The 72,089-nt window shown below is 36.4% G+C and overlaps 5 protein-coding genes across 10 annotated transcripts; 1 reads left to right on the top strand and 4 right to left on the bottom strand.

The window, feature by feature from the left end:
• Window positions 1-15,001: 15,001 nt before the first annotated feature.
• On the bottom strand, window positions 15,002-18,248 carry LOC114187858. Its single transcript, XM_028076248.1, has 4 exons — window positions 17,916-18,248; window positions 17,455-17,527; window positions 15,404-15,519; window positions 15,002-15,304 (listed from the first exon to the last, which is right to left on the bottom strand). Exons 1-4 carry the CDS (start codon window positions 18,246-18,248, stop codon window positions 15,002-15,004), a joined length of 825 nt encoding a protein of 274 aa, XP_027932049.1.
• A 6,381-nt stretch (window positions 18,249-24,629) lies between these two features.
• On the bottom strand, window positions 24,630-29,022 carry LOC114185307 (ruBisCO large subunit-binding protein subunit beta, chloroplastic). Its single transcript, XM_028072967.1, has 14 exons — window positions 28,707-29,022; window positions 28,494-28,619; window positions 28,193-28,330; window positions 27,994-28,089; window positions 27,588-27,830; window positions 27,269-27,503; window positions 26,981-27,150; window positions 26,658-26,735; window positions 26,505-26,576; window positions 26,323-26,427; window positions 26,103-26,195; window positions 25,919-26,011; window positions 25,135-25,258; window positions 24,630-24,847 (listed from the first exon to the last, which is right to left on the bottom strand). The coding sequence occupies exons 1-14, from the start codon at window positions 28,899-28,901 to the stop codon at window positions 24,834-24,836; spliced, it is 1,782 nt and encodes a 593-aa protein (XP_027928768.1). The 5' UTR covers window positions 28,902-29,022; the 3' UTR covers window positions 24,630-24,833.
• Window positions 29,023-33,952: 4,930 nt separating this feature from the next.
• On the bottom strand, window positions 33,953-35,389 carry LOC114187849 (ribosomal lysine N-methyltransferase 3-like; the record flags this gene model as incomplete). The annotated part of the gene is made up of 3 exons (XM_028076237.1): window positions 33,953-34,150; window positions 34,388-34,661; window positions 35,121-35,389. Coding segments are annotated over 3 exons (741 nt in total), but the record flags the coding sequence as incomplete, so codon positions are not given.
• Window positions 35,390-47,946: 12,557 nt separating this feature from the next.
• On the bottom strand, window positions 47,947-53,532 carry LOC114191694 ((S)-2-hydroxy-acid oxidase GLO1). 2 transcript variants are annotated; one of them, XM_028081045.1, is made up of 12 exons: window positions 53,161-53,532; window positions 52,213-52,389; window positions 51,961-52,085; window positions 51,306-51,352; window positions 50,920-50,997; window positions 50,697-50,821; window positions 50,519-50,585; window positions 50,369-50,431; window positions 49,937-50,006; window positions 49,759-49,859; window positions 49,563-49,667; window positions 47,947-48,412 (listed from the first exon to the last, which is right to left on the bottom strand). In XM_028081045.1, exons 2-12 carry the CDS (start codon window positions 52,350-52,352, stop codon window positions 48,215-48,217), a joined length of 1,119 nt encoding a protein of 372 aa, XP_027936846.1. In that variant the 5' UTR covers window positions 52,353-52,389; window positions 53,161-53,532; the 3' UTR covers window positions 47,947-48,214. The 2 variants fall into 2 exon arrangements, with proteins under 2 accessions (XP_027936846.1, XP_027936855.1); XM_028081054.1 differs by lacking the exon at window positions 53,161-53,532 and having other exon boundaries at window positions 52,209-52,324.
• Window positions 53,533-55,600: 2,068 nt separating this feature from the next.
• LOC114178747 (O-methyltransferase MdmC-like) lies at window positions 55,601-58,836 on the top strand. Of its 5 annotated transcripts, none has more exons than XM_028064816.1 (10): window positions 55,601-55,729; window positions 56,121-56,573; window positions 56,731-56,784; window positions 57,303-57,386; window positions 57,500-57,625; window positions 57,773-57,840; window positions 58,043-58,112; window positions 58,245-58,310; window positions 58,383-58,460; window positions 58,567-58,836. In XM_028064816.1, the coding sequence occupies exons 2-10, from the start codon at window positions 56,232-56,234 to the stop codon at window positions 58,606-58,608; spliced, it is 930 nt and encodes a 309-aa protein (XP_027920617.1). In that variant the 5' UTR covers window positions 55,601-55,729; window positions 56,121-56,231; the 3' UTR covers window positions 58,609-58,836. The 5 variants fall into 5 exon arrangements, with proteins under 5 accessions (XP_027920617.1, XP_027920634.1, XP_027920626.1 ...); XM_028064833.1 differs by having other exon boundaries at window positions 55,626-55,706; XM_028064825.1 differs by lacking the exon at window positions 55,601-55,729 and adding an exon at window positions 55,819-56,011.
• Window positions 58,837-72,089: the final 13,253 nt, after the last annotated feature.

Here is a 72,089-nt window from a genome sequence, read left to right as displayed (position 1 = left end):
AAGGAGCACTTGACTAGCCCTCCTATATTGCGTCGATGATAGTCGAGGAGCAAGACCCTTGTTCAAATTGAGGTGCCATACCAGTAGCAAGACTTTATTGGTTTTAGCACCCAAAACAGATTATGTTTCAGTCCAAAATGCCTTCAAATATAATAACACATATCCATAAATTAGTGCCTGATCTCAGGTACACTCTCACACCACACATGGTTCAATTACCCATATTCACATGCTCAACTTCAATTAATTAAGACATATGATTCTCTCATAAGGACTTTATCTTAACAAAAAGGACTAATCATGCTTATGGAAATGGCACACAACCAGTATCTTATTACCAACCAACCTACTCTTACCAAACTGCAAATGCACCAAACCTTCACCCAACATATTTCTCAATTCAAGTTACACAACCATAATTGGTACCTTAACCCACCACATTATAATTATCCAACGTCCCAAAAGTCCATACCTAAAGAAAACAATACTTTCCATAAACATGCAATCTCAATTAACATTATCCTTTATCCCATTTCAATTACCATTTCCATACCATTTTATTCTCTTCATTAACTCATTCTAAATTACCAATGTTTAAGTACATTATTCTCACCAACCTGAATTTATAACAATAACCAATAAAACTCAATACTCGTGTCCAACACAGCCAGAACACTAAACTAAAAATTTGAGTTATCACTTGGCTACAGATCATACGCCACCAAGCAGCGTATCAGATTCTAGGTACAATCCCAGTTTTCCCATTTCTGCAAAAATCTTCAACCTTGTCCAACCCAATCCCACCATACAATTAAGCCAAATTCATAGGTAATTCAAGGAATATAATGCATAGGATAGTGTTATAATTCAAGTATTAATTAAATGTTGGAATCAGATCCCCAATTAACCCTTCTCAACCTCTTCTCACAATTCCATGGTAACACATGCACGATTGCTCCAAGGCATTACCACACAACCTGGTTCCATTAATTTTATAGCATTAACCACATAATAGAGTACCCAGAAAAAAATTCCAGAATTCACAAGAACCATCTTACAAGCCAAATTCAAAGCGGGCCCTAGCAAACTCGCAATAAGTTTCCGCCAAGCGGTTCATATCAGAACCCAGAAGTCTGGGTCAAAAGGAGATGAGTCGTCTAACGGGCCTTCAAGCTACCAAGTGGTTTCTGTGTAGTAACCTAGAAACTTACGAAAACAGCACAAAACAATGAAATTTCATGCATTTGATTCATGGTAGTACATAGAAATTCACAGATGCATAAAACATATAGGAGCAATTCCCTTTACTTGGATTCTCCTGCTCCAAACGCGCTCCTATTGTTCCTCTTCTGCAAAACTTGGCTCTCACTTTGCCTCTAACCACCAAAATAGCTCTCTCCACTTTCACTCTCACTTTCTCTGCCAATTTTCCAGCACTTTCCCCTTTCCTCTCTCTTTTACCTTTATTTTTAATTAAATTAAATAAAAAACGAATTTAATTTATGTGAAGCTTAATGGACATTAAATTTCCATTAACAGCAGGTTTCCTAATCCTTCCATTTGCTTCTCCAGACGGTTAGGGTTTCTGGCCCTTCCCATTCATGCCAAAAAGAAGTTTGGCCTAAAAGAACCAATTTCGCAGCAACTAAGGTTCGAACATAAATCACTCAAGCTTTTTAAAAGCCAACACAAACTCAACAAAAGGCATGCTAAGGGGAAGGAATTTTTAGAATAATTTCCATATATTATCAAATACAAGAAAGGGAAAACCAATGTTGCATTGATGCACTTTCACTTCTAGCCACCTTAGGTTCTCAAATCTTGACTTTGACAATTTTGTGAATTGTATCTTCAAGATCCTTGTTTTTCATCCATTTACAAGGATTTTCAACAAAAGTCTCAAGAAGGATTCTATGTAAATAATGGGTATTTGTTCAAAGAAGGACGAATTTGTATTCCTTATGGTTCACATAGAAAACTTCTTATCCAAGAAATGCATGAAGGGGGACTTGTGGGACACTTTAGGGTTGTTAAAAATTTAGTCATGCTTAAAGAAAAATTATTTTGGCCCCATATGAGGAAAGAGGTCCAAAGAAATTGCTCTAGTTGCATCACATCTTTACATGCCAAAACTACTACAATGCCTCTGGCCTTTATACTCATTTGCCTATTGCTTCCACCCCTTGGGAGAGATAAGCATGGACTTTATCCTAGGACTTACAAGAACTTCTAGGGGTGTTGATTCTATTTTTATGGTGGTGGATCACTTTTCAAAAATGGCTCATTTATTCCATGTTGCAAAGTAGATGATGCTAGCAATGTTGGAAAGTTGTTTTCGAAGAGGTAGTTTGTCTTCATGGGCTTCCTACAACAAATGTGTCTGATAGAGATACTAAATTCCTTAGCCACTTTTAGAGAACCTTATGGTCTCGGCTAGGGACCAAATTATCTTTTTCTAGTACTTGTCACCCACAAACTGATGGGCAAACTAAAGTAGTCAATAGATCTCTATCTACTTTTTTTAGGGTTTTCCTAAAAGGCAATCATAAGTCTTGGGATGAGTATCTTCCTTACATTGAATTTGCATACAATATGTGGTCCATAGCACCACCAAGCTCTCTCCTTTTGAGGTTGTTTATGGTTTCAATCCTATCGCACCTTTAGATTTGATATCACTTCCTACTTCTTTTGATTTTGTCCATAAAGAAGGGGTATCTAAATCTAAGTTCATACAATAGTTACATGAAAAGATGTGATACCAAATTCAAGCTCAAACTGAAACAGTTGCCAAGTATAACAACAAAGGCAAGAGAGCTAGAAGTTTCAATGAGGCTGACTTAGTTTGGTTACATTTAAGAAAAGAAAGGTTTTCACATTTGAGAAAATCGAAACTTAGTCCCTATGGTGATGGTGTTTTTTAAATATTCAAGAAGATTAATGACAATGCTTATCAATTAGATTTTCCTTCTGAGTATGGTGTTCATTCCACTTTCAATATATTTGACTTACTTCCTTTTGTAGGAACTATGGACGACGATGAACATCAAGATTTGAGGACAAATCCTTTCCAAGGGGGGGAGATGATGAATCCACTCCAAGGCCATTACATGACCCACATTCACCTCAAGCCCCAAGCCCACAAAAGGCTCATTTACTATAAGCATTATGAGAAAGATTCAAGAAGACTTACATCAAGGTGGAAATAATTCTCAAAGCCTTCACATGCTTTTCTCATTGGCTAAAGAAGATATCAAAAAATGATGAGTTTCATGTAAAGGTATTAGTATAGTCTCTTATTTTTTGGCCATGTGTTAGGCCTTGCTTTACAAAATAATTGGCCAAAGTACGTTGATGATTGCTTAAAAATTGGGCCAATTCAAGCCCAATTAAAAGCTTGGTCGAGAGGCACTCTCATTGCACACATACCACACATGGTGCCAAGGCATGGGACGTGAAGGACACTTGGCACATGATCCTTGCACACCTTGCTTCACACGAATCCGAGACTATTTTCTTTCCTAAGCTAAATGTGCATTTCATCTTAAGTGTAATTTGCATTGCATTTGGGATGGCCTTCCTACTATAAATGGGAGCCTCCACCACTTGTATGAGGTTATTCTTTGAATGGTAATTGATTGATGTTGAGAATTGCCTTGAGAGTCTTGCTAGACTAAGCTTCTACCTTAGCGCCTCTAGCCTCCTTCCCTAGGATAGTCTCCTTTCCTAGAGCTTCACTTCCACAATTCATATCATTGCTCAAGGGCCTCCAACCTTGTTCCATTCATTCTACTGCCTTATTGGAGTTCCTCCTCTCCAAAGCCATGCTTAGAGCTCCATCATGATATGAGTCTTTTAACCAATTTGTATAGTTAATTGTTGTATCTAGTTAATTGTGTTATATAAATGCTTTGATTTTTGGTATGGTTTTGGAATTACTAAGAATGTGGGATTAGGTGATGTATATGGATTCGAGGACCCCCAACTCCTTCATACATTAGGCAATAAGATGTTTGACATCCAAACACAATAACCAATTGTTTAAATCAAGAGAAACAAATATATTTGGCCCCTTATATTCATGAGTAAGTGCAATTTATTCTATTCTAATTATAATCCATCATTTTTAGTTTTAACAATGATTATTTTCAATTCAGACGTCAACAGCAACTACTTATGATTTTCTTCATTGATCACACTATTGTATGGTTTTGCTCATTGCACAAGAAACCCCCCACACATCTAAAACAAATACATGGTTGGTAAGAACCTCAACTTTATGTACTTTAATTCTTATATAAGCATACCTTAACTAGTATCTTCTTTTTATGGTGCACTCACCAGATATAACATGAAGATAGGAAGATCAAGTTCAAGATCAAATAAATTGTCATAGTTATTGCTCAAGGTTATCTATTTTTCTCCAATTATAATTTTTTGCTTCTTTTTCTTTCTCAATTACTTATAATTGTGTTCAATATATTTATAGTGTAATAAATAAACCAACTCGTATGAATGTGGCTAATATGACATGCAATGGATGACAACCATTATTCATGTTTGCATTGGAATGAGGTAATGATATACTTAATTTTATGTGCTAATTGAAGTTATTATCTTTTGTCCAGCAATTTGACAATCCTCAACCATTACATCCAGATTCAATTACCTACATAAGGAATGTTTGTGCAAAATATCTTACAAATTTATACAACAATGTCAACACCTAATTTTGTCCGGGTTATAATGTATTTTACCTTTTTTCTCATAATCTTATTTTACTTTTATTTTGTTTTTTTTTTCTCTTTTCATCTTATTTTACTTTTATGTTCTTTTTATTTTTTATTTTTATTTTTATTACTATTCTATTTTTTTTTTCGTTTTAATCTTTTTTTTATTTACAATTTTCTTTATTTTTCTTTTTTACTTTTTATTATTTAAAAAAAATGAAATGAAAAAAAAAAGAGAAGACCAAGAGGTTAACGTAAGGTCTCTGATAGTTATGGGTGGTAGCTAGTTGGCCATGGTCATGATGGCTGAAGAAGGAAGGAGCAGGAAGCAACATCTGCTTTCAGCCTTATCCCACGTCTCGAGGTGGGAAAGGAACAAATATCATCTGAGTCTCTTTATTTAGGATTTCATCTTCTTCACTCATGGGTGCTTTTTCTTATGGTGTTCTCTACAAAACAAAAAAACCACACCTTCATCCTCAGGATTCCTACTAAAACACCATAGCCCATGGTTGCACCTTGATTCACTCAACAGATTCACCTCCTCCCAATCCCTCAATTATCACTTTCATTTTGAACCTGCACAAAACCAACATAACATATTCATACCATCGTCCTTCACCCTTCATTCCTTTCACCATCATCTTCACTATCTTCCTCCACCTGCGCAAAATAAAAATAGAGACCAAATCACAAACTTACAAACTTGAGGCTAACTCGCTCAAATCCGAACGGGTCGCGGGGCATCCACGACCTTCTTCACCATTCTTCATTTTCTGTTAAACTCATAATAACACAAAACAGTCACGTTTCATCTTCCCAAACACACATATTCGATCAAAACAGAGAAGAGACAAGATTGCCGACGACAATGTCATCGACGAATCGAACTTCGAATGGCTGAGTGACAGCAGCTCCGATCGCAGTTGAGGGCGCCACAGTGAAGCACGGTGGTGTGAATTCTAGGACCCAGTGGCTCATGCAAGAAGAAGAAAGAAAGGACGTTGGTGATGTCGCCGGCGAGACTCTTGGCCGGCCAAGAGGAGGAGCGGTGGCGCTAGTCACACAAAGGGGAAGGGCTGCCATGGATGAGAGTGAAGGAGAAGACCCTGGCTCCGCGTGTGCGTGATAGAAAAAACAAGAAGGGAGGAGCTTTGGGGAGTCGGGTTCTCGCCGGCGACGCCTCCGATGGTGGCTGGTGTTGACGATGTGGCATCGCGGCGTGGTGGCATAGTGTGGTGGTGCGGCTGCGGACCGTGCAAGAAAGAAGGCAGCGTGTAAGCGTGTGAGAGGGAGAGAAATAAACCCTTTTAGGGTTTCTGTTTCTTTAAAAAATAAGAAGTTGGGTTTGGGCTGGCAGACTCCTCTTTACTCCGCCCACCCGTCTTTAATTTCTGCACACCCCTTTTTTATCTCTGCACACCCCATCTTTAATATTTGCACCTCCCCTGTTTGCAGATTTGAATTGTTTTGTGTTTTTGGTTTTTATTTGCTGACTGCACCCCAGTTTTCACTGTTTACACCTCTCCTGCATTTTTCTTCCATTTTCAGTTTTTACTCATCACACCCCCATTGTTTATGTTTACACCCATGCCTTTACTGATTGCACCTATTTTTCTTAGTTCACACCCTCTGTTTATTTTCACTTATTTTCAGATTTTTACTTATTGCACCCTACTTTGTTTTGTGCTTACACCCTCCATGCTTTTCTATTGGTACTCCTTTTTTTCAATTTTTACCATCATTTTATTTTTGTCTCCATTTTCATACACATTTATTTATTTATTTTTTAACATTTAAAAATCATGAAAATTCACAAAAAATAGAAAAATCTTAAAAAACGAAAAATGTTCTTTTTGCTTTATTGTGTCTGTCTGGTCGCCCGCACCGCGTGACACTCATTTTCAAAAATACCAAAATAATTTTCTTTCCCTTTTAATGTATGTCCGATCGCTCGCGTCGTGTGACACATATTTTCAAGTAATTCAAAAATACCAAAAAATACAAAATTTTCAAAGTACAAAATTATCAACATTTTCAAGCAAAAAGTCTTTTTTAAGAACTACGTGATCCTTGATTCTCCACCGTGAGATACGTAGGAGCAAGGCCAGTCCTTGTCAGGTTCACCTCCAAAAAAATCAAATCTTTTTCTCATTTGTTTTTCAAATATCTTTTAAAGAACTACGTAACCCTGATTTCTCATTTTGAATGAGAATACGTAGGACCAAGGTCAATCCTTGTCGGGCCCAAAAAATTAAAAAAATATTTTGCTTCTTTTAGCATTTTTGTCTTATTATTTTTGGGGAAAATTAATATTTTGAAAATCACATCAACTTTGCATTTGTAATTAAAGGTACTGCCCTCAGGCGGGCGCAGTAGGGTGCTAAAACCTTCCCTACGCGTAACTGACGCCCGGATCCAAAATCTGATTTTTCGCAGACTTGCTTTATTTTTATGATTTTCCATAGTTTTCCAAAAATAACTATGGTGGCGACTCCAATCTCTTTTTAAACCCGATTTCTTTTTTGGTTCGCCTTTCCGTCACGATTTTGGTTGCGACAAACAATTTAGACTAACTAGATGACTTATAATTTTCTTTTTCTATTTAAATACATTCTTAACTAGTATATAAAATCGTTCATTGGTTTTATATATTTTTGAATATCTTTCTTCTTTTGTATGTGATCTTTTTGTCTGGGTTTTTTAAATATATGCAGACGAAACCAAATATTAAAAAACAATTCCATATAAACTACAGGTAAATGCAAAATTGTAGTCTATATGTCCCTATAGGCTATGGTTCCTTAACATATAGGCTACGGTTTATACAAGAATTGTAGCCATTTTTTTTGCAATTTTTATGTAGGATTTTTTGAATGACAATAGGATATGGTTTGTACAAGAATCATAGCCTATACTTCTTTGCAGTTTGTTATTTTTTGAACGATAATAAGCTACAGTTTCACAAAGTGGCATATACATAATTTTGAATTCATATATACTACGTGTTTGAGGAAATCATAGTTTATTTGAACACAAATAGGTTATGATTTTTTATAGAAGTTGTAGTGTATTAGAAATTATAGGCAACAATTTAAAATCGTAGTCTAAAATGTTTGTTTTAAACTACGGTTTAATAGACTACGATTTTTTAATCATAGTCTAAGGTCCAAAAATAACCGTAGTGTAAGACTTTCACGACAGTAGTGGTTAATTAAGAGTTGTTATCGGCCTAAAGAATACTAGCATTGTACATCACAACATTAGTTTATTTAGAAGAACTCAATCAATTAATTAAGAACTAGATATAGTAATCATATTCAAACGAACTAATATAAAAATATAGTGTTTACTATCTCTTTCTCCTCATCTCTTTATATTGGAAGTTATTTTTATATGTACTAACTTAGAAGAAGATTTGTTGTATGAAATAAAGTATAACTAAAACATTTACACAAGTAAAACAGTTAAGCCAAAAGATTGCATTTATCACACATCATCAAACATAATTATCATCAATTGATTACTTAATATCTAAAACTATCATATGAATATCACTTATTAGATAACCTTTCGGAAGTGTCAAACGAGAAATTAAAAACACAATTAAACTCTTCGTTCTTGTGTTTTTCTTATTTTTCACAAAACTATATATGATAAGTCATTATCGTAGAAAGCAAGTATTAAGCACACATGATGTTTCACATTTAACACCGATTAAATTGAAAAGCAAGCAAGTGAAGCCACATGACCTAGATTATAATGATATGTCGATTCAGATGGACAATCTGAATTTCATCCAAGAACACTCCAAGTTCACGATCATAAAGTCTATAAATAAGACCTTTTACTCATTGTATGTTTCACTTTTTAATATTGAATGAGAAGGAATATTTTTAACTATTTAGGCAAGAAAGTGCTTTGTTGGCTTGAGTCTTTTTATTTTGAATCCTTAGATCAAGTGGATACTTCATTCCTTTCTTTGAAGCAAGTGATGTAACTTCATCCTTTCTCTATCCATATTCCATTTCGTATTTGTTTATTTTTCCTTAATAGTCTCTTATCATACCCTTTTCAATATGCTATTATATATGCTTGAATTGTAAGCTTGTCTTTCCTTCTTTACTTTGAAGCAAACTTTCGTACTTATTTAATTCAATCAAATTAAATTTTACCCAATGGTGAAAATCCTAAAGTTCCATGTCACCTATGAATCATAGAAAACGAAATCAAATTTGGCAATCGGCTAAAAAGTCAAATTTTATGTTACTTATGTTAAAATACTTCGCTACCATAAGAGTATTATGATTTTGATGTTAATATCTAATGGTAGAACCACTCCCAACTTATTTCTAAACCAAAAATCTTATTAGGTTAACACTAGACACTTTGATCTATTTTCTAATATTGACCGGAAATTCTTTTTACTAAATGAGGACATTTTTATGATTATCTATCAATAGAATAACCATAAAATCACCATAAAAAAATCTATAAAAAAAACATTAAAAATAACTATAATTGATGTCAAGTAACATAAACTAAAAACGATATCAACCAAAATTAATAAATATTATTTAATATTAAAATAAATGTTCATAATTAATAATTAAAATACTCTGCCCAATAATGAAACATCACATTCATAACTTATGTAAATACAATATGTTCATCGCATTCAATCTGTGCAAATCTAATAATGAAACATTGGTTTGATAACAAATTCATGTATGACTAGTTGAATCATATCAAAATGTTAGCAACTTTAACTAAACCAACTCTCAACACTTGTTTTCATATTTATTAACCTTTTTCTTGTTGAAAACAAAAATCTCCATTATTTTCTATTTGTATGACTAGTTAATGGTTAATTCTTGTTATTTTATAGATCAATCTAACTTCAGTATGTAATACGAATATCTCGTGTGTATTATTCCTTATGAATGCAACAACATCATAGTTAAAAAATAAGTTCTACAAACACTTTAATGAGGCGTAGCAAACCAAAAACCGGTGCGTATCATAAGTTGGTATATTGCTATGCCAGTATGCTATTTTTATTCCAAAGTAGCACTGTTTCCTTTTAAATCTCCCCGAATAGCATACTGTTGTTAATATTTATAGAAGTAGGACGGTTTCAGATACATGTCGGAATTCGATTTCTGAAAAGCCGAATTCTAGCCTTTGTGGCTCAATTTTTTTTTCTTCTGTTTCTCAGTTAGAATTCGGTTTCTGGAAAATCAAATTCTCAACTGGATTTTTATTTTCTTTTTCTTTTTTGTTTTATTTTAAAATGAGAAAATAAAAGAATTTAAAAGTTGGTTTATTTTTGTTTATTTAATTTGTTAAGTTTGAATTAATTATAAGAGAAGGTTAAATTAACTGTAATGTTTGATTAATTAACAGATACAAAATTCACTTTATTATCTTAATTCTCACCCCCGAGCTATGTGTTACAAGTGTTACAATGAATCAATTCTCTCACACACAAGGTTAACCCTTAATGAATTTCAGGCCTCCTGCTACTCTCACCACAGGAGTCAGTCCGCTCTAAGTGAGACTAACTGATTCCTTAGAGTGTTAGGATGCAATCCTTACCTTGAATCCTTACCAAATTATATAGATGGGGCACCACCATGGACACCCACTAACAGGGGCCATGGAATTACGTCCCGACCACTAAAGCACGACCCTGAAATCCCACCTAGAGATTTCAAGGAATTACGCACTGACCATAAACCAATCATGTTCAATCAATCAAGTAATGTTTACCATACACAATATCTCATGCCAACCTTTACAACCCATTCTCATTCATAACCAAATGTTGAATCCATACCAACTCATCCTTCCCAAACAGTGAATATATATTTGTATTTCATATCAATACCATGTCTCCTTGATACCAACCATCTCATTTAAATCACATGCCAAGTTCATACCAAACCCATCATTCACAATCCATGAATCACATCACTCATGCATAATCATTCATCACATGCTTTTAATATAACAATTAGATTCAAGCCGGTAATAACCATTCAAGATCAGAGAAACAACCAAACTACAGCGATCTTGCGATAAAAACTACTCTCACTACAAAGCTCTTATTCAAGATCGGACCGGTCAAATTCAAAATCTATGTGTTAAGGATCAGCTGTTAAAATATCAGCTTGATCCAACGGTTACCGAAGTAGTGACTTTCATTTTACAAAAAGTGTGCAGTGTTGTCAACAACACAAATTCAGTGACCTTGCGATAAAAAATGCTCTCACTACAGAGCTCCGATTAAAGATCCGACCGGTCAAATTCAAGAATTATGTGTTAAGGATCAGTTGTTTAAATTTCAGCTCGATCCAACGGTTAACGTATTAGAAATCTTCATTTTACGAAAAGTGTGCAGTGTAGAAAAAGAGTAGCGCCACATCAATCAAACATACTTGCACACCATACATTTTTATTCGACCAACAACCTCATTCAAGCATCACAACCATACAACTGACCAACAATCGGCAAAATAACTTTAAAAATATAAACCCTAGCTTCCCTTACCTAGAAAGAGCTAGCAGAGGACTTCGACACCTGAACCGTGACGAACAGTAGCTCAAGCAATAGCTTCGAGGGTTGGAAAAAAATGGAACGAGCTTAAAACGAGTTCATTATGACAACCCTAGTTGGAACTACGAAGAATGAACAGAATGGAGCAAGAACATGAGTTGGAAGTTGACTTACGAAGAGTAGAGAACTGGTCTGAGTTCACTTGATGAGAAACAGTGGTTGAACCCTAGCAGAGCTTCACAACTGCTCAAAGAGGAAGTAAGAGAGAACTATTTTTCTGAAATGATACGAATGAGTGGGTTAGAGCAGGTCTTGGGTCATTTAACTCCTTATGGGCCAACCCTTAGGTCCATTAGACCTTAAGGCAGCCCTTAAAGATTGGGGCTGAAATAAGAGGGCTTTACACAAACAATGTATTTTAAATTCAAATTCTAACTACAAAATCATCAAATGCTACTTCATAATGTTTCAACTTCATAAAAAAAAGCATATATTTTAAAATGTGACTATACATTTTTCAACATCATTAAGATTGAATAATTCTTACATTTTTTTTTACTTTCTCTTAGAAAAAAATAACACTAAACAAATTAAATAACCAACTTTAATTTAAAATATTACATATCAAAATAATCTATACATTGCATATCAAATAATAACATAATTGATTTATTTTCAAATGCAAATAAATATTTAATCAATATTTATTTCCTTAAAAAAATCAAATAAAATAAATTACCCATTATAAATTAACTTAAATCATATTGTAACGTCCCATTTAATAAATAAATTTACTTAAATGACACCTCACACAATATAATAATACGAGCAAAGGTACCTAGTATAGACTCACTCCTTAAAGATATCTGAAAGTTTATAAAAAGGAAATCCTGAGGCACACCACGATGCCAATACCAGACAAGATACAAGGTCTAATGTAACCAGAAACACAGTACTAACAATATAATACATGGGCCATAGCCCTAGCAAAAGACATGAAGAGCAGAGCCCAAGTCTAGTCGACTATGCAGCAGAACCTTCATCACCCTGAGGACCATGGGTAGTTATCGCATCTGCTAACATCAACAAGTTGATGATCATCGCAAAAAGAGAAAACCACACATACAGAACACACAACAAGCAAACAAAAGGGTAAATTAGACTAGAAAACAGTTTATCATGCAGTCACATGCTATTTCACAGTCCAAGAAGTATATGTCATCCAAACATGTTATGACTTCTCAAACAATACACTAAGACTCGACTCATCCGGATACATATAATTTAATCGGATTCAACGAATGCTTGCGCTTGTGGTGGAATTCCTTGCTCACCCCCGAGCTGCTCACCCCCGAGCTAAGTGTTACAATGTCTCAATCCCCTACACAGAAGGTTAGCCCTTAATGAGTTTCAGGCCTCCTGCTACTCTCACCACAAGAGTCAATCCACTCTATGTGAGACTAACTGACTCCTTAGAGTGTCAGGATGCAACCTTACCTTGAATTCTTACCAAATTATATAGATGGGGCACCACCATGAACTCCCACTAACATGGGTCATGGAATTATGTCCTAACCACAGAAGTACCACCATGAAGTCTCACCTAGAGGCTCATGGAATTACATCCTGACCACATACCAATCATATTCAACCAACCAAGTAATATTTATCATGCGCATAAATCTCATGCCAACCTTTATAATCAATCCTGATTCATATTCCATGTTGAATCCATTCCAACTCATCATTCCCAATCCATGAATATAGACGTGTATTTCATACCAACACCATGCCACTTTAATTACCAACCATCCCATTTTTCTTACATACCAAAATCATACCAACACATCAATCCAGTTCATAATCTTATATTTTCCATGCATTTTCACAGGCCTCATCCTTTAAATAAAGCACACCAACCAATTAAACAGTCAATAAACATTAATAGAGGAAAAATAATGAAACTTGCAGCAGATCTCGCTCCAGCTAGGAGCCCTCGCTCAGGTGAGAGGAGTGCCCTCGCTCAACCTGCAAGCTCTCGCTTAGGCAAGACTACGACAGAGGCCCTGGGAGAATTTGCTGGCGCTCGCTTAGGCGAGGCCATCTCGGCTGAGCGAGATGGTCTTTCGCTCAAAATTTAATTTACTCGCCTGAGCGAGTACTCGTGCAAAACTCCTGGGCAAGTTTCTGCTACTCTCGCCTGGGCGAGATGAGTTCGCTTGGGCGAAAATAGCATTTCACCCCTCCTATTTCAAGTAACAGTGGCAACATATGAATTCCAAACAATAACCAGTTCATTCTCATCTCAAACCAAGCATCATCCAGGCATTAAAATCACAAAAACAGGAGTAAAACAACCAATATACAGCGAAGTATGAAGAACCTTAGCTTCCCTTACCTGGAAAGAGCTAGTACGAGACATCGACACTACCGCGGAGCACATCAACTCTAGGATTAGATTTGTGAGTTGGAAACAGTGAGCATAAGTGGGTTTATTACGGAAACCCTAACAATGACCACGAAACTAGACCAGAGAGGGAAAAACTATGAGTTGAAGAACACTTACGTGAGTAGAAACGAGGTCGAGCTAAACTTGAATCTGATTAAACTTCGAAACCCTAACAGAGCAGAGTTCTTAGGAAAGAAGAGTAAGATGGCTGATTTCTGAAAGTGAAAAGAGTTAGTAAGGTTAGGGCAGTTTAGGGTCCTTGGCTTTCTAATGGGTCATTCCTAGGCGCAACTGATTTGGGTCAGCCCTTTTTAAATAAGAGCATATCAAAAGTGGGCCTTACATTCTTCCCGACAACAAAAATTTTTGTCCTCGAAAATGAAAACTTACCAGGTAAAAAGATATGGATATGATTTCCTCATATCCTCCTCCAACTCCCAAGTCGAGTCACTTGTCCTCCGATCCCAAATGACCTTGACTAGACTGACAAATTTTCCCCGACGTTCCTCAACTTTTCTATCCTCTAAAGCCAATAGTGGTACCTCCATAGTAAGATCCTCCCTGATCTACACATCCTTTTCTTCGAACACATGAGACGGGTCAAAGACATATTCCCTCAACTGTGATACATGGAACATCGGATGGAGTTTTGCCAATGGAGGAGGCAAAGCAATCTCATAAGTTACAGGCCCAATCCTCCTCGAGATCTGGTAAGGGCCAAGGAACTTAGGAGAAAGCTTCCTCGAGCAGAGAGCTCTTCCCACACCAGTAGTTCGGGTCACCCTCAAGAACACGTGATCTCCAACCGCGAAATCTAAGGGTCTCCTCATGCGGTCTACATAAGCCTTTTGTTTGCGTTACGAATCCTGCATTTTGTCTCTCACCAATCTCATCTTCTCAATACTTTGTTCCAACAACTCTGGTCCAACAAGCACTGCTTCTCCATCCTGATACCAACATAGAGGAGTCCTACACTTCCTACCATAAAGAGCCTCATACGGTGTTATGCCAATGCTCGCATGAAAGTTGTTGTTGTAGGTGAATTATATTAAAGGCAGTACTTCATCCCACGCACCCAAGTGATCCAGCACGCATGTCCTCAATAAGTCCTCAAGCGACTGAATCGTCCTCTCAGACTGGCTATCAGTTTGGGGATGATAGGCTGAGCTCATAGTCAACTTGCTTCCCAAAGCACTCTACAAGGTCTGCCAAAATCGGGAAGTGAACCGCGGATCCATGTTGGATACATGTAGCCTCACAATCTCTTTAATGTATAGCTGAGCCAACTTTGGCAATAGACATCCTCAAGTTCATCGCCAAGAAATGACCACTCTTGGTCAGCCGATCCACTATAACCCAAATGGTGTCATGCCCCCTGAAAGTCCGTGGCAAATGGGTCACAAAATCCATGGAGATGTTATTCCATTTCCACACTGATATTTCCAAGGGCTGTAGAATCCCACTGGGTCTCTGATGTTCAACCTTCGCTTTTTTACACGTCAAACATGCGAACACAAGTTGAGCTACCTCCTTCTTCATTCCCTTCCACCAGAAGGTTTCCTTGAGATCCTGGTACATCTTAGTCATGCTAGGATGCAAGCTAAGACGACTCTTGTGCCCTTCCTCAAGGATTAGCTGTTTCACCTCATCATCATCCATCACACACACCCTGCCCTGGAATCTCAGTATTCCATCATTACCCAAAGCAAAATCTTTTGCTTCATCTGACCCAAGCTGCTCTCTGACTCTATTCAAACTTCCATCCAACAGCTGTCTTTCCTTGACTGAGTCCAGGAAGTCACTAAATATAGTTAGGTTACTACATCTAAGAATTCAAACTCCAACTCCACATGTAGCTTCATATCCCTGAATTTCTCTAGTAATCCACCTCTTTGATCATAAGGTGTGCAGTATGTAGAGTCTTCCTACTTAAGGCATCAGCCACTACATTCGCCTTCCCAAGATGGTATAGGAGCTCGAAATCGTAATCCTTCAAGAATTTCATCCACCTCTTTTGCCTCATGTTCAACTCCTTCTAATCAAACAAGTACTTAAGACTTTTGTGGTCGCTGAACACGTAAAACTAAGCACCATAAAGATAGTGCCTTCAGATCTTCAAGGCGAACACTATGGCTACCAACTCCAAGTCATGAGTGGGATAGTTTCTCTTATGCACTTTGAGTTGCCTCGAAACATAGGCCACCGCCTTTTTTTCTTGCATCAAAACACAACCAAGCCCTAAGTGAGAGGCATCACAATAGACCTCAAAAGGTTTCCCAACATCCGGGATGACCAATATGGGAGCACTCGTCAATCTTTGCTTAAGCTCTTGAAAACTTTCTTCACACTTGTCTGTCTAAATGAAAGGATGGTCCTTCCGGGTAAGCTATGTTAGAGGTGCCACTATCTTAGAGAATCCTTCTATGAACCTCTTATAATAGCCAACCAAACCCACGAAGCTTCTTATCTTTGTTGTAGACTTGGGACTTTCCCACTTAACCACCGTGTCAACTTTCGTTGGATCCACTGCAATGCCCTGTGCAAATATCACATGGCCCAAGAATTGTACCTCGTTCATCCAGAATTCACACTCAGACAATTTAGCATATAGTTACTTCTCCCTCAGATCACCAAGCACTAATCTCAGGTGCTCGGCATGTTCCTCCCGAGTTCTGGAATAAATAAGGATGTCGTCTATGAAGACTACGACAAACTTATCCAAGAATGATCTGAAGATCATGTTCATATAGTCCATGAACACCACCGGAGCATTGGTCACACCAAAAGGCATAATCACATACTCATAGTGTCCATACCAGGACCAGAAGGTTGTCTTCTACACATCATCGGCCTTTACCAATATGTGATGGTATCCTGACCACATATCTATCTTCGAGAACACCGACGATCCGTGTAACTGATCTATCAAGTCATCAATTCTCGGAAGAGGATACTTGTTCTTGATGGTCATCTTGTTTAACTGTCTGTAGTCCACACATATACGTGAACTTTCATCCTTCTTCTTCACCAACAAAATTGGTGCTCCCCAAGGTCAAGTACTGGGTCGGATTAACTGCTTCCCCAATAACTCCTCTATATGACTCTTGAGCTCTACCAACTCTGTCGGAGCCATTCGGTATGGAGCCATCGACACTGGTCCCGTTCCAGGAACTAGGTCAATAGAGAACTCCACCTCTTTATTGGGGGCAACCCTGGTACCTCATCCGGGAATACATCCTCAAACTCGTGCACAACCGGTATAACTAACGTCCTCTCCTCCTTCTCCACCTCAAGATGCGTGAAGATTATGTAACATTGTGCGCCCTCCTATAGTTCCTTCAAAACCCCTTGAGATGATAACAACTCAGGCTCCTCTAAGTCAGGGAATAGCAACTTCTTCTCTCGGGAATCTATAAGAATGTGATTGGCCGAGAGCTAATTCATCCCCAAGATCACCTCCAACTCTTGTAGAGGTAAACAGATTAGATTCAGTTTATAGATGTGTCCCTCTACTTCTACTGGACACCTATCACACAAGGACGATGTCCTGACCAAACCCGACGCCAGAGTAGACACCATGAGTTCGCACTACAACTCACACACCGGCAGACCTAGACGTTTCACACAAGCATCTGACACAAATGATTGTGTCGCTCCAAAATCATACAACACACAACAGGCTTTTCCAGCTATCATACAATGACCTATAACAAGGTTACCTGAACCTGCAGCCTCTGCTCCTGTCACAGCGTAGACTCTACCCGTCGCCTGAGGCCTGTTGCCTCTATTCCTCTGTTGGTTTTATGCAAGAGTCTGAACTAGAGCACACGCCACTGCTCTAGTAAGGGAGGGACATTCCTTCCCAAAGTGACCTTCCTTGCCACAATTTTTGCACCTACGATAACCCTCCATGCGTGGACAAACGTTCCTCAGATGAGGGCCTCCACATATGAAACACTACACTCGGACATGCTGGGAAGGAAAGCTCTAGACCCCTGAGACTGATGGTGAGATCTGTCATAAGGCTTCCTCCTCTCCTCGTGCCTCAACTTGGACCCAAATGGTCCACCTATCCTTTGAGGTTGTTGTGGGCGCTGACCTTCCACTTCATTTTTCATCTTTTCCATCACTTGTGCCTTCTCCACCAGTGCAGTAAAGTCTTTGATGGACAAAGGGGTACCATCAAGTGGATGTCTCCCCTAAGGTTGTTCTCAAATATGCGGCATCTCCACTCCTCATCAAGTGGCAAAGTATAGAAGCGGCTGAGATGCTTGAACTTCTCAGCATAATCTGCCACCATCTTGCCCCCTTGTGTTAGCTGGAGGAACTCCACCTCCTTGGCATACCTGACGCTGTCGGGAAAGTATTCAGAGAGAAACTTCCCCCTGAAAGCTTCCCAAGTAACAGGTTCCTCTCGCTTCTCCATGATGGATTTCATGCTGATCCACCAATGTTTCGCCTCTCCCGTAAGCATATACATGGTGAAGGCTAATTTGTTCTCTGCCAGGCACATCTTCGCATCAAATATTCTCTCCAGATCCTTCAGTCACTGGTCTACTGCATCTGGGCTAGTCTTCCAGTTGAATTTTACTAGGTGATGCTTCAAGAAGTCTTCCAAGCTCCACTCCCTAACTACAGGTCATGGCTCAGGACCAAAGGTAGGGGCACCCGCCCTGTTCTCCTCTAGCTGGCGGAAGGCTTCCATATGCTGCCTTTGGGCATCCTTAGCAGCTACCCTAGCAACCTCCATCTGCTACATCACCAACTGCTGCTGCTCGAGCGACGCTGTATGTCGCTGCATAGATGCCTCATGTTGTTGCATCATCGTCATGCTCTGTTGTGTCATAGCAGCTACCATCGCTTCTATAGCTTTGGTGATATCTATTACATCACCCTGAGAAGATTGAGAGTTCCTGCGATGAGGTGTCATGATTCACTAGCACACAGGAAATCACTTGTCAGATTGATAAGATAGAAAACTTAACTAAAGACACTAGACAGACACCACGAAAGCTAGGCGGACACCCAAGTCCACAGACCTAAGGAATGATCGCTCTGATACTGTAACATCCCATTTAAATAATAACATAATTAAATGAAATCTTACACTGAATAGTACAAAGAGCCAAGCTGCGGAGTATAAGGTCACTCCTTACAGTTATCCAAGGTACTTAAAAGAAAATACTAAAGCTCACTACAATGCCTACAACCCAAAAGGAGTAAGAGATAGTCAGTATTCAAAATAAAGCCTTAGGGACAATACAATACACGGGCCTTAGCCCTAAAGAAAAGCCCAAATAAAACGTAAAGTCCAGCTCAAGTAGAATATGCAGCGGAATCATCTCTCCCTTGTTGACCACGAGTACCTCTCACATCTGCTCCCACCAATAAATTGATGATAATCGCAAAGGTAGAAGAACAACATACAAGGCAATCAAATAAGCAAAGGGTAAGCTAGAACCAAAAAGATTTCATCATGCAATCAGATATACTTTCACAGTCCAATATACACACATCATCCAAGCATGCTATGACCTTCAAATCAATACACTAAGACTTGACTCAACTCATCCGGATACATATAACATGATCGGATTCAGCGGATGCTTGCACTTGTGGTGGATACCTCTGCTCGCCACCGAGTTGCTCACCCCCGAGCTGTGTGTTACAAGTGTTACAATGAATCAATTCCCTCACACACAAGGTTAGCCCTTGATGAGTTTCAGGCCTCTTGCTACTCTCACCACAAGAGTCAGTCCGCTCTAAGTGAGACTAATTGACTCCTTAGAGTGTTAGGATGCAATCCTTACCTTGAATCCTTACCAAGTTATATAGATGGGGCACCACCATGGACACCCACTAACAAGGGCCATGGAATTACGTCCCAACCACTGAAGCACGACCAGGAAGTCTCACCTAGAGACTCATGGATTTACGTACTGACAACATACCAATCACATTCCAAACAAACAAATAATATTGATCATGCATTTAACACCTCACGCCATCCTTTGTAACTCATCCTCATTCATATTCCATGTTGATTTCATACCATCTCATTCTTCCCAATTCGGGGATATAGAACTTCACCTTATACCAATACCATGCCATCAAAGTAACATTATTGTTCATACCGAATTCATGACCACATATATAACCAACCATTTCATTGAAATCGCATGCCAAGATTTATCCAAGTTCATCATTCACAATCCATGAATCACATCACTCATGCAAATTCATTCATCTCATACTTTATAAATGCATACCAAAACATACATATATCACAAAATAGTATTCATTCCAAATAAATGAGTGCCAACGTTTAAGTACTCGCAATTCCATACAATCAAGCACAACCCACAACCATAATTCTTACACCAAAATTCCCAAGAAAATTTATTATTATGAAACCAAGATCATTGCAGTAATGCGTGACATTTCTCAAGCTACAGACATCTAATCGACGATCCAACCGGTCAAACCATAAAATAGCATCTTATGAACCACATGTCAAAATTTGAGCTCAATCCAACGGTTAATGAGTCGGAAAAATCAATTTTACTAAAACTGTGCATATCAAAAAAACACACAGTCGCCCAGTGACCCAGGGCACTCGCCCAGTGACTGTGCGACGCATCAGAATACAAGAAATAACGTCAAATATCACAGTTTCATGAATAACGTCAAATATCACAGTTTCATGAATATTTGAAACCCTAACTCAAAAATATACCAAAAACCCCCCTAATCTTTTCTCATATTTCACAAAACATTAATCACATAAAATAGAAATAACGTGAAACCCTAGCTTCCCTTACTTGGAAAAGGACTAATATCGGACTTCGACTCTTAAGCCAGTGAAACTAATAGCTCCAAGGACAAATCTATGAACTGAAACAGTGGCACGACAAAGGAGATTGGATTCACACAGTGAGTCTCGACATAAACCATGAAAACAACTTAGAAATGTTAGGTTCGAGAACTAACTTACGTGAACGCGAGACGAAGGTTGAGCTCACTTGAACTTGGGTAGATCTCCAAACCCTAGCAGAGGTTCTGTGGAGAGAATATGGGTGAGTTAGGGCACTGATGTTTCAGAATGACTTGCAATTGAGGGACCTTGGCTGCTTTAGGGGCCTTGGCACCCTATGGGCCAGCCCTTTAGGCCCAACAGTGTGGCAGCCCTTAACATTAGGACACTCAATAAAAGTGGGTCTTACAGAAACCATAAATGTAACGTCCCATTTAATAAATAAACTTTTTTAAATGACACGTCACACAATATAATAATACGAGCAAAGGTACAGAGTATAGACTCACTCCTTAAAGATATTCAAGAGTTTATAAAAAGAAAATCCTAAAGCATACCACGATGCCAATACAAGACAAGGTACAAGGTCTAATGTAACCACAAACACAGTACTAACAATATAATACATGGGCCATAGCCCTAGCAAAGGACATGAAGAGCAGAGCCAAAGTCCAGTCGACTAAGCAGCGGAACCTCCATCACCTTGAGGACCATGGGTAGTTCTCGCATCTGCTCACATCAACAAGTTGATGATCATCACAAAAAGAGAAAACCACACATATAGAACACACAACAAACAAACAGAAGGGTAAGCTACAGTAGAAAACAGTCTATCATGCAGTCACATGTTATTTCACAGTCCAAGAAGTATATGTCATCCAAACATGTTATGACTTCTCAAACAATACACTAAGACTCGGACTCGACTCATCCGGATACATATAATTTAATCGGATTCAGCGATTGCTTGCGTTTGTGGTGGAATTCCTTGCTCACCCCCGAGCTGCTCACCCCCGAGCTAAGTGTTACAATGTCTCAATCCCCTGTTACAATGTCTCAATCCCCTACACAGAAGGTTAGCCCATAATGAGTTTCAGGCCTCCTGCTACTCTCACCACAAGAGTCAATCCACTCTATGTGAGACTAACTGACTCCTTAGAGTGTCAGAATGCAACCGTACCTTGAATCCTTACCAAATTATATAGATGGGGCACCACCATGAACTCCCACTAACATGGGTCATGGAATTACGTCCTAACCACTGAAGTACCACCATGAAGTCTCACCTAGAGGCTCATGGAATTACATCCTGACCACATACCAATCATATTCAACCAACCAAGTAATATTTATCATGCGCATAAATCTCATGCCAACCTTTATAATCAATCCTGATTCATATTCCATGTTGAATCCATTCCAACTCATCCTTCTCAATCCATGAATATAGATGTGTATTTCATACCAACACCATGCCACTTTAATTACCAACCATCCCATTTATTTTACATACCAAAATCATACCAACACATCAATCTAGTTCATAATCTCAGATTTTCCATGCACTTTCACAGGCCTCATCCTTTAAATAAAGCACACCAACCAATTAAACAGTCAATAAACATAAATAGAGGAAAAATAATGAAACCTGCAGCAGATCTCGCTCCAGCTAGGAGCCCTCGCTCAAGTGAGAGGAGTGCCCTCGCTCAACCTGCAAGCTCTCGCTTAGGCAAGACTACGATAGAGGCCCTGGGAGAATTTGCTGGCGCTCGCTGAGGCGAGGCCATCTCGCCTGAGCGAGATGGTCTTTCGCTCAAAATTTAATTTACTCGCCTGAGCGAGTACTCGTGCAAAACTCCTGGGCAAGTTTCTGCTACTCTCGCCTGGGCGAGATGAGTTCGCTTGGGCGAAAATAACATTTCACCCCTCCTATTTCAAGTAACAGTGGCAACATATGAATTCCAAACAATAACCAGTTCATTCTCATCTCAAACCAAGCATCATCCAGGCATTAAAATCACAAAAACAGGAGTAAAGCAACCAATATACAGCGAAGTATGAAGAACCCTAGCTTCCCTTACCTGGAAAGAGCTAGTACGAGACCTCGACACTACCGCGGAGCACATCAACTCTAGGATTAGATTTGTGAGTTGGAAACAGTGAGCATAAGTGGGTTTATTATGGAAACCCTAACAATGACCACGAAACTAGACCAGAGAGGGAAAAACTATGAGTTGAAGAACACTTACGTGAGTAGAAACGAGGTCGAGCTAAACTTGAATCTGATTAAACTTCGAAACCCTAACAGAGCAGAGTTCTTAGGAAAGAAGAGTAAGATGGCTGATTTCTGAAAGTGAAAAGAGTTAGTAAGGTTAGGGCAGTTTAGGGTCCTTGGCTTTCTAATGGGTCATTCCTAGGTCCAACTGATTTGGGTCAGCCCTTTTTAAATAAGGACATATAAAAAGTAGGTCTTACACCTATCCTACATTTATTTTTTTTAATTTTTTTTAAACTTCTCTTATAATTAATTCAAATTTAAGAAATAAAAAAACAAAAATAAACTAACTTTTAAAAAAAAATTATTTTTCCATTTTAAAATAAAACGTAAAAGAAAAAAAAAAAAAAAAAAACAGTTCAGTTTTTCGGAAACCGAATTCCTACTGGTAAAGCAAAAAAAAAAATTGAACCACAAAAATCAGAATTGGACTCTCCAAAAACTGAATTCTGACCCCGTTTCTGAAATCGTGCTCCTTCTATATATATTACAGTATGCTATTTGGGGAAATCTAGAAGAAAACAATGTTACTTTTGAAAAGAAATCGCCAGTATGCAGCCACGCCAACAGGAAGTAATCATTCTTGATGCTTTATGTGTTCCATTAGAGGCATTGTGACGAAAATTTCACGTGATTGAACTCACAGGCGAAGAAACAAAGTTAAAAAATATAATTATTGATTTAATCTCCACTCTTTTTTACTTCGTTCAATTTGATTTCCAAATTTTTTTAAAATTCAATTTAATATCTATATATTTTTTTAAAAAGAATCAGTTTAGTACATCTAATTATATCAAAGTAAAACATTTGTATAGTAATAAATCATTAATAATGTACAATAAATTAAACAACTAATCATAATACCATATTGAATATACTTAATCAAAGAAACATTAAAACTAAATAATATTAACTACACTCAACAAACAAATTACTCCAATTGACAACTTCACCCATCACCACTATACAAAATACATTAATTTAAATATTAAACTAAACTATTTTAAAAAGTAAAAATATTAAATTGAACCTTCAAAAAATTCAAGACCAAATTAAGATTTCCAAAAACAAAAACTCAAATACAAATTAAACCAACTCAAAAAATTAAGAGAAAAAATCAATAATTATACCAAGTTAAAAATAATAATTTATCCATATTAATTTAACCGAACTAAGATTATATGCTATGCCATCAAAAAGTAACATTTTGTATTTCACTATTGCATAGATGGATTACGAAATGATTGAGACATCTTATTTGTAAATAAGACATTCTTGTATTGACAATTTTCACAAGCTAATTTATAATTCTTCTATGCAAAGCACCACGGAGAGGAGAAATGTTAAGTCGAGAGAATGGGGAGCGAAATTTAACGTTAACTACTACAACGAACTATTTGAAAATTCTTGGAATGGTTCACTCGCTGTATAATGTTTATTAATGTTTGGCCAACAATCAAACTTTTTAACACTACTGGTACGCACCAAAATCAAAAAACAAATGGAAGAGCACGGGGCATTAAAACAACGCTTTTGTTAACTAAAATGAAAAATTTTAAAAGAGAAAACACAGGATAAGTTGAATTTTGAAATTAACATGCCTAGAACAGTGAAAATGACACGGCAAATCTAACGTATATAGATCGGTCCAAAAAAAGTGTAGACACTTGTAGCATACTACGAGCTCAATACTATACAATAGTACAACTGTTCACTATTAGGCATTTGATTAATAAAAACTTTTAACCAATATATTTACTTATCTGCTGACTGGAGAAAAGGGTGGGATGAAAGCATACAAAATAAATTCGGAAGTAATTAGCAAAATTTTTTATTAATAACTTCAAAAAATTTAGGCATGGGATGGGGTCATCACTATCTGGTTCATAACATTACTACGGTATCCATCGTACATTTGGACTCACTGCTACAAATAAAATGGCTACCAAATTCTGCATTTCATCCGAGGAAAAAAAAAATCTGTTCTCACTGAACTTCCTCGTTGCTCTCTACAGACCGTATCCTGGACAAAACAAACCAAGGTCAGATACACGCCAGATGCCTGAAATCTAGACTCTTGTGAAAAACACATTGGAATTTAAGATTCCTCGTAATTGATCGGAGAGATACACACCAGTCCAAATGCACACCATATTATAAGAAAAATGATATTTTAACTCACTTTTTTTTGACCCACTTTTAACCTACCAAAATAATAAGAGTAGTAGATTAAAAGTGAGTAAAAAGAAGTAGGTTAAAGTATCATTATCCTATTATATAAATAGATATACTCCGTTTGAAACTACATACCCGAACCGTCCATGGGGTTTCCAGCAGGTACAGGCTCGGGTTCCTTTATCTCAACAACCACGCAATCTGACATTAAGAAGGTCTTCGCCACAGAGGCTGCATGTTCCAAGCAACATCTGACGACCTGTACAAGGGTAGATATGAATGCTTGAGAACTCAAAGTTTCAAACAAATATCATTATTACATAGACGATGGTTACAGAAAAATGCGGCATGGCCTTGTTCAGAAAGGATAGAATGTGCAGAAATGCATCTCCAGACAGACATGAGAAAACATTAACACGTAGCGATCCAATTTTTAATTTATGATAAACAAATATAAACTTGACTTGACAGAGATCTTTAGTCAAAGTAGGGAAACAGTGTTCTAAAACTGTTCACAACTCTTCATAGACATAAAGCCTTGTCACAACAAAAGTTATTTAATTTATATTCCATAATTGGTATGAGTGTAACAGTTAAAAAATTATAGCCAAAAGGATTTAAATTGTCAGGCATCAAATAAGTGTCTGATACAAGTATACTTATTATTTGAAAGTGGACGACGCTTCCTAGCAAACAAAAAGATAGTCTTTTAAGTCACTATACATAATATTTAGCCAAACTGGAAAAAAATGGATAATGCCCCCCCCTCCCCCAACAATAAATGCCTAATGGTTCATGCCATCACATTAAAGCAAGCCAAAGTTAAATTAATCAGTAATTTAGACCTTCAACTACAGCTTGCTTGCAATCTGTCACACAAAAGTAAATTTAAACTAATGATACTCAAACACAAAATCACCTTTGTTGGGTCAATGATCCCAGCAGACATCAAATCTTCATAGTTCCCAGTGGCAGCATTATATCCATATCTTGGATTGTCGCTGGACAATACCTAAACCACAACAGAAGTCACATCAATCACATTGATAGAGAAAGAGAAAGAGAAATTGTAAAAAAATTGTAAATGGAGCAAATATTAGTACCTTCTCACTGACAACGCTACCATTGACACCAGCATTCTTGGCAATTAATTTCAGAGGGTAACTAAGAGCTCTTTTAACAATATCAGCTCCAACCTGCAACAGTTAAACACACTTTTATATAGCCTTATCAAGAGCATTTCCCAGCACCCAGACAAAAGTATCACACCACATTCACGAAACGTGTGTTCTTTCCTTATCAAAAATCAAGTAAATGACTCACCTTCTCTTCATCATTGTCAAGACTATCCCTGATTGCATCCACCTTTGATGCAAGTCTCAGCAGAGTGCAGCCACCTCCAACTACAATACCTTCCTCTACAGCTGCCTGAAAGTCAACAAACTATTTAGATTACAGAAAAGAAATACAAAAGGATCTAACTGTTTTGGGAAAGAAAAGAAAACCTTTGTAGCATTAAGAGCATCTTCAACTCTCAATTTCTTTTCCTTGAGCTCTGTTTCAGTTTGTGCACCAACCTACACATGTACAAAAATGTCCCTAATTGATATTCCATAGTACCAAACTAGAATATTAACACATTTTAGTGAGTCCAGTACCTGTATCACAGCCACACCACCAGACAATTTAGCAATTCTCTCATTCAGCTTCTCTTTCTCATAATCTTGCTCTGCAGCCTGTAATGTAAATAATCGCATTGTTAGAACATGAAGAATGAAGATGTCACATACTATCTCGTCTGCTTTACATGCACAAATGGGTAGACATAAATATAACTGGCTATATCCTTTTATATCAATGATTTAAAATAGTACAAAATATTTCTCCCATTTAAAAGTGTATCGTTAGTCTTGCTTTCTGTGAAACCCATGCCACGTTTGCATGTGCTAACATTATGGTGGATAGAGGAAGAAAGAAAGACCTCAATTAGATTCTTAATTTGTGCGACTCTCTTGTTCACAGCCTCCTGGGTACTTCCATCACCAACAATTGTTGTTGTATCCTTGGTGAGTACCACCTTGGACGCAGATCCGAGAACCTCTTTCCCAGCTTTGTCCAAAGAAAGGCCAACCTCTTCTCTGATTACAGTACCTGTAAACCAATTGAGAAAATACATATTCTTATCAACATCTGGAAACCAAAAAAAGATGGAAAAATAAAACAAATATTCACTGCCAAAAAGACTTGAAATATTTCTAAATTTCCAGACCTCCAGTCAAGATTGCAATATCATCAAGGTACTGGCTCTTGCGTTCTCCAAACCCAGGGGCCTTAAGTGCTGCAATCTTCAGTGATCCTCTAAGTCTGTTCACCACAAGAGTTGCTAGAGCTTCCTGTTCAATATCCTCTGCAATAACAATAATAGGGTATCCACTTCTAATAGCATCCTCCAGTATGTTGAAAAGATCCCTAGCATTGGTTATTTTTTTGTCAACCAACAGCAGCTGCACAACATACATTACAAAACTAAAACCACACTGAATTAAAAAATAAAAATAAGTTACAGCGAGCACAGTCAGATGTCACACCTTACAGTTCTCATACTCAACAGCCATTTTCTCACTGTCAGTAACGAAATATGGAGAAATATAGCCACGGTCGAATTGCATTCCCTCGACGACATATAGACTGTTATCGGCACTCTTTCCCTCCTCAAGGGTCACAACACCCTTTCTACCAACTTTACTCAATGCTTCAGCTATCATATGTCCTACCTCATGATTGTTCCCAGCACTAACTGCTGCCACATCTGCTAACTCACTATCTTCAACCTGCAATCACCCAACCAAAACCTTATCATGTATCAATAAAAAAAAGATGAGTAAAAAATAAATATATCAAAAAACGGGAAATTTATAGTACTCCACATGTCATGCTTACAGAAAAACACACAACAAAGTTAGTATTTAAATAAAAGGTATATAAATGCTTCACCTCTTTTGACATTTTCTTAAGCTCAGACACCAGAGACTTTGCTGTCTTCTCAATGCCACGAGTGATGAGCACAGGGTTCGCACCGGCCGCGACAACCTGCGAAAATTGACATAAAATGAGGCCTATCTACATGATAACAACCAAGACCAAACCAAGTAACTATTACTCTATGTTTTCAATAAAACAACAACAAACCTACCTTAACACCTTCGGCGATAAGGCCTTGAGCTAGAACAACAGATGTCGTGGTTCCATCACCAGCCAAGTCGTTGGTCTTGGCAGCAGCTTGTCTCACCAATTTGGCACCAATATTCTCAACAGGATCCTCCAATTCAACCTTCCCAAACCAAATTCAGCAAAATAAAATCAATAGAAACACACACGACTAGAGACCTAAACACGAAATTCAAATAAAATTCTATCCACCAGAACAAAGTAAACATATTCAAAAAGGGAAATAACAATACACGTAAAAAATAAATTCAGAAAAAAAAAAACACCTCTTTTGCAACAGTGACACCATCGTTAACGATTTTCGGCGAACCATACTTGCTCTCGAGAACAACATTCCTTCCCTTGGGACCAAGCGTGACCCCAACCAGATCCGCGAGCTTGTTCACACCGCTCTGGAAAACAAAAACAACACAAAACATAACGTCAACGACCGTGAAGCCTGAAAACGCGCGTTTTCAAGCTGGGTAAACTGCATCTACCTGGAGTTTCTTGATTGCGGTGCCGTCCTTGTTGAAGTGCAGCTCCTTGGCCATGGCGGAGACCCTGGCGTTGCGGCTTCTTCTGGCGAGAACGACGCCATTTGATTGGCGGCGAGAGCCAGAGAAGGGGAAGGAGGAGATGGCAGCGGAGGAGGAGAGCTTGTACGAGGACATTGCGGAGAAGGTGGAAGCCATGACTAGGGTTTAAGGAGGGTTAATGAGTGTTGTTGTGGATAACGTGAACGGCTTTGGAGTGTTGAGGGAGGGGAAATGGGTAAGGGATTAGGTTTTATTGTTACAATGATAGAAGGTGACGAGAGATTTGGTCTTGAAGGTTCTGTTTCATCTGGGCCGTTCGATTCTCAAGGGGCCGTTGCTCTTGTCGTACACTGGAATGCTCTAGAACTTTTGAGTTCTGTTAAGGTTGGGCATTGGTTGTTAGGAAAATGAATTGCCACCTCGGTTAGGTCAAACATTGAGAAATGGGGTAAGCAATTTTCTTTTTAAGAATGTCAGTAGAAGTATACTCTATTAACACTTTTCCTAGAATTATTACTTTATTGTTTATCATTTCTTAAAATTATATGATAATTAACTAATTTCAGTGCGAAGGAATACAAATGTTAATGTGTTTATAATGCCGGTTCTATGGAAATGAGCTTAATTAAAAAGGTGAATGTGTCCACTTATGCATCTAGTCGGACTGAATTACCTATCTCATAATGTTGCTTATTTTTTTGGAATGTTTTCTAGATTTCAAAATGTAGGAAAACACTTATGTAACGTTTAAAACTATACGACAAATGATTATTTATGTTTAAAACCCCTTTTTTTCTTAAAATGATTAAGAAAGCTTACTTTATTTTATCCAAGCCAAATTGGTTTTAACTTCCTGAAATTAATTGTCCTTAAAGTGATTAATTGATTTAGTTATCCATGAACATTTTGTTTGTTTAACAACAAATCTCATTACTTTATGTTAATTGGAACTAAGATCACTTAAATTGTTCTACCTTCAATGTTTGACTTATCTTTTTTCGGTGTAGACGAAGAATCTGATTTGAAGACAAATCTTTCTCAGGAAGAGAAGAATAATGGAGATGTGCTAATGAGTATGGATACGGATCCACTTGAAGAACTTAGAAGGCCTAAGACAAGGTCTAGAGCAAGGAAAACAAAAGAAGTTCTACAACAAGTGTTGTGCATATTATTTGAATACAAGTCCAAGTTTGAAGGAGAAAAGACCAAAGTTGTAAATGCATCATGGCCCAAATGAAAGAGGACACCACATTGATACAGACTTTAATTTAAATAAAGATCTCATGCTTTGTAAAATTGGCTAACCAAATTATGATTTGGGTTATCCAATTAATGGGCTTTAGTTTTGCTTTAATTTCAAGTTGTAATAAGGGCCGATTTGAGGTCCAAGAGGACCTTCGTTGAATACATTTGGATGACTTTTGACTGCCACAATTTCAGTTACAATCAGCCATTAACTATTGGACAATTATTAGCTTGAGTGAATTATTATTAGCTTTAGTGGGATATAATGGCAATTAATGGGTCTTTTGTAATTCTAATGGTTAAAGCTCCTATATAAGCTAAACCATTTTTATCAATGAAATCAAATTAAGTTTTGTTCAAAAATTCTCTTTTCCTATCTAATAGTGAGGTGAGAGTGATTATCCTAGTTCTTGAGTGATTCAAGAACCCTTGGTTGTATCAAAGGATTTTTCCATCCTTTGTGTGTTGCCTCCTTTGGAAAGAGTGATTATTTCCTTCCACTTTTATATACACCTCTTATTTCTTTATTCTTCACCCAATTTTCATTAAAAAAAAATCCAATTCTGCCCAAAAATATCTTGTGCAATGGGATTTATATCATTTGGTATTCAGAGCTTTGGTTGAAGAGTTTGAACGTCAAATTGGTAACATCCTTCCTTCTTTCTTATTTTACCAATTTATTACCTTATTACTCGTATTATTTACATTTGTGCTGAATCATTGCAAAAGTTAGGCCCTTGTGAAAATTAAAAAAAAAATAAACAGTTACTGCAATTCGTAATTGTACAGAAAGTGATAAAAAAAAATTGGGCCGAATGATTCATGCTTCTGAACAATTTTTATAAGGTAATATATTGGTGTTCTTGAAGGATTATTGTTGATTTGTCTTTTTTACCTATTTTTCTTAGCCTTTTTTCTTTGTTAACCTTTTGTTTGTCTACTTATAAGCGTTTCTGTGCACATATTGGAGAATTGCTCTTTGTTGTGACTAATCTCTTGAATTGCCTAAGAACCCAAGGAGAATTTGAGTGGTAAAAGGCAAGAGTGTTTCATTATAGTAAAAGCCAATCTGTGAGTGCAAACACTTAAGTGGGTGAGAAAATTTTCAAAAACTATATATATGTTATTCTTGTTACCTTGATCTGTTTGTTAATCATGGCAGAAAGTAATGATATTCAAATGCAAATTGTTGCATTATGTCAACATTTGGAGAGGTTGATGAAGCAATAACAAGATGGGTTTCATGATAGGTTGGATCAACTAGAGAATATAACCCCACCAAGAGGAGGAGGAGGAGGGCCACAAAAGAATGAAGGGAGAATAAAAGGAGTAAGGTTGAATGTGCCACCTTTCAAGGGGAGGAGTGATCTTGAAGCTTACTTGGAGTGGGAGCTCAAAATTAAGCATGTATTTTCTTGCAATAATTATAGTGAGGAGCAAAAGGTAAGGCTTGCAATAACTGAGTTTTTTGATTATGCTTTAATTTGGTGGAACAAGTTACAAAGAGAGAGGATTAGAGATGAGGAATCTATGGTTGACACTTGGACTAAGATGAAAAGGGTCATGAGGAAGCAATATGTACCTTCTAGCTTCAACAAGGACTTAAAATTGAAACAACAAAGACTTTCACAAGGAAGCAAGGGAGTGGATGAGTATTATAAAGAGATGGAGATTCTTATTATCCCACTACAAAAAAAAAGCTAAATTGTGGAGGTTTTAATTTCGTTTAACGGGGGTTTTTACCCTCCACAAAATATTTTGCAGGGGTTTTTCAAACCTCCACAGATAGATTCCCCACAAGTTATTTGTGGAGGTTTTCTACAACCCCTGGTACCAGGTTTATATTGTGGAAGTTTTTTAATGGAGGGTTATAACCTCTCCTATTCATGACTATTATTTTGTGGAGGTTTAAAACCTCCTTTATTTCCATAAACCTATTTGATTCCAAAATTCTTGTTTTTCATTTTTTTTGTAGGGGTTAATACCCTCCTCAATTCGAGGATTATAAAACATGTTTCGTTTGTATTATTTAATTTGTGGATTTATTACTGTATTTTTCTTGCGTTATTCAAATCTCATACAAAACAATATTTTGTTTGTAATTGGAATTTCCTACTATACTTGACAATGTATGTCACCATTTGAGGTACTTATATTTTTATATCAACAATATTTTTTTATAAACTTCAATCAAATACTTCAACCAAAGTGCTCAAATATATATCATTAGAACTTTTGATTCTCAAAATCAACACATTAACATAAAAACAACTTAAATTGAAACAATTACAACTTAATCCATACTTACTCAAAGTTCATAATACACTAAAACAGTTTCATCCTATGAAACATCATCAACACCCTAAATGTTGCTACCACCAGATGATCCTCTTGTACCCATAGAAGACTCAGGCTCATTTGCATCACTGGTTTGCTGAAATTATAAAAGATAAATATTAGCCGCAAGAAGGACGTCAACCTCAAATCATGAAATCAACATGCATATACTAAAATAGTTTATTACTAGATCACTGACCTGTACAAAAATCATGATTATTTGGTATCGATGATTTGAGGAGGCTTGTTAGCTCTCCTAAATTGCTTCTGAAGCTGAAGAGAGAAACAGAGAAATCACCATTCCACAATTCAAGCATCAGTAGAGAACAATTAAATTTAATTTAATTTTAGAAAAGAAAAATAAAATAAAAAACCTGATTAAGATTGAGTATAGTGGATTCTCTTCTGTAATAATCATTCCTATCATTATGCAGAACCTGAAAATTACTACTCATAAATTACTAATAATATTGCAAATTCAAAATAAAAAAAAATCCTACTCACTTGACATTCTCATGCTTTGAATCATAACGAAACCTTACTAGCCATGGGTAATGTTTCACTTGACGACTTTCTATCTGAAATTGCACCAAAGAAATGAGAGGAAAGAAGCACGAGTTTTATGGTATACTAGATTGAAACTTTAAACACTAAAACACTATGCAATAATTTTAATGAATTTTTATAATACAAATTTAATATAGTTTAAAAGAAAATAAAAATTGTAACTCGATAAAAATTATGAATACAAAATTTAATCTATATTACTAAAAGTTACCAAGGTTTTCCAAAATTAATACAAAATCAATATCAGGGTTAAGTGTTGCAACGGCTAGTGGTGCAAGGCATTCTTCTAAAGATTCTCAAAACAAGATATATGGGCATGTTTATTAACATTAATATTTCAACCTATAATCCAAATATAAATGAACGTATTAAACTTTTACTCCTCTAAATCTAGAATATGGGTTATTCAGGTTTCTTACATATATAAGATACAAAATCATCATAACAGAGAGAAACATAACTTATAAATCACTACTAAATTGAACTCATAGAAGAATCCAAGAAAAGAAACTTTAATTTGGTGAACATTAAGAATGAGCTTTCAAAAAGGAGAGCAGAAAGAAAAACAACTAATATAAGGTTTGGATCAATCTCTGACCCTGCATATAAAAAATATTAATTACTTATATTATTTTTTAAACAAGAAGTTGTGAAAGCTTATTAAATTGAAAATATTCTAAAATTCCAGTATACATGATCCAAGGTTTTATATTGAAAAACCTTTTCTTTTGTATTGCTAAGTACACAAGTTTCAAACTAACTAGCATAAAAACATAACAAACTTACCAAGACAAAAAGGAATGAGCTTTTGAAGAATCTTTCTTTCATTGATGCGCAACACCAAAGAATGATACAGCTTCCTCTCTCTGGCTAAACTACACCTTTCCAATGCTTCAATATCATCTTCCAATGAATTCAAACCATAGAGACTCTCCCTCATGTCAACGAGTGACAACAAGGCATCACAAACCCTTTTAGGCAGCAATGATTTCTTGCTCATATTAAATGCTCCGTTAGGGAAGATATTACCATTCAAATGGGTAGTTCCACCATTTGATTCAGGACAATTCCCAACAACTAATACCAATCAAAAAGGAAACTCTTGCTCTACTATGGTGGTCAGAAAAAGCTGAAGAACACCATTGAAGTACCAGCTCCATGTCTATGTTTACAATATCATAGGAATTGTCTTGCTCGGTAAATCCATATCTATGAAGCAAAGCACCATTACCCAATAGCCCATAAGTATTAAATACATGTTATTAGGTAAGAGGAACTCTTAAGTATTAGAGTAACTTCAAGGGAATAATAAGAGGTTGCATCAAGAGTAGCATAGCACATTGAACGTTTCAATTCGAAGTGTAAAGCATATTTGCAAAACTACGTACTATAGATAAGCATGTATTACTATGAGGTCATTTCTATGACAAAAAAAATTGATAAATCACTAACTCAAGGAAGAAAAATCATATAACTGAAAGAAAAATTCTCACCTCAGTTCCACTACTGACATCTTTTATCATAATCATCTCCAGCATAGAAGTATCATCCTTGCTAAATGAAGAACTCTCCAAATCACTATCAATATTGTTCCCAACATTAGCATCAATTGATGCAATCATATCCGTAGAGGAATTTTGAACCAATGCTTCTTCTTCCTTAACAATGCCCTCATCATTATTACTACCATCAACATCACTACCTGATTCATAATTAGAGGACATAGCAGTGAAGTGTAGATCTTCTGCACCTGTTTTATGATTGAATCTAGTGCAGAACAGTATACACATTATTAGAATGAGAAAATCTTCAGATCTAGATCTTATACATAAACATGAAAGCACGAACTCTTCAAAATAACAGTTGTGTCATGTAGTTTTTGAACATTTTAGAGTTACATTTTTATATTGTTTTACTTTTATTTTTAAACTTTTAAAGCATAGCCAATGGGAATATCATAATAATTGGATGGGAACAACAACAATAACAAAAGTTTTGTGTGCATACAATGATTCGTTTACAAATAAAACAATTCCATATTTTGAATTAAATCAACATTTGTTGAATTTGAAAAGCCTTAAAGCTAGATCTAGAAATTATCGCTCTTGTCTTAAAACTAATCACAAATTTGAGTTACAGAGAAGTTAAAATGTAAGAAATGGAAAATAAAGGTGTACACTAAGACTACAAAAGAAAACCATGTTAATGGCCATAGACTTTACTTACAAATCTTCCAAAGGAACCATGCCAAAACCATGGTAATCATCAATCTCAAAGGATCGTGAAGATATAAGACTTTTTGCTGCAAAGTATTGTTCTATGTCAAAGAATTTCAGATTTAGCTTTAAAGGTGCTAAATCCAATAGGGGGAGAATATTCTCTTTCCAGTCCTCGTAAATCAGAGCCTTGTCTTCTTGCACTGTCTGCCTAAAATTGTAAGAGATCAGAAAGTTTTCATATGGTAAAGCACATAGTGTTATATTCCAAGATTCAAATCATTGGTATATGCCAATGCAAAGGCTGAAAGGAACGGTCATAAATTATCTTATAAGTTTTCAATGTGTTTAAAATCAACTTCTGCAATTAACTTATTTCCTATCTATCCTCAGTACTTATGAGAAATTTATCCAAATAAGATCTTAATTACACATACACACAGACACCAAGGATGATTGAAACAATCATCATCTCTATTCAGCATCATAATCATAAGAATAAGAGCTTGTCCAGTAATCAATACCTACAATAAAACAGATTTTGATTGTAGAAGAAGCGGGAATATCTTTAAGAGAAAGGGGAAGCACAACCAAATAGGGAACATAGAACAAAGGGAGCCATCTCTGAATGAAAATAATTCCCAGTTCAAAGAACTTCTCGAATGCTACAGCAGCAAAGGGCACAACATAATCAAGAATAATCAGAACAGAGAAAATACAGAACCAGCGGTATGATACCAACATAATTTTGGTCTCCCTGCAAAAATCATTATTAAAATGTAAATAAAAAAACAACTTTAAAGATCTAGTAAATTTATAAAAATACATCATGAAGAAAATTCTAGGGAAATAATGAATTGGAAAGGATATTTCAAATTACCAAACAAACACTATTTCAAATTGAAAACAACTTATTTAATTCCCATATTTGTTAAGTGATTAATTTGTGTTGTGCTGTGTTGCTCTAATTCTGGCTTAACAAATGTTTCTATCAGTAAAAGTATAAAACCATTTTACCAACTTCGAAGTACTTCTAGAGTTGTCATTGGAATCTACAAACATAAAAGATGGATTAGTGTGAAAGACAAGAATGAAGGGTGCACTCGTAAAAGCATGCATCTTATGATTATGCAGGATAAATTATAGAGAAATTATGCAATTGCAAAAAGAGCATTAAGAACCTTAACGACAACTATCAATATTGTTCCAATACTTTTTGAAACTCTGTCATGGATAAGAGTTTTTGCTTATGTGTGAATCATTTCATAAGTCTAATATTCTCATTCATTTTCTCTTACTTGCCATATGATGGAACATAGAAAACAATGCCATTAATCCCTCCAAATTGTTTGCTTCTGAAAGGCTTCGGTATAATCCTACAGATAAAGGTATAATGCAAAAAATGATATATTAAAACTAGTTAAATACTCTAATTTCAGTGGCCTCTTGATAAACATCAGCATTTTTACCCCTGACTTGTGACAAGCTGAAAAATAAGTATATGTCAGCATGGACTACAAACAAACGTCTTATAAAACTGAAGTAAGATTATTACCTGAATGATGAATGACACCATTTCGCATATAAAATTTATTAAGAAACTAAAGGCACTAAAAACATTTAAAAGATCCTGCCAATGAAGAGTATGAAAAATACTGTGTGCTGAGGACCCTGACTCAGTAAAGTTTCTGTTTCATCATTTTCCTGAGTTAACTAACCTATCAAAATGAATGAAGAAACAAATGATTTTTCCTGAAAATTCTCGTGAACAAGAAATAACATCACAATTCCAACAAATTTTACATGACTAACTTGCACACGTCATAAACATAGCAATATTAACACTAAGATAACTAAAATTCTTCTATTAAATTCTAAATGGTGAAATATTAACACTAAGATAACTAGAGAAACCCACCGCCTAAGAACGTCAATACATGTGCAAACACAACAATGAATGAGTATGCAAGTGTGAAATTTCAATTCGGATTGTTGTGTGCACACTAACGAAAATTAGGTTTGAACATTCTCTTGTGTGAAAAATTAGATAAAAGTGTGAATAGCGATACCATGACTGCAAGCGAATCGAAAGTGGAATGCTGGGAAATAATTGAAAGTGGAGGCTCCTAAAAGCTGCAAACAACTCCGATAGAGTGATAGAGTGATGGAACAGAGCGAACAACTCTGATGAGCGATAAGGCCACCTATGACGGAGTGACAGAGTGACAGAGAGGAGGTGACGGAACTGGATCACCGAGTGACTGATTCGCTACTCACACTACGACGGAGGCTATGACGGAGACTGAATCGCGATTAGCTACTGAGACCACGACGGAGACGGTGTGATAGAAAGGCTACGACGGAGCTAAATCGCAGAGCGGAAATGATTTGGGGAAAAACGTAAATTTTTCGGGGCGACAATTTGTGGGAAGGAACGTGGAGTGAAAAGTCTAGATTAATTTATGGAGGTCATTAACCTCTTAAAAATAAATAAAAAACCTCCTCTATTATTAGCTTTCAAAGAGCTCATCAGAATTAGCTTATATCATGTTTATCTCCGGAGAATTTTTGTAACCTCCCCAAAATGACCTCTACTAAATAACTATTTTTTTTAGTATCCAAGCCAAAATTGAAGAAGATCCTAAGGTAACTATGGCACGTTTCCTTAATAGATTAAATCATTATATTAGAGATGAGTTGCAAGATTTTATGGAGATGGAGGATCTTTTGCATAAGGCCATACAGGTAGAACAACAAATTAAAAGAAAGAGTACAACAAGAAAAAGTTCTACCAATTTCAATTCTTCAAATTGGAGAGATAGAGTAAAAAAAGAAGGTGTTGCCTCCTCTAACAAGTCAACACTTTCTAACGAAGGAAAAACAGTTCAAAAGAAATCGGAACATCTACCAAAGAGGACTAGAGAAGTGAAATATTTTAAATGTTTGAGCATGGGACATTATGCCTATGAGTGTCCTACAAAGAAGACTGTTCTTCTTAAGGATAATAGGGAGTACACAATTGATTCTGATGATAATGATGGAAAGGAAGAAGAGAGTGATGGAGAGTTGAAAGCTAATGAAGGAAAGTTGTACATGATTAGGAGGATGTTAGGAAGTCAAGTCAAGGCCGAGGATGCATCTCAAAGGGAGAATATTTTTCATACAAGATGTTCAGTTAATGGTAATGTATGCTTGATAATCATTGATGGAGGAAGTTGTACCAATGTGGTAAGTTCAAGATTAGTGTCAAAGATGAACATGGACACTAAACCATATCCTAGGCCATACAAAATTCAATGGCTTAGTCAAGGAGAAGAAGTCCAAGTGAAACAACAAGTTGAAGTCTCTTTCTCCATTGGAAAATATGAAGATAAGATCTTATGTGATGTGGTTCCCATGGAGGCTAGCCATATTCTTTCAAGAAGACCGTGGCAGTATGACATCAAAGTCATTCATGATGGCTTCACTAACAAAATCTCTTTCATGTATCAGGATAAAAACTGGTTTTCAAACCCTTATCTTCTAAAGAGGTGTGTGAGGATCAAATAAAAATAAGAGAAAAGTTAGCAAATGAGAGAAAAAGTGAAACACTTGAAAGGACAAAGAAAAAGAGTGAAACACTTAAGAGAAAAATGAGAGAAAATGAAACACTTGAGAGCAAACAACTTTATTTAGTAAGAGAAAGGGAGGTAAGAAGGGTACTTTGCACAAGGCATCCCCTCTACTTATTGTTTTGTCAAAATCATATTTTAAATGCTAACCAATTTGGAAAATTTGAATTGCCTTCTAGTATCGACTCTCTTTTGCAGAATTATAAAGATGTGTTTCCAGCAAGTGTCCCTGATGGTTTGCCACCTTTGAGAGGAATTGAGCATCACATTAATCTCATTACAGGAGATTCTTTGCCCTATAGGCCAGCTTATTGGAGCAACCCACAAGAGACCAAAGAGATTGAAAAACAAGTTACCGAACTCATGAGTAAAGGTTGGGTGAGGGATAACATGAGTCCACTGCCTTTAATCATAGTTGTCGTGAACCACTATCTGCATATCACAATTGTAGTTACACTATTTTAGGCATCATGCCAGAATCTCATTTCCCAAATTCTTCCTCATGGTTCCCTATACTTATCTTAATTTAACCATCTTCAAGTTATATGATTTCCTTTTTACAAACTCATAATCCAGTGACCCTAGGCTCCCTCATAGTGTACCAACCCTCCCAGTGAACTACCTCAGGCCCTCAACCCTCTCGTAGCCAAATGGAGTTAATTTCCTTACACTGGCGCCTAGCGGCAAGTCCTGTACTGCCAGGCGGTGCATCAGTTCTGGAATCTCCAGAATTTCGCATTGCACTCGCACGAATCCAATTTTTCTCCCTAGTCCTCACGAAGTTTCCCACCCATAAATTCGCGTACCAACGGTACCTACTCCATAAATTTTCCCTCAGGTTTGCCACACCAATGGGACTTACAATATCAAATTTTTCCAACCTTTCAACCTTAATACCTAGTTGCACTGTTACATTCGTTTAAACCCAAATTTCCTAGCGTTCAACGGTAATTTCAATTTCTAATCGTTCACCAAGGATTGACACAAGGTCTTCCCCGTTTGGAAATCACCCAAAACCCCGAAATCATCAAAAATCGAGACCTAACGCTCGCATCGCCTGGCGGCAGAATCAACACCGCCAGGCCCATCATCCAAAACCCAGAAACTTATCAAACCCATGTGTCGCCTAGCGGCTGAGGGTGTGCCGCCAGGCGGTTCCCCCTTCCAGAACGCCAAAACTCACATAAACAGATAAGCCACCTGGTGGTGATTCATCACCCGCCAGGCGGTTTCTGGAAATTTTCCAGAAACATAGAAATTCAAGCATACAACAACAAATAGGCATTCAATTATCATACATCACATGTTATTATTCTTTTAAAATAAAACTGCGGAGTCCAGCTCCCCTAACTTGGATCCTTTAGCTTAAACTTGAACAATTTGGGAAGTTCTCCTTTGATCACCCTCCTTCCTTGATTCCTCACTATTCAGCACTTCAACTCCCACTCAAACCTCACAACTCTCAATTTTTTTTGTGCTCTCTATCTGGGTATATTTTCCAGCTTGCCAAACCTTAGTTATTAACCTAATTTTGTCTTTTAAAAGGTACCTAAAGCTAGGTGATAAATTCCAAAACGAAAATGGCATTGAATAGGATGTAATGTCCCATTACTCACCTACGACTGCCTTTTCAGCCTTCTTTGGTTGCCCACTCACTTAGGGTTTTCTTCCACCTTTCCATATTCAAGCTAAAGCCAAAAATACCAAAAATTATAAAGTGTAATGTAAGTTCTCCAAGGCTTGAACCCATAACCCAAGCAATTGCCAAGACATTATCAACCATTTAACAAAGTCATATTTCATGCTAACAATCATAATTCAATTATCATATTATACCATAACATGATTACATAGATTTAAAATAATAAAACAATAACACCTAAAAGTTAACATACATAGGACTCGAACACAAGTCCTCTCAATTTAGCCAAGTACTCTCAACCCCTTGAGCTAGTACTTTCCCACATCATACCAACCATAATTTAATGTCATAGTCATTTCCCCATCCGTATTTATTAATTAATTAATTATTTAATTAATTAAATCCTACGTGTCTTACAGAGGACTTTGTTGGGGACTAAACTGCCGAGAGGAAAAATGAAAAAGGAGTGAGCTGGGACTTGAGAGCATCAAAGTGGAAGAAACACTTGAGGGAGACACACTTTGGAGGCTGGACCGAGAGCTTGAGAGACATAGCTTAGTTATTTTATTTTGTGTGCTTTTGTTTTCATGTCACGATATTTTAGGGTGTAAATTTTCTTTTCTTCAATTTTCTGTTTTTGTTTGCTTCATTTGGCTTAGGTGGGAAAATGCTTTAGAGCAATCCCATCCTTAGCAAAGTTTGTAATAGTTAAGCGTGTAGTGTGAGGTTCAAGGGGTTCCAAAGGCCACTTATATCTTCACTTAAGATTTTTTTTCGTCTAGTTTATGTTTTCAGTCTTTATGTTTTCTGTCTTTATGTTTTAAATGTCCAGGTTTTGTGTGCTTTGTATGTTTGTATTTTTGTTTTAGGTCACCGTGATATCTAGGTGCCATGCGTTTACCACCTAGCTGACCTTTTTTTGGTCTTTAGGTTTTCAATTAGTCCACACACTTTGAAAAAAAAATTGTTTTTCACAATCTATTTTCTCTAGAATTTTATTGAGAAGTTTTGTGAATGTTGTTTAGAAATCTCTGGCTAGGAAAGACTTGGTTTCTAAGCTTGTCCAAGAGACCCACCTCCCTTTCCTGGGAGTATTTCTAGACTATTTTCACTCTATTTTCTCATTAGAAATTCTTCAAATATCATTTGTGAAAAAAAGTGTTTTGTGAAAAGTGTTTTCAAATCATTTGAAAAATGAGTTTTTCTTCTTTTAGCCATGTGCATTTAGATAGGCATAGTAGTGTGCATTTAGGTAGGCATAATAGTAATGAGTTGCATCATACCATTCATAGTGACATTTCATTCTTTTGGGAAGATATAAGACCAATATCATTTAGAGATTAAATGTGGGATACCGAGAAATTGGTGCAACCATTGTTTAGTAAATATAGTCAATTAGACATTCTTAGGCATGCTACTTCTAGGTTTGTAGGACGTGAATCTGAGTGGTGGCAAGAGAGGCAGTATAAGTGAAAAAGGGGAGAAAATCATGTATTAATACATTTTCTGAATTAAAAACATGCATGTAGAAACATTTCATTCCCCCTTCATTTAGGATCACAAAAGAGCAACAAACTAGGATAGAAAACTTCATTGACATAGGTGATGCATTTATCCAAAATCTTGCTAATTTTTCTAGACTACAAAAAGATTTTAAGTACAATTTGGACTTGCTCTTGAGTGAACAAAAAAAGAGAGAAAAACATAAGAGAGAGTAAGAAAAACTTAAAAAGCTTCGAGAGTATGAAAAGAGGAAAGAAAAAGAAGAGCTTGAGAAGCTTTGTGCTAAAAGAGAACAAGAGGAAAAAGAGATAAAAGAGAGGAAGAAGAAAAGGCTAAACAAGAGAATTTTAGAAAAGCCAAAGAAGAGAACTTTAGAAAAGCCAAAGAAGAGAATGAAAGAAAAGAACTTGAATCAAGAGAGAAAATAAAACAAGAGAGTGCGCTTGAAAGACAACACAAAGTGGTAGAGTTACAAAACATTTCAAATGAAAAGAGGCAACTCATTGTTAGGAATTTGGTGTTCAATCCTTCACAAATTCCTTCCATTAAATCCCAATTTCCAAAGGGAGTTTTCTCATCTTTAAACTCTTCTCACTTTTTCATTAAATCTTTTGTTTTGTTTCCTTCTCAAATATTTTGTTCTCCATCTCATTCCCTTATTTCATCCTCTTCAAAATTTTGTGAGAAAACACACTTTGATTTCATAACTCATTTCAAAATTCATCTAAGTCAAAGTGTAAGACACTGTGAAGTGGGATGGATGTCATCTTTCCCAAACTTTAAAAACCCATTTTCAAACATTGCATAATCAATTTTAGTGCATGGTCATTATGATTTTAATGTCATTTTGTTTGATGACTATTGCAAATTTATTTTTGATCCTAGTGGAATCTTCATTTTGGTTGTTGTGAGCCTTCTACAACCCTCTTGATCTGAGGACAAATCCTCTTCAAGAGGGAGGAGATGATGTGACCCCAATAAGACTTATAGCATTGGGCCAATGCCTAGGCCCATTCCGTTTAATTCCTTTTATTTTCAATTAAATAAATATTGTTTTAATTGGGCTTGTTTTGCTTATTGCAGCCTTTTTTTATTTCAAACTGCCAATTGATATTGGGCTTGCGGCCCAATTTACCACACCAATGCTTCCCATCAATGTGCATCATCATGTGGGCTAAGATCACGTCTGCACTTGTGGCCGAATTCCAGCTGGACGTGGATTGTTAATTTTTCCAACACATCACACAGATCTAGCCTCATCATTGCTACGCAGCCCTAGCTGTTTTTTTTATCCGCATCAATCAAATTGGGCCCGATCCCAATTTGACCAAACCTCTGCCTGCCTCAATGCAACCAACAGCCCACTAATGTTTTTGGAGTGGATTTCTTTATAACCATCAATGGGCCTAAAATGCCATCCGATCCACCAGATTTCAGTTCTGCAACAAAGGCTTAGCTGCTAGGGTTTCATGAAGGTCGTCTCTTCTTGCATGTGTGTTGTGTTTCTCCTTAGTTGAATCTCTGTTAGGGTTCCTATTGCTACTAAGCTTTTGTCTCATATTCACGCGTTCCACCCTATTAGCGTTAGGGTTTGCTTCTAAATGCCCTCCATTAGGGTTTCCCTTTCTCGCCGTTAGGATAATGATAAACAACATCCTCTTCTTTTGTTTGCTTTTCATGGTTGCCCTTAATCTATAAAAGGTGCAGGCTATTTGTTTGTAAAACTTAGCTTTGATGAATGTTAAATTCGGATGAGATCACTCTCACTGTTCGTCTTAGCTCCCATTTCCCTTTAGATGAGGATTTCTCCTCCTAGGGTTACCAAACCAGTGAGATACGAGAGAAATCCGAGTGTTAATCTCCAAGTCGAGCATTTCCACTGCGTTTTCCCTCACCTTCCGCGAGTTTCAATCGGTAGAACACCGATTGGAGAGGCTTTCTGGAGAGTACCATGACGGAGGAGCCTCATCAATATGTTTTTGGTTTGAACCTGGTTTGTATGTGTGAAACAATGGCAAGAAATGATATTCTCACCCAAGCGAGCTTGTCTCGCCTAGGTGAGAATAACATAAGCTAGCCCAGGTTGCGGCTCATGCTCTTGCTCTTGCTCAGGTTGAGAGCTTTGGTTTGAGCGACAAATCATCTTGCTCAAGCGAAAGGGGCTCGCCTTAGTGAAAACTGGTGGGAACCTGATGTGTTTCACTTCAGAAGCAGCTTAAGCGAGGGAGTCTCACTTTTGGGCGAAGAGTAGTCTCGCTAGGCGAGGGGAGCTTGCCCAATCGAGAGCTCGCGAAACTTGCAGTGTTTTCTTATGACAGTCTCGCCTAAGCGAGAGCCTATAGCTTGAACGAAAGGTCTCTTTCGCCTAAGCGAGGGTCACGACTTGAGCAAGACTAGTGCATGCTCTAATGCTATTTCCTTCCTTGTCGTCGAGGGTTGAGTGTATGATTGAGTGGATTTCCCCTAATTAAAGTATGAAACATGTGAGTATGTATGCATGACCTATTCGTGTGGTTTGGAATGGATGGGCTTGGTGTGATTATACATATGAAAAATGATGGGAAGGTTGGTTATAAATTTTTTGCATGAGATTGGTATGCATGATAATATTATGTTGGTTTGTGAGACATGATTTTGGTATGGTCAGGACGTAATTCCACGAAGGTTTCGTGGTGGTGCCTCATTGGTCAGGACATAATTACACGATGGTTGTGTGGTGGTGCCTCTTGGTCAGGACGTAATTCCATGAATCTCTAGGTGAGATCTCATGGTGGTGCCTCATTGGTCAAGACGTAATTCCACGATGGTTGCGTGGTAGTGCCTCATGGTCAGGACGTAATTCCATGACCCCTGTTAGTGGGAGCTCATGGTGGTGTCTCATGATTAGGACATAATTCCACGAAGGTTTGTGGTGGTGCCTCATTATATAATTTAGTAAGGATTCAAGTAAGGATTGCATCCTGACACTCTAAAGAGTCAGTTAGTGTCACGTAGAACTTACTAACTCAAGTGGTGAGAGTAGTAGGAGGCCCTAATCTTTGGCAGGATAATGGCCTTAGATGTTTGAAGGCTAACCTTGTGAGTGGTAAGGTGAAACTCATTGACAATTGGCTTTGCAGAGTAGTAGAGGCCACCACAAGCGCAAGCATCCAGTGAATTCGACTAATTATATGTATTCGGATAATCACGTCTTGAGTCTTAGTGTATTGCTTGTCGGTCATTATATGCTTGGTGGATTCATGTACGCTTGACTTTTAAATTGTATGTTCAATTGTATGATAAAAACCTTTTTACTCTAGCTTACACAACTGGTAGCATCTGCTGGTGAGCCAGAGGTGTTAAAGGTCAGGTTGGGGGTTCGATTCATGTACCCTTTCTGCTTGTTGCCAGTGGGAATCGAACCCCCAACCTGACCTTTAACACCTCTGGCTCACCAGCAGATGCTTGACTTTTTTTATGATGTGTTAGGGTTTGTGTTTTAGGAAACCAAATTATTGGTTTTGGTGTATGAGTTGTTTAAATGTTGGGAAATGGGTGACACACCCAAACTTATCGATCCTGCACCACCAGAAGAAGAACACTAGGGTTTTGCATCCCCCATCCATTGCATGTGTAGGACGAACATGAATGGCACAACGACATAGCTCACCTACTCCAACCAAAACATGGAAGAAGAACCACTAATTTGGGGGCTTCAAAGAAAGGGGAATTAATACACATCTATTGACATGTCTATTGCACTATATTTCAAAATCAAATGACACATGTCTATTATAGATTTCCACATCATCTCTAAACGTCGTTTTAACAAATTTAACAAAAAGGGTCTAATTCACCAATGCAAGAAAGGGTTTTGGCCCTAATTATTTTTGCCATTTTGCCTGGGTTCTAGAACCGAGATATATTAGGGCGAGGCAAAAAAGGGTCAGCTTTTGGCTTCGAGTGTCACCCTAAGCAAAAACTCCACATTCTGCCTCGGTTCTCTTAAGAACTAATGCCATATTGTACTAATTTTTGGCCTCGATTGTTTTATGAACTGAGGCCATATCTACCTTTCTATTTCAAACATTGCTTGTATAATTTACCAAGAAGCTCAACTCATTCATCAAAGTTTAATGGAGTTACATAGTCTGATGAATCAGCTCCGATATATTTCAAAATTATTGGTGTAACTACAACATGCAAAAAGAATAGGAAGTTCTTTATTTGGGTAATCTCCGCTATATACCCAAAAGAAAAGATGATACTCACGGTAGTGCAAAATTAGAGTCATCATTGTCATAACCATCACCATTGCTAACAAATGCATAGTTGTGTAATGGAGTAGCCTCATTACCATTGCTAGAACCAAAAGAAAGATTTTTATATTCTAACACTATAGGCACTGGATGGTGGCACGTCAATTATCATTTTGGTTGCCAACATCCAAAGCTAAACTAGTCAAAACAACAAAGTATATTCCTTATTATATCCCTCTATTGTGTGATAAAAACTATAACATAAGAAGAAATTCCACCACATATACATATGCATTACTCGAGCTCAATTTATTCTGAAATAAAATTAGATAAAAGATGTTAATGTGTGACAACTAACGAGCCAAAAGCCTCCCACGAACAATAAAAAGCCTATGAATTGTGGCCTAAAACCACATTAATCAACAAACACAGCCTGACCAAACCATTAAAACGAATAACAGTCCTTAATTTTTTTTCAAAAACGGAGAGAAAATAGCAAACGAAAAAAACAAGTCAATCCCAAAAATAGAAATGCTTCAAGATTGAACCAGCAGGTACAAGATGAGAAAAATTCAGAAGCTTGCGCACTTCCAAGTACCGCACTATATATATTCACTAACTAAAATAATAAAGGAACAAGGATTGAAAACAAAAAACATAGGAAAAAAAATCTAACCTTTGCAACAACAATGAGACTAAATGAGTGTGTTGGGTAAGAGAGACACACATAGATCTGGGGTGAAGTCAATGTGAGTGGATTCTGGTTACAAATGAGAGAAGACTTGGCCTGAACAAGTGGCTGGCGTGGAACCCAAATCAACGTGGCAACGTGGAAGTAGCCTCGACGGTGGTTGGCATAGTGGAAGGAGGCTCGACGATGGCAGCATGGACGGAGGCGTGAAGCAGAGAGAGAACACAAGTGTTGAAGGTGGAAGACGAAGAACAGTGCATTCACGATTTTTGAATCCCTAATTAGTTATATGACCTCGGTTCAATTTTTAACTAAGACAAAATATGACTTTTGGCCCTGGTTCAACAGCCACCCAAGGCCAAAGGCCACTCTCCCCATGGCATTTTTGAAATATCAACAAACTTTTCGGCTTCCGGTCAGAAAAATCGAAGCCTATTAGGCCTTTTGGCACCAGTTATGTAGTAACCGAGATAGAAAAACAAATTATGCTTTGAGTTTTGAAAGAACCAAGACATAAAAGTTAGCAAAAATTACAAAAATGTCACCGCGTCATTATATGTTTCGGTTTTGAAATAACCGAGGCATATAACACGAGTTAAAATCGCAAAATTGCACTATTAATTACAACAAATTTTCCAAAACGATGATCAAATTGAGACACATAAATTAAAGATGTTCGATTTGAAATTTCTTTACAAAAATATGAAGACCAATATTAACCTTAAAAAAATACTTATTAAACTCTAAAACAAGAAATTCTACATGCATTGTCAGAAAAAAAAACTCTCAAGTACATAATTATAAATTTATATAATGAGAAGTGATGATCATTTTAAAATACTTTTTTTAATAAGTCAAAATTTATATCACATTAGGTAATTCTATTTATTTTATAAAAGAGAGCGACTAACTTAGTAGTGTCACCAAATGTTTCTAAAAAGATAGAAGATATTTTTCTACAAATTGAAAATAATCTCTTGAAAATATTAATAGTAAAAACCATCTATAAATTAACTTATATACACAAGTTAATTTTAAATAAAATAAAAAAATCTTATAAAATTGTTTACGGAGATCCAAACTATTTATATAAGATATGAAAAGTTTGAATGAGATTTATAAATAAAATTGTGTAAGAAAACTAAGCAGCATGGAGAGAAAGTTGATAAATTATTGAAATGAAGAATATACAATGAGTGAATGCAGCAGCAGCAGCAGCAGTAGCAGTAGCCACAAAGTATCATGATATAATGCTTACAAAGAGAGCATAGAGTTTTGGAAACAAAACCTTAAATGAGTTCTCCAAAAAGGAAAAGGAAAAGAAAGGATGAGAACAGGTTCATGAAACATATATAGAAGTGTTTCCCCTTTGTTCTGCACCGCATTATGCAAACTTGGCTCAAATGAAGAGCAAGTTTTTCACAACAACGCACGGACGCGAGGCTGAACGCGAGGCTGGTCCCAATCGGTCACAATGTGATCACGAGTGATTTCCTTTAGTGAACGACAACCGCTCAATGCCATGGTTAGCTCAAACTCTTCACGTAGCATCTGCAACACTTTTCTTACACCAGCCTCTCCTTCAGCAGCCAAGGAGAACACCACAGGGCGTCCAATCTGATACAAAACAAACAAACCTTGTTACTTGTTGCCACACTTCTTATTCTTCTGACAACATTATAATACCAGAAATTTATACTAATGTGTGTTCTGTTTTTTGTGTCCATGCGTGATGCACATTGTTTAGTGGTCCTGCATGAATTTCACGTAGTAATCAAAGTTTGCATTCAAATATTAAATATTCTGTTTAAACATATGTCCCCACCGAACAAACAAAATGAAAACTAAACTATTTGACCCTTACCTTAACCTTATTTCATATTTTTTTATGATAAAATTATTAATTTTAGTGTAAAAGATAAGTTTGGTCTTATTACTAATATAATAAACACATTCTAATAGTGTATATAGTAAGTTTTTTAAGAAGAGACATCGGAGAATTTTATTATGTCATCAACAATTCAGAACCTCCCTTCAATCCAGACGCTAACTAGTACTTACATTCTAATAGATTCTAATAGTCTATATACACATTCTAATATTATACATAAGAGATTATGACATTATTTTAATCCAAAACTTTAAGAAAATAAATTTATAATTTCTTCTATTTACGACTGTCATCTAAATGTCTAACTCATCTTAAATTTCTAACCGTAGGACTGTTATCTAAATTTTGTTGTAGTGATAAGCTATCACAGAAAGCTGTTCACAGACTATATAACTTACCCTAATTAAGGTTTAAATAAAAAAATAAAGACTAAACAAATAACTGAATCTATAAGAGTAATTATAATACAGAATTTGTTATTGGTTAGGTTGTGTTTGGGTAGGTGCAAACTAATAGAATGGAAAAGAATGAATATGATGGTATTACTACGGTTTGGAAGGATGAAAAATATAATACAGATTAGAGAAATATTTTCTATCTGATTTTAATTATGGTTCACTTTCATCCCCTCCTAAAATTGAGAGAATGAAATGGAAGGGGAGTTTTGTTTCATTCCATCGTAACATATATATAAAGGAAGGGAAGTTTCATTCCTTTTATATTCTGTTTTACTTGATATTATTGCATCACTTTTCTTTTCATCCATCCAACTGAACTAAGTCAATAAAGTAAAGAATTACTACAAGTGAAAATGGTATTTGTATATAAAAAGGCCAAAATTATACTTGCTCTTGGAAGGGGTGAAGAAGTACTCACAAATATGCCAGAGGCACCTAGTGCCAATGCCTTGAAGACATCAGTTCCACGGCGAACTCCACCATCCAAAAAAACAGGAAGACGACCTTCAGCAGCTTTGACAACCTAAGTTTCCACAACAGAGATCCATATAACATCCTTAAAATGAGTGAGTTGAAGTTTCATGGTGACTAAGATGCTGCTTAAGTTGGTGTACCTCTTCTAATGCTGATATGGTGGCTGGAACATAGTCAAGTTGTCTGGCTCCATGATTGGACACTATAATTCCTGCTGCACCACTTTGTACAGCTATCCTAGCTGCCATGTGAAAGTCAAGGCATTAGTAAAATATTCAAAGAGGGTTAACTCTTCAATAGAACTTTGGTTATTCTTACTGTCCTCTGCAGTCAGCACACCCTTCACCAGAATTGGCAGAGTGGTGATTGTTTGAAGCCACTTCACATCCTACACAGTTCAGAATGATTATTTGGATTTACTCTATTCAGTTTAGCCTTGTAAGTTCCAAAGTGTACACAAAAAAATATGAAAACAAATGTAAACTCTGTGAAAGTTTAACTCATTAAACTCCTCAGAACGATATGCAATTGCAATTTTACCCAAAGTTCAGACTGCAAGCAACTTATGAATCAAATCAACGAATTGGGCAATAGATTTGCCACTTGTGTTTCATGCAATGATTTGATAACAGTATAATTTTTTTTTATACTATTTGTATATCATTTTACTATTATAAATTATTTTCTAATATAGGAATAGGATAATAACTACCAAGAAAACAAAATGCGTTATTTGATTATCTAACATACCTGCCAGCTTAGAGTGCGATCAATTTGACCAGCAACATATGAAGCAAGTCCAGAATCATCAGCCTGAAAGAGTGAAGACGAAAATTCAGTTAGTGATAAAGTAAAGGAAATTATAGCCTGCAGAAATAATTCTGTGATAACTCATCTTACTTTGTCCATCTTTCCAAGGTCCAATCCTTCAAAGTTCTTCAAGGTCAAAAACGGTGGCAGTGTGAATCTGTGAGATACGTTTCAGGACTAATTTTAGTTGCAAGGATAACAGTTGAAACTCAGAGAAGTTGATAGAGAAGTTGATAAACATAACATGGTTGAAGTGGAAGATTTGTACCTGTTCTTGATATCAGCTTCTCTGCGTCCTAGTCTTGGGGTATCAACTGTAAGGGCAATGGCTTTGAATCCAGCCCTTTCAGCTCTTCTCACAAGCTGAGCAACCACATTCCTGTCCTTGTACACCTAAAGAAAAAGGAACAAATTGTGTAAGTAAAACAAATAAGGTACCAAAAATTCAAATTAACAGTGAAATGGAACTGAACGAGAATTTTCATGCTTACATATAGCTGGAAAAAGCGAATGCCAGGTCCTGTTGAAGCCACCTCTTCAACACTTGAAGTGGCCCACGAAGACAAAGTCTGAAAGAACCAAAATGTTAGTTATTAAGAAAGAATATATAGAGCTCAATGGACATTCATTGATAAACAACGAATAATTTTGCAAGAATACAATCTTTTGAAGATAATTGGAGTGTTTTTGAGTGAAATGTTTTGCATGAAGTAACAAAGGTATCTCACGTACAACGAAAAAGTAACACATTCTCAGCAAATCCACCAATTGAATCATTCATAAAGAAGGGATTTTTCTCATTAGGGATTGTAAATTTCTTTATGCAAAGCAATTTGTCTGGAATAGATAGTGATCAATCAAATAAAGATAAAAGTACCATGATTGTTCCAGCTGCAGAGGCAGCTCTTGCTGTGGCATATTCTCCTGCATAAGAAAAAAATATATGTCATCCAACATAAATCCAGCTCTAGGTAGTTCATTTAGCTGTGCTTGCAAAGGGTTTTAGAATTAACTATTCCATGCAAAAAAAAGGCAACAAATTAAAATTTCTTGCTACAACTCTATCATCTTAACATTTACCAATAAAAAACTGTTATTCATATATCAGAAGTACATGATAAGAATTTTCTCAGAATTACCGATGGCCAATCAAATTTGACTAACAAAAAGAGTCACATAACAGAACTATGAAACATGTGATGGTTATGCAACACAGACACTAACGGCTGGCACTACATGTCTGATGTTTCATTGACCTATATGTCCAATAAAAAAACAACAATAAAGGCTTGAGAAAAAAGTGTAAAATAGTCTTAGAAAAAACTTCTGAAGTATTAAAAATGACTGAAGTCTTTTGTTTTGGCCTATCAGATTCTCATTTTCTCTGGCATGTGTCACTCAGTGAATGAGTCTGAATGAAAGTTGTGTAACTAAAAAGTAATTAGAAAGTATGGCATTATCCTTTTGGCAAAATACACACTAACCACAACTGAAATTTACTACAAGAAAATGTGAAGGATAAATAATTATACCCTCTGGATGAGCCATTTTCTGCATGGCTGTTGGGGCAATCATGATTGGCATGGATATTTTGAAGCCCAAGACAGTGGTTGTCATGTCTATCTTGCTCACATCAATAAGAATACGAGGCCGAAACCTGTGTGTATATTTGTCAATCATAGTTTCACCATATCAGTATTTGCTTGTATTGTGAAATATCAAAAAAGGAACATAATTAATCATTATAGTTTCGTAATTAACTACTGTAAAAATATAAATCTTACAAAATTCTGGAAAAGGCATTTCTGTTCTCTTGCAGAGTCCACTGGTCCTCTGCACCAGATGCGTAGTAGTCAAACACCATCTTTGGTAATTTCTGCTTTGCAATAGCCTCATACTCACTGACATTGGTGATCTCCCCCATTTTCAGAACTGCTTCTTGATGTTACCCTTCACAAATTCTGATATAAATATATATATATATATATATATATATATATATATATATATATATATATATATATCAGCTATCAGTTTTTTCATCACAGTCTATAGCTATAAACGTTTAAGATATCCCATGAAACTATGTGTTGGTATAAGAAGACAACTACTGTGCCAACCCAAAACTTTGGAATAATCTTATTAATTAATTTTGAGGCAAATTTCATTCAGTTGTGAAAATTTTCAAATAAACAAATAACTGGAAGTTGGAAAGTATTTCCTAAAACTTCCTAAATTTTGGATGAAGAGAAAAACATGCACAACATCGAATTTCAATTGGAAATTAAAACTCAAGTGCAGAAATAGTGGTAGTACAAGATAGGAAAAAGTTACACGATGAAAATATCTTTGCCAACAAAACCAAAGCAACATGCTACTATATTTCTCTAATATTTGAACTTAGAATGCTCCCCACATGGCTGAAGCCTTCTAAAAAATCTACAAAAGTATGGTATTATTTAAAAGGTAAAAGAACAGCATGTATATATATAAAAGAGGAGTAACAACAAAAAAACAGATGCAAATAAGATTGATGCTATGAGCTATTCCATCACAGAACTTGATTCAGCAAGTGAGTATGGCAAACACAACCAATACTGAAATCATTGCATACACACAACAAAAACACCAGTATTCAATCTTGATTTCTGCTAGAGTCTGTCTAAGAAAGAAGCATGGTTATAAGTGGCAGATGAAGTGATGACATGTTGAGAATGGAAAAAAGAGAAGACCTTAGTATCGAAAACTTGCAACTGTGTGCATGCAGAGGAAGCAATGGAGATAAACTCCTATTGAGGAATAGAAACAGAAGGAAGTGAAAAATGGGAAGGGTTGATAAATACGTTGTGGAATAGAGACAAAGTTAGATGGCCCTCATATTTGTTGTAACGTGTATAGGTTCAAATGAAGGAAATTGGAATTTTGAAGTGGATGAGCTTTCGGAGGTGAGTATTATTTTGAGCCAAATCTCATCAACAAAGTGAGGTGTTTCTCAGCCACAAACGCCTTGTGTGTTTCACAGCACTCTTTCTTTCTCCATTATCATTTCCATCTCTAAATTCTAAAAAGAAAAATAGCCCAAAAATACTCAGAAACTGTTTATTTGATCCTATCTCATATACCTTTGAAGTCATGGAAACAGAAGAATAATACCCTCTTCACGAGTGGTGCAAGTGGGTTGGCCATTGCCTATAGATAATCTAAAATATACAGTGTATTATTTCATTTCTACACCAAAATGTGACATCACTTTGAATTTACCCGTTTTCGAAACAAATTACATAGTTACTATTACTAGGGTTATTGATTTCATGTTTGGCACGTGAACTTTAACGTTTAAAATTGAATTTTTAAAAGATAATAATCATAGCATCCACCTTTAAAAGGTTTTAGTGGCTTGTGTTGTGGTTTAAAAATGAAACTATTGTATGATTTAGGTTTAAATCCCTTTTGCAGAATATGAAATTACCTTCTTCTCGTATGTTATTTTAGCTATATTACTGATTTGTTGGGAAATCTCTTACACACTTTTCAGACTTAAATGTAAGATTTGTAAGAAAAGTATTTGCATATGAAGGAATAATAGTCCAATATCAAAAGATATAATAATATATTATTAATGTCTTCTTTAGTTTTTAAGATAATGTTTTGGTATATAAATATGTGACGACCAAATTTTACTTCCAGCAATTCAGCCACATATGTCAATTTTCTCATATCTTATGTCTACATCCATTTTTTTTTTTGTTAAAATGGTATCCCTTTCTTTTTGGGAATTGGTTTATCTGCAGTTTCAATTTGAATCCTTAAATTTTATTCAACACATTTATCCCTAATATATTAACATAAAATAAAATAAAAATTAAAGGTGAAAGATCTCGTTTAGTTATTTTCAGATAAAAGGAGCCCTGAATCCCTTTTCTGTCATTGTGTCTCGGTCTCTTTTAGTTTTCCATTTACTTGTAAAAAGTTTAACACTAAAATCTCGTAACCTTTTTTTTAACTTGTTGCTATTCATTAAAAAAATAAATAAAAGCAATCAAATTGACTTACATATAAATTTAATCAATCAACAATTTGTTAATTAATCCCAATAAAACTAGATTATTTAAATAAGGTGTCACTTGTCATGCATAAAAACATTGCTTGAAAAAATTAATGAATTATTCATTTTGAGAATATGGTTAAAAAATGTAACCGCAACCAATATTATTTTTTAAGATTGCTTTAATTTAATAAAAAATAAAAAATAGGGTTATAAAACCAAAATCAAGAAATAGAAAACTATTTAAAAATCATTCATACTTGTACCTTATACCTTATATAATTGTATTTACCTACCCTTAATATTTAGAATACACTTGGATAAATAGAGTGTAATTATATAAAATTACACCAACTTTTATTATTCAAATTGTCTAAAATAATATGAAAGAGATATATTTTATGTTATTTATTGTATTCAATCTATTTTTAAATGGAAAGTGTTTGATTATAATAATTCCCACATAAAATTGATAATTTAATTATATTTAGAAAAAAAAATGCATTTATCTTTCCTAATATTATACTACTGTTATACTAAAGGTTCACCCCTTCTAATTTTAAAATGGGCACTATCTCTCATATTCTTTTTAATTAATAACATCAATGTTTTTATATGTTTAAAGTGATACTCATTTTTTTTTTATTTCACTAAAAAGGTATTACATTAGGTAAAATTTTAATAAATAATTATTAAAATTAAGAGTATGGAAAAAATAATATCTATTTTAAAATTGGATAAATATTGAGTGCTATTTAATAAAACCTTAAAGAAATTAAGTCCAATTTCCCATATATTTATTTGCATGGACAGAAAGACTCTGCAAGAGGAATAGGTGCTTTGAGCATATTTGTGTGCTTCCTCCTTGGTAGTGGCATATGATCAAGAATGTGTTTTTGCAAATAAAATTTAGAAAAATCATAATGAACTTCTATAAATGAAAAAAATAATTTTAACAACGATAAAAAAAAATAATATTAACAATAATAAATAAGATTTTTTTTCATTTATTTCTTTTTAATCAAATAATTTTTCCCTATCAACTCTTACATATATTTTTCTTTCTTTTCAGTGATACTCGTGTCTTTCTTCACTATCTAGCAAATATAAACAGCAATAAATTGATGAAAACTCCCCATGGATAGATAAGTGAACTATGCATGCAAGCATCATGAAAAGTACCACAAAATCAAGCTGAGCCCACTCTAATATCCGATGAATAATAAATAATGGGTGAGGTGACCCACACGCCCTCTGTAAGTTTCAATTCAGGGGCAGCTTTCTTTTTCGATGCATCTAAATACTAATGTATTTTAAAATAATATTTGCCCTTTTATTTTCTTAAAAATAATAATGTTAAGTCTTCCTCTCCTATCCTATATTTGATTGGGATGATGATTTTTCTTTATTATTTACTTTATATATATATATATATATATTGTTTTTTAATTTTCTAAGATATTAGATAAATTTACATTTTTCTTTAATATTTACTTTATAAATTATTAGAAAGATTTGTACAAGGATATAACATTGAGGTATAAATACTTTTTCCTAAAATTATAAATTCTGCTATCATTCCTTTGAACTTTTGAATGCTAATATATATTGGGTTTGTCCTGTAATCGTGCCTTCTGTTGGTACCAGTCCCCTGCCAACCATGTGTTTGTAAAATTGCCTCTGAGGAAAAAAAGAAAGGGTACTTGAAAGTGAGGGTTACGAGGAGGATAGATTGTTGCCGTAGATGGTTGTATAGTAATGGCAAATAGTAGCATAAACTTGGTGCTTCATCAAGGGTCAATGTTGCCACATGAACTTCCTATTGCTGCTTTACTGGGACCTTCATGCTTTCATTCGTTTTCTTCAACTTGGGCTATTACCAATGGAGCCATTCATGTCTCACCACAAAGGGGAAAGTGCAGTGCTACTTGTTATCGCTTCAGTTTCAGGAAATGTACATGCAAATGGAAACGGCTTGTAAGAAGTTGCTCCACCAGTGAGTTTGTCCTTGCCAGTGATGAAAACTATGGCAATAAGCAGGTTGTTAGTCTCACTCCCCGTCTCTACGACTATGTCCTAAAAAATGTTCGAGAACCAGAGGTGAGGACTAAGGAACGTACCGTTATGCTTCATGCCGTGTTTTAATAAGAAAAATATTTTGGGGGAGGGGGAGGGTATCTGAATTCTGCTGTCAACTGTGAAAAACTGTATCTATTAAATTGCCCTTTGTGCTTATTGTAAAGTGACTACACTTCAGATTCTAAGACAATTGCGGCAGGAGACAGCCTCTATGCGTGGAAGTCAAATGCAGGTGTCTCCAATTATTTCATTCTTATGCATTTTTTCTTAAACTGTTTAGTAATAGAATTGTTAATGTTGAGTTTATGCTTTTGTATTATATCTTCACTATGCAAGCAGGGGTTTCTACTGCACATTTGGTTCTATGAAAGTCAGTAGCATTATTGTACCATTTATTCATTATTTGTTTCTATAGATGCTGTACACAATTAATTTATTTTACTGATGATGACCATAATTGACCTGCATCTCGCAACTGCGAAATAAATCAAATTTAACATTTTTTGTTGAAGACTGAGGGGCTTCTTATGTAGGGGCACATAGTGGTTTTTGAATGTTAACTTTGCGCTACTAGTGTTTTTATATCCTGTCTGGGATTAATCTCAAATTTGTGAAATTTGATGGGGCAAAATAAAGAATTGTGCTAGAAAGAATGTACAGCAGTCTCACTTGTTTTTTATCTTGTCTGTCATATTTCATATTGTAATTTCACTTGATTAGCAAGAAGTAAAGTGTTGGCAATGCTTTTAGGTGTCCCCTGATCAGGCACAGCTGCTTGCAATGCTTGTGCAGATTCTTGGAGCAGAGCGGTGTATTGAAGTTGGTGTTTATACTGTATGTCCTTCATTTTTTATACACCATGGACTAGTTTTCTTCATGTTACATAGTAGAGGATGCCACTTCACTCCCATTATGTAATGAGGTATTATATTATTAATTTGATCCAGGGATACTCATCGCTAGCCATAGCATTAGTTCTGCCAGATTTAGGTCATTTAGTTGCCTGTGAAAGAGATGCCAAATCTCTTGATGTTGCCAAGAAGTATTATCAGCTAGCTGGTGTTTCACATAAGGTCTATATGCTACTCATCTACTTTTGATTAGAAAAAGGGTTCAAAATTTTTGTTTATCTCTTTTGAATATTAGGGCCCTTTTTATAATTATATTTATGTACTGCCTGTATTTCCTTCCTGATGATGGCTTTATATAACTGGCTCTAGGTGGATGTAAAACTTGGACTGGCAATGGACTCCCTAGAATCTTTAATTCTGAACGGTGAAGCAGGAAGGTATGTGGATTTCTCATTTTCAACATCACTATGATGTATGATTCACTTTCACAATATGTTGCTGCGGGTAGGAGCTCTTCCACATTTGCTATTTTCTCTTTAAATAGTTATTGTTAATCAAGGATCCTGTCCATATCATATGAACACTGTCAAAGAGAAAACAAGTAAATTAGAATTTAAGCGATATTACCTTTTCATGCAGCTATGATTTTGCATTTATTGATGCCGAGAAAAGAATGAACGAGAAATATTTTGAACTGCTATTACAGCTGGTAAGAACATAATAAAAACGGTCAAAGGCATTCAGCTATTCTTATGCTTCTAATCACAATATCTTTCATAATCTTTCTTATTGCCTTCCTATGAACTGTTATATTGGTGCACTGAATAATTTATTGTTGCAGGTGAGGGTTGGAGGTCTTATTGTAATTGATAATGTCCTTTGGCATGGAAAAGTTGCTGACCCACTGGTGAATAATAAATTCTTCTATGATCTCCTTTTTTTCCAGTTAAGTGAACTTGATTTAATGTACTATTTGCAGGTATATGACCCTAAAACTATCAGCATTAGAAATTTTAACCAGAAGTTAATGGAAGATGAGCGTGTAAACATCAGTATGGTAGGTTTATACCATATCTTTTTTTTTTTTTTAAATTATTAATACACTTTCAGAGAAAATCTATTAAGTTAATTTATAATTGGTTAACTCTTTTGGAGAGTTTCAGGTACCAATTGGAGACGGGATGACGATCTGCCGAAAACGCTGACCCATTTTTGAGTAATTTTTAAGCTCTATGCATTTGAACTTACACGCTTTAGGGTTAATTCTTCTGTGACATCTGAGGAAAGAAAGATGTATAATAAGCACAAAATCGATTAGATGTTCTTAAAACTTTTGAAGTTGCAATGCCCATTCTCTTAGGCTACTTTTGGCAAGGATCTGAAAACAGTTTACTGATGAATATCATTTTGGCTCCAAAGGGAATACGCTAAAATAGATTTATATGATATTCTCTGCCACAATTTTTGTACGCACTGAAGGTAGCAGCACCACTACATTAGCCTGGAATAGAGTGACCTATTAGTAACACATTAATTAACTCATTCTTTAAAAGAAAATTTACTCACTTGATTTTTTTTAATAATAAAATCAAGCGATCACTCGTTTTCATTTATGATGTCATTATTTCAATAAATTTCAAAGTTATTTCGATAAATTTTAATGTTCGAAAAAGTTACTGATTTCACATTAAATTATAGTACAGAAGTGAATATATTTGAGAATAAATGCTTTCACTAACGAAACAGAAGCTCAATAAATAATCATTACAATAGTTCATCATAGTTCTACTTTATCGTTAATTGTAGTTTTCAGTAGTTCATTTTCCAAATAGCCCAAGAAGTCTATCTAAATATGTAATGCCAACCCTTAACCAAAAGCACCCTATTGCATGTTGCGGGCTCCCATGATAGATAAGAGTATCCATGTGGTTTAATTAGAAAAAGAAACTACTTTTTCCATGCATTTGGTCGGATTTAGAGACATTAGAAATTTAGACTAATCAACATTTTTTTTTTCTAGAATAGAATAAAAAAGGAAAAGGATTATTTGAAGAAAAAAAATCATTTGACAACCCATTGTACGGATAAAATGGTCATAAAAAGTGAATTTTTATATTTGTAAAAAAGAAAAGAGAGTGAAGGGTAGCGAATGATGGTGTCAGATAAGAGTAAAATCTTTTTGGGCATCAAAATGTCATTGTCCAATAAAAAAGTATATAATATCATTGATGAAATATGATCTTCATTGTAAAGGAGAAATAAATAATACAGATAAATAAAACATAGAATTGAAGAGGTGAAAAATATTCTCTTATTGTGACATAGTCAAGAGTATCCATTATATATACAATGAAAGAAGAAAGAGAATAAGCATAACAAAAATAGCAGATTCTATGCAACAAAATTCAAAACATTATGGAATATCAAAATAGAAATATACTTGTACTATATACACTAACAATCCCCCCTTAAACTCAAGTTTTTTGAAAATAATTAAGAATATTTAGTTTGTTACGTGTTCCAACCCAAGTATGACAACATCGATCAATCAATGTGTTTCAAAGACATTGTCCGCTTTGGAGCGTGGAATTCTGTCATAGTTTCGTCCTTAAAAGGCGCCTCATTGGGTAGAGAGAGAAAAGAGTATTTAAACTGTGCTTGACCTCGACTCTTAAGCGATATAGGACTATTAGATATACTAGAACAAGCCCCTTAGTCGAGGATAAGGGGACTTGTCGTTCCCAACCACTACTCTAGGTGGTGTTGGTTGAACCACCATGTCATTCAGTTCCCATCCACTACTCTAGGTGGTACTGGTTAAACCACCATGTCATTTAATTCCCAGCCATTACTCTAGGTGGTACTAGTCGAACCACCATGTCATTCAGTTCTCATCCACTACTCTAGGTGGTACTGGTTGAACCACCATGTCATTCAATTCCCAGCCACTACTCTAAGTGGTATTGGTTGAACCATCACACCTTGTAGTTCCCAGCCACTGCTCAAAGTGGTATTGGTCGAACTACCATGTCATGTAGTTCCCAACCACTACTCTTAGAGGTACTGGTCGAACCACTATGTCATTAAGTTCCCAACCACTACTCCAAGTGGTACTGGTCGAACCATCATGTTATGCAGTTCCCCGCCACTACTTTAAGTGGTATTGGTCAAACCATAAAATTTTGGATTCCAACCACTACTCTAAGTGATGCTGGTAAAACCATCATAATCATATCCCACCCCACGTTGCCTACCTACACTACGACCAAAGAAACACAAGTAAATTCAAACAAATGCTAAAACGTCAATGTAAATAATTCATAATTCGGGTAAATCACAAGCTAGTCCATTAATATGTCCATGAAATGTAATTACAAAACACGACCACTACATCACAATCAGGCTCGCCATTACAACTAAACAAAACAACACACCAACATTACAAACTCCTACAAAACTACTTGGCATCGATATTTGTCATCTCCTCATCCACAACAAGGCCAATGGTGGGAGAAGGAGTGAACCTTGTTGTACCTTCATCACCGACATCGTCCTCGGCTACTTCTATCGCACGCTCAACCGCCTTAGCCGTATAATCTCACCCACATCGATGAGGCGAACCTCCTAGATGTCCATATCAACGATAGTCGTTGATTAATACCTCTTTAAACAGGAAATTTGTCTGCCTCAATGCATTTTGGAAACCTTTCACTGTTTCGAGATCACATGGTGGCGTTGGTTCGATATCTCGACCTCAACCTCTTTCAGGACAACATCCTTTTACCCTAGGTCATCTTTGGCCTTCTTTAATTTCTTCTCAACATCCATGCACCGAGACTTATAGGCCTTGAACTTCTTAATTTCCTCCTCCAACCTCTACTTCTCCTTAGCCCATTCGGCCCTCTCCTCGTTCGCTTTCTTCTGAGCAGCAACAGGCTCCTCCATAACTTTCTTCCCTTTCTCCTTGTCAGCTAGTTTATTGTACAACAAAGAAGTCACACTCTGGCTCATCACCAGGGTGCGTGCCTGGAACTCAAGCAAGGCCTTCATGAAAAGGTGGGGATTAGTTGTGTCTACCATCTCATGTTCCTCCTTCGTCATATACAGATTAATACTTTTTCTCAAACGTAGGGTGGGATCCCCTAGAGCTCCAGGCTCAGAAGATACCCCGATAGACAGGCCTATATACCACTCTTAAACAACCTCATGATTTGACTCCTATCTCTTCCCTTCCCTATCTGCTTGGCAGGAGCCAACCTCTTCGCGACAATGTCTAGCTTGTGAGTCTCTACTACTGGCTTGGTCAATTTGGGGACCCCAAATTTGCCTTCCTTTCGAGCAGCCTTTGACATCTGCTGTCTTAACTTAGCAAAAATGTCCTCTTCCTCCCCACCTTGGTAGCATACTAGGCCTTGAAACTTTCCTAAACAAGACTACTTTAGATTAGATAAATTACACAAGGAACAGAGAAAAGGCAGACTCACCACATACATCTTTTGCGGGCCTTGGTGAAAGATAACATTTAACAATGCTAGAGTCGAGATCTTCTTCAGTAGCTGCTCCAGTATTTCTACTATCTTCCTACTTTCCACGAATAATGAGCTCTTGGGCACTTTGTTCTTACACGTATACGGGTCGATCGTCCAATAGAAAAGAAACTTTGGTCGACCACTGTCATCACAAAAATAAGACTCCCCAGCCTCGATCATTGTCACTTTGAAGAAACTATCCTTAAATTTCTTGAAAGATTGGCGATACCCGTCAAATAGGCACAAATTCAGCCTCGCTATCAGCGAAAACCATTTCACTAAACCCTTAGGCCAAGTAATGTAAAAGTATACGACACTCGCTTGGGTAGGGGACAAGTACAAGGCTTGACATATAAGCTGAAATGCTTATAACCCACCCCAACTGTTAGGATGAAACTGCGTGTAGCAACATTCAGAAGACGAAGCACACCCATAATGAACTCATCAAAAGGAAGGCAAACGTGCAAGCGCAAGAACAAGGATAAGCACACATAAAAAAAACTCGTCATTGTCCCCCTCACAACCATGACACACGTTGTCCACGAGACTAACGTTCTTAGGGAGACAATATCTCGACTCACCACCCAATCAAATATATATATTTACTATTTAGCCAGGATGTCAACAACTTTGACCAACGAAATTTAGATGAAGCTCCTTCAGCCTCTTCATGAACCCAGTCGTACCTGGACCTTGGTAGGAGAGAACACTCCGCAAGCTCTTCCATGGGAGTCTCCCTGTAACATCCCGGTAGGATTTTACTTAAAATAAATAATTATACAAGGCAGAAATAGATACCTCATTTATTAAATAATCCATTTCCCAAAAACTGTTGAAAGTCAAAACATTCTAAATTTAACCTTTACACTTTAAAATTAATATCCAAAGCCATAAAAACTGTAATCAAATTACATGGAAATTTAAACAAAAATAGTTATAAAATCCCCTCGTACTCTGAGCCCACTCTCCGCCACTAAGCGTCTCCTGGCTCACTTGAAACATCATCTGCTCCCGGATAATAAATTACCTGGTCATCACCACACACAGACAGATAGGGTGAGCTATGCACATAAACATAAATAAATATGAAATAATCCCCAGCCCATTCATAAATATTTATTTATTTACAAAATACCCACTTTCCCACACTCATAACCAATATGAGTTCACGCATGTACTCCAAATCTAGGATTTCATGTCCTTCCACGACCCTCCTCGCTTGTGGTCCAACCTACAAGCCTATCCCGCTTGTAGTCCTACTTTACGGACTCTCACGCCCGTTCATCCGAACTCCTCGCTCGGACCCGAACACGCATACCTGCCTTTCCTACTATGGACTCCCTCGCCCATAGCATTGCCAAGTTGAGCATGAAATGAACTCCCTCGCTCATTCATCCCAACAAGAGTACCTCCGGTGAACTAAATAGTTCACGTTCCGCATGCGGTCCACCCATCACGAACTCCTCGCTCGTGACTCATTCCAAACACATCCCAAAAATCCTATGGCCTTAGTCCTTCAAGTCCAAACACCACAAACACATGCATATAACTTCCTATACTTAGGAAAGAGTAGACAATCCAGCTCACCAAGCACACACAAACATAGAATTTGCAGCATTCTCGCTTAAGCCAGGGACCTTCGCCCAGGCTAGATCATCAGCCTCGCTCAAGCTAACTCGCCTCGCCTGAGCGAGCGGGAAAACAATGGCTGCACCACATTAGCTTGCTGAGGCGAGTCCGGCTCACCTGAGCGAGTCATACATTCGCTCACGAACACACAGACCTCGCCTGAACGAGGATTCGACGCAAACTACATCAGACCACATCGCGACCTCGCTTAGGCGAGTCATTCTCGCCTGAGCGAGACTATCTGTCACTCAAAAACCAAAATCCCTCGCTTAGATGAGAAGTCGCGCTTAAACACGTACAGGTCTTACCGCGACCTCGCTTAGGCGAGCCCACCTCGCCTGAGCGAGAGATCGAGTCGCTCAATCCTGATACTAGTCGCCTGAGCGACAAGCGTGAATCAAAACCAAGGACGAGGTTCTGCAACTCTCATACAGAAACAACCAAAAATTCCTGCCAATAACCAATTTAACTAGTACCATTCAATATACATCAACTATCATACGTTATAAACAAGTTTTCATCCCAATTGAATACTAAAACATAGAACTTAACCCAAAATAACAATTCTGTACCAAAACCCTCACCCCCGAATCACATGAGACATAAAAAGGCTTTGTACCCACATCGAACCATCCACATTTTCAATCATATCATACATACTACGAAAATCACATTATGTAGGATTCAATTGAGAATAACAATATTCCTAAATCATAGCACACATTAGTAAATTCACATGCACAAGGACAGCTCCCCTAACCTGAAATTCTTGATTAAAATTGGGAAGGATGAAGGTTCCTTGGTTCACCAATGCTTTTGCTTTAGCCCCTTGCACACCCAAAACACTCCTCTCACTCCCTAATTTCGTTCTCCTCTAAAAACCAGTTCACAACACTGCCAAAACCCTTTCTTCTCCCTTAAAATAGCCTTTTATATGTGTCTTAATTATGGGCTTAAGTGCTAAAACTAAAAATGAGACTAATGGTGCTTTTAATTTCCAATTAAGGATAATTACTTAGTGGTTTAATACTGTTTTTCCAGCCCTTTGGCTGCTCCTCATTCTAGTTTTACCTTTGCCCTTTCACCTTCAAATAACACACAAAAGGCATACATAGGACTTGAACCCAAGTCCTTTCACACAATCAAAGTACTGTCAACCATTTAAACTAGTACTTTTCCATATCATACCAATTAACATTTAATGTCATAAAAGTCCCCTTCTCCCGCATTTATTAATTAATTAATTATTTAATTAATTAATTTTCACGGGTCTTACACTCCCTATTGTAACACCCCAATTTTGAGATGTCAAGGAACGTTAGAAAACTTTTGCGTTTAGCAGAAAAGGATCATCATTGAAACCGCCACTTTTGCGTTCAAACTACCACTTTGTCTAAAAATTCAAATAATAATTACAAACAAAAGAAAATTACATAGTTTTTTAGTATCTGATTTAAAACAACTAAATAACTTATAAAAACTCCCAAGTCCACCCCAGCCTCTCGTCAATCTACTCCATTCCAAAATTATCTGCAATATCATCTGCTCCCTTATAAAACACACATTATACGATCATCGTGTAACATCTTGTCAGGATATTACGAAGTTTAAATAATAAATAAAGAATTATTGCATCAGCTTCATTTATAAATGCATTATTTCGAAATAGTCTAAATGCATTACTTCCAATAATAATCCAAAATCCATAAATTATAAAACTGGAAATAGTCTAAAAGCATCTTATAAGCGTTTACAAATTATTTCAAAATCGTAAAATAATAAAACTCCCAAGCTATCCCCACTCCGGGACTAAGCCTCACCAGATCCACCTACAACAACATCATCTGCTCACGTGTATCGTGCACACGATCATCGCCAAACACAAGCAGATAGGGTGAGCTTAACAAAATAAACTTTTATATATATATATATATATATATATATATATATATATATATATATACACACACATATACAAACACTTATATATTTATATCATACCATCACACCATAGGGATTTCCTCTATTGATTCCATATCACATGGCCACAACCATGTTATTCGTGTTCTACATCTTCTAGTGAGTACCTCAAGATGACTTGCTGCCATACCTATCGACCACAACCGATAGAGCACATGCGAGAAACCATTGTTACGGATCATACACCGTAACGCCGGGTGGAGTTCCCAAATACGAACATAGTTTGCAACATCCCAAGACTACCAAACTCGTTAGCTAACTACTGAAGAGGGCAATCTGTCTGGACCCATCCGTACTGGTCACAACCAAAACACTCACATCGACAACACTCACCAACCCGAGCTCAACTCAAGGGTTCCTCGTGTTCATTCGCCATCCCGAGCTCAACTCGAAGGATGTCATTCGGAGCTCAACTCGAGGAATGCCACGTGCTTAACCCCTATCCTAAGCTCAACTCAAGGGATACGTTCCGAGCTCAACTCAAGGAACACTAGCAATTCCTACATTTAAAGCATCACTAAAGATTATAGATCACTCACCCAACGATAGCAATCCAATACTGCTGCAGCAAGGATCGCCTGGCACGGGTCACGTAGCGCCATGCACTACCACTGCAGACCGCCTGGCGGGGGACACGTACTACCAGGCGCGTAGCACCTTAGATCTATCAACACTGCGGATATCGCTTGGCGGGACTGCCCTCACCGCTAGGTGCACGCGTTCTAGGAGCCCACTGTTTTCGTCTCTATCGCCTGACAGATCCCGCTCTGCCGCCAGGTGCTGCATTAGTACTTTCGCAGTATTGGTTTTGGTCAGGTTCAAGCACACGTCGCACATTCCACTCACACTTGCCCTCATTCCAGTGTACTCCCAACTAGTGCATTGTATTCATATATAGGTATGGATATTTACAACTCTCACCATGTCTCGACAACAACTTACCATAAGATTATTCCCTTCCCAAGAGACTCTGAAAACTATTAGGTATCATCCATGTTTTCCCCAAACCAATACCTATATGCATACTATTATGATCCTAGCACACTTGAATCTTTCATGAAATAACTTACTCACCATGCTACTAATTACCATTCAATCAAATTCTTTATACACACCTACAATCCACCTACGTATAAGGTAAAATTGGAAACATCACTACCTTACTATGATCACTCTACACCAGCCCCTACACCAGCTCTTTTTCATTTAATTATATCTCCTACTGCACCATCTCAACTTGTTCTTCCCTTTAGGAGTAATAAAGATTAAACTCCTAATATACAGGTGTCATTACTAAAGACTTATATCGAACTATCATCTCCAACCCCCGCATCTATCAAGAACTTGATTCACCAAAAACTAAATGTCCAATATTCAAAAAATCATCTCAGCACCTCGTAGCCACGCAGAGTCACTGCCTCTGCGCTGACGCCTAGCGACAAGCCCCATGCCTCCAAGCGATGCATCAGTTATGGGAAACCTAGATTCTTGACCTGCACCTACGAGACGCCTAACTCCAATTTTTGCCTTCTTGCATCTTTTCCCCAATTCTCACGCAACTCACTTTGCATCTCTTCTCTCACCCAATTTAGCTCCTGGATGGCACTCGATCTCACATTTCTCTCTGATTTTTCTCTCCCTAATGTGCAGTACAAGCATAGGCCAAGCAAACCCTTTTTCTCACCTTCAATTTGCCTTTTAGTTAGGTCTTAATGGGGGTTAATTAGCCAAAAACGAAAATTGGGTTTAATGCTTATGATAATTGTCATTCAAGGCCATTATGGAGTTGTTTTTTAGCCCCTTTGGCTGCCTTCACGCAGCTGCTGCTAGGGTTTCTACCCCTTCTCCTCTTTGCCAAAAACAAGTTTTGCAAAAAGAAAGCTTAATTTGGGTTCACTAAGGCTTAAGCCCATACCCATGCCAATTCAATGAATAACCATTCAACCAATTCATGTTTCATGTTAACTAATATAATTCAATGATTATATTATCCCTCAACATGATCAACATATATTTAAAATAATAACAAATAAATAACACATAAATGACATACATAGGATTTGAAACCAAGTTCTCTCACACAAACAACTACTCTCAACCACTTGAGCTAGTACTTTTCCACGTCATACAAGTTAGAATTTAATGCCATAAAGGCTCCCACTACCCGCATTTATTAATTAATTATTTATTTAGTTAATTAAATTCCACGGGTCTTACACATCGCACATACAACAAACACACAAACAAACAAATAGGGGTAAGCTAATCATAAACAATGATATATAAAAGAACTTCATAAATAAAACACGACAAATAATACTCAACATCTCATTCAAGTAAAACTTAAACATTATGATCACAATCAATCTTTGGTTTGAACACACAACCCCCAAAATCCAAATAATCATACCAAACCAAACATAGCATCACATTCATCTAAAATCTTCAAACATAATGATCATAATCAAGCTTTGGTTTTTCGTGGCCTCTCACCCCACAACAACATCTAGTTTCCTAGAACATATGGTTTGATGTGTCCCACTATCGCAACCAGACTGTCTCCCTTATTCCTCAAGGAATTATGAGTAAGAACGTCGATACATCGTACATCGGGCACTATACTTGCAACGAGCCAAAATAAGGTGAAACATCTTTCCCCTCCCCATTGCTTCACACAGACGAGAGGGTACAACACTCGAACCAATCCTCAACCACTGCTTCACACAGGCGAAGAGGACCCCTTTCTACTGCTTCACACAGGCGAAAGAGTCTTCATTGGGTTCCTAGGTACGGAAAACCTCACACAACATTTAATTCCACCAAAAGCTTTCAAGCAAGGCAAAACACTCCCAACATTCAATACATGTGAATTTCATATTGCCAATAAAGTCACTCACCACCACATCATGCATGGAAAATAAAGTTCCATCAAAGCCTATCAACTTACCAAACAATATATTCAAGCAATGAACTCAACGAATGACATTCATTCAAACACAATATAACATCACACTCAAGTAATTATCCTCAAACCACCACTTATACTCCCTATCATGCAATGAAAACCAAGACAACAACATTCAACACAACTAACTTTCATTATATTCAGAAATAAGGTCTCAGGTTGAAAAACAAGTTTTACTTTGTATATGATGTATATAATAAAATATGGCATTCAATAATGATACTTCCAAATATGCCACAAAATTTAGTAAACAACTTGGGTTACTCAGAAAACATTCTACTTCCATGATATTTTCATAATTCCACCTCTCATTTCAAGAGTAATTTTATCTATTAAAGATACCATACATGTTATTATTATATAAAAGATAGTAATTAAAAAGTAACAAAGCTATTTTTAACATCTCCAAAACAAAAGCTTCTCGGCAATATTGACCTTAATGGATTAAGGGAATGAATGATCGCCTTTAATGGTGATTATGGCACATCATTCATATGGCTCCAAAATTATAAATATCACTAATTTTAAATAGAATATTCTTTTATCAAATATTGTCGGTCAATAACATTATAATCTTTTGATTATCCTAAAAAAATATTGATTATGTTGTAATAAAATTTCAGAATACAAAAGACGTATGATAACTGGGACATAAATTCCTAAATAATACCAGCAAGAACCATATTTATAACTCTTCAACAAGATAGAAAATAAAAATAAGCCACCCTACGAATTATTCAAAACAAAATGCGCACAAGCACCTTGACAATCAGAAGTTCCGCATTATAAATATACTAGATAAATTGATTAGATAGCTCATATGTAATGCAGAAACTAATAGTTCAATGGCAGACACAACTGATTTTATCTTTGAAGATAATACAAATTAAGTGCAGTAAGCAGTATCAGAATTAAGTTTTCTCTAACAAAACTATAAATATATACTACTTATGTTTCATGAACAACATGGCTAACCGTAGTATTAAAATAACTTAATAATAGAACTTTTGAATTGTACTATTGACATCATGAATTAGCATTTCATGTGTGTAACCAAACTATCAACAATAACCAACTAACAATATGGAGAACCTTCCGAATAATGCACACGCAGAATACGACACTTTCTAGATATTATTCAACCAATAAAGGAATGTCATTCACAAAGCAACAATATCAGCAAGACAACCTCAACCCCGTTTTATTAACACGTGAAGAACCCTTCCCAAAACTCAATAGTGATCATACATCAAGCAAAAAAAATATGAAACACAAAAGGTTGGCTTCCCCTACCTCTAGTAATAACCTTCATCTTTCGTTTCCTAATTCCAACCCTTTGCGTCTTCCTCTTGGATTCCTCATCTCACCCTCTTCTCTCCCGTGCAACATATCTCTTCCAAACCCTCATCTAGATTTTGTAGGTTTTAAAAGAAAACCCTACTCCATTTTTTTAGTTTTTATACATGCGTTTTTAAATAATATTTGGCCATTTTTATTTTATGGCAGCAACATACATAATTATAGCACTGTATATAGGCAATAGGGGTTCGAAATCATGCTCCTCCACACTACTGGCACACAGAACAACCATTAAGCTATATGCTATTAAAATTTAAAATAAATAAAACAATAACTTACATCACTCAAATAATAATTATTTCATATTTCATAATTTAATAACCTAATTAAATTAAATAAATCAACAATATTAATCAAGCCATTAATTTTTTTTCCATGTGTTTTCCTTTAGTCTAATTTTTCTCGGGTCTTACACCTGTCATCCCTTATAACCTCAATGTTTACTCCCAAAACCCTAAAAGTTGAATCACTAGACTCCTTCAACAGTCGACTACAAGCCGACTTGGCATGGCCAACATTGGAATTTCTAACTAACATACCTAGTGATCACAAACTCAAAGAGGAAAGACGGGCACTCAAGGAAGCTAAGAGAAATGTAAAAAAGCACTCAAACGCTGTGAGGACAAATGCTTAGACACAAAACTAGCTCAAAACCACAGTAGGGCCCATTAAACACAACACTTCGACTTCTCAATCTTGCCTTAATTCTAGAGAAAGCTATAATACTTGCCAAACCATGTGACATTAGTCAAATCTCTACGCAACCTCTGACTTTTACCTTCTTTGTCGCTTACACTCCACAAGGGTGGGGGCTACAATACCCATAGGGTTGTACGACCAAAGAAACAAATTTTCTTTGCAAAAGCACATTCAAACATAGCCAACAGAGAAGGCTGAGTCCAGAGTACTCATCCCAAGAACGAGGAAGGAGTACTCATCCAAGAACGAGGAAGGGGTACTCGTCCCAAGAATGAGGAAGGGGTACTCGTCCCAAGAGCGAGGAAGGAAGGAGTACTCCTTCAAGAGCAAGGAAAGAGTACTCGTCCTAAGGGCAAGCAAGAGTACTCATCCTAAGAGCGAGGAAGGACTAATCGTCCCAAGGGCAAGCAAGAGTTCTCATCCTAAGAACGAGGAAGGAGTACTTGTCCCAAGAGCGAGGAAGGAGTATCTATCCCAAGAGCAAGCATGAATACTCGTCCCACCATATAATCGTTAGCATATAAATGCATTAAGACTAAGGGGCTGATGGACCATTCGTCCTCGTCCCTTAGGGAACACAACCCATTGAGATGACATGAACAATTAATCAGGTCAAATTAGTTGAACCACCAATAAGGAAAGATAACAATAAGTTAGAAAACTTAATTATCAAGTAATTAGGGTTGCTAAATCAAAGCCCAATCAGGTAAGACCTATAAACTATACTATAAAATGGTACATTTTACGAATTATATTTTTTATGTCACTATTTAGAACTTAGCTTCTAACTAACTTAAGCATTGAAGTATCTTTTGCAGGCCGTCTTGTGTTCTAGGGTTGTAGATTAGATACCCTCGTAGACTAGACTTTAACGACTAGGAAGGTATAACGGAAGACTCTGCAGGATATATATTATTCTTGTAAGAACATTACGTAAATGACAAAACCTGACTTGAGATAGGGTTTAATGACAATATCTACCACTTGATCACTTATAGGAATGTGAGTGATGATTAATGAGCGATCCAGGACTTTTTCCCGCACAAAGAAGATGTCAAGCTTCATGTGTTTGATTCGAGAGTGTAAAACAAGATTCTGACTTAAAGCAACAACCATTTGATTATCACAATAGATTATGAGTGTAACACAATTAATGTTTAGCTCTTTAAGAAGAGACAACCACCATAAGATTTATGATGCAATGATAACAAGATTGAGGTATTCTACCACCACACTTGACCATGCAACCAAACTTTTCTTTTTAGAGCACTAAGAAACTAGATTATTGCCAAAGAATATACAAGTACCGAAAGTGGATATTTTGTCATATCAGATGCCCAATTTGCACACTACAGCAAAAATGACTTTAGGCAACACTAAATTTGTCCACGAATATAAAAGTGTTGCCTAATCATAGTATAGGCAACAATTTTACACAGATGGCTTAAAGTATTCCAATGGAAACGTTTTACAAAATGTGGATACTTTATGACACATTTATTTCCATGTTGCCTTTAAAATGTGT

Source organism: Vigna unguiculata, chromosome 1, assembly GCF_004118075.2.
Source record: "Vigna unguiculata cultivar IT97K-499-35 chromosome 1, ASM411807v1, whole genome shotgun sequence".
Lineage (NCBI taxonomy): Eukaryota > Viridiplantae > Streptophyta > Magnoliopsida > Fabales > Fabaceae > Vigna > Vigna unguiculata.
The sequence above is the reverse complement of the archived record's forward strand: the minus strand, read 5'-3'. Positions and strand labels throughout refer to the sequence as shown.

Coding starts and splice junctions, on each gene's coding strand:
- LOC114191694 (XM_028081045.1), bottom strand. CDS start 52,352: ATGGGGGAGATCACCAATGTCAGTGAGTATGAGGCTATTGCAAAGCAG. Junction 50,432..50,518: donor ACCTTGGAAAGATGGACAAA/GTAAGATGAGTT, acceptor TCACTCTTTCAG/GCTGATGATTCTGGACTTGC. Junction 49,668..49,758: donor CCATATCAGCATTAGAAGAG/GTACACCAACTT, acceptor GTGGAAACTTAG/GTTGTCAAAGCTGCTGAAGG.
- LOC114185307 (XM_028072967.1), bottom strand. CDS start 28,901: ATGGCTTCCACCTTCTCCGCAATGTCCTCGTACAAGCTCTCCTCCTCC. Junction 28,620..28,706: donor CCGCAATCAAGAAACTCCAG/GTAGATGCAGTT, acceptor TTTGTTTTCCAG/AGCGGTGTGAACAAGCTCGC. Junction 27,504..27,587: donor TTGAGTATGAGAACTGTAAG/GTGTGACATCTG, acceptor TATGTTGTGCAG/CTGCTGTTGGTTGACAAAAA.
- LOC114178747 (XM_028064816.1), top strand. CDS start 56,232: ATGGCAAATAGTAGCATAAACTTGGTGCTTCATCAAGGGTCAATGTTG. Junction 56,785..57,302: donor TGCGTGGAAGTCAAATGCAG/GTGTCTCCAATT, acceptor CAATGCTTTTAG/GTGTCCCCTGATCAGGCACA. Junction 58,113..58,244: donor TTGAACTGCTATTACAGCTG/GTAAGAACATAA, acceptor TTATTGTTGCAG/GTGAGGGTTGGAGGTCTTAT.
- LOC114187858 (XM_028076248.1), bottom strand. CDS start 18,248: ATGTGCCTGGCAGAGAACAAATTAGCCTTCACCATGTATATGCTTACG. Junction 15,520..17,454: donor AGCAGAGGCTGCAGGTTCAG/GTAACCTTGTTA, acceptor TCCTGGACTCAG/TCAAGGAAAGACAGCTGTTG. Junction 15,305..15,403: donor TACTGAGATTCCAGGGCAGG/GTGTGTGTGATG, acceptor AAGATGTACCAG/GATCTCAAGGAAACCTTCTG.